The sequence below is a fragment of the Nicotiana tabacum genome, chromosome 5 (assembly GCF_000715075.1).
Source record: "Nicotiana tabacum cultivar K326 chromosome 5, ASM71507v2, whole genome shotgun sequence".
NCBI lineage: Eukaryota > Viridiplantae > Streptophyta > Magnoliopsida > Solanales > Solanaceae > Nicotiana > Nicotiana tabacum.
Window position 1 is genome coordinate 94549335 of NC_134084.1, and position 70682 is coordinate 94620016.

Consider the following 70682-nt stretch of genomic DNA (forward strand, 5'->3'; position numbering starts at 1 on the left):
ACCAAATGGATCTGCTTCCTCAACCTCCTTCTCGAATTGTACAGGTCCATCTCTTGGAGCAGCTCTCTCTGATGTTCCTGCAAATGCCTTGTCAGGTTTAAAGCGTTCTGTTTTCATGATCTTCTCCAGCTGCTCATCTGCACCTCCATACATTTCAGAATCAGCATCCTTCTTCGGTCTGTATAGAGTAGAAAGTGTAGGCTGAGCAGTAAACAGGCCCTTATCATAGACGTTGTAAGCGTCATCAGTGGCAAATCCAGAATCCATCCCTTTCTCCTGGTTGAATAATCTCTGATCATACATAACCTCCCCTCTTGATGTACCAGTAGATGCCATCCCAAGAGCCACTTTTTCACTGACATCACGGTCTCTGTCTCTGGTAATCTTGCTCTTCTTACCCATTGCAGCATCTTTGGCCTCCAACCTTCTCTCCCTCTCCCTCTCCCGACGCCGCTCCTCCCGTATCTTCTCCCTCTGTGATCGCTCTTCCCTGTCTTCTCTTGACTCTTTAGGAAAATCTCTTGCACGCTCATAATCCACACTCATATCATCATCATTCATGGTTCCCCTCTCAGCAGCTGGAGGTGCCACACCAGTTCTCTCAGATCTTGCCTTGCGGGCCAACTCACGAAGTTCCATCTCCTTCTTTTCCTTCTCTTTCATCATCATCTCTTTCTGGACCTTTGACCTCATTGCAACGGCTTCTCTGGCCTTTTGCTCTGCTACATATAGAGCCTCTGATAGTTTTGCAAAGTTGTCATTGATCTGCACCTCCTGAAGTCCCCTACCATCAGCAGCCAGACGCTTATCTAGAGGAATTGTGTAACCTTTGGGGTTCTTCCAGTTTGATATACACGGAGGTATCTTCCAATCCTGCTGGTCCTTCACTGTAACAGGACGAGGTGGAGAATGCATTACTGGCACAGGTGGAGAACCAGAGGCCTTTGGAACCCTCTTGTGTTTGAACTTTGGTGGCTCCATAGGGTCCACAGGCATCTCCACCATCCTAATAATCCTCTCTTTTGCACCTGAGTTAAATGCTGCTGACTGCTGGGAGGGCTTGTACTTGATAAACTTGGAGTCTTGAGATTGTGTAGGAACATTTTTGGGCTGTGCAGCACTCAACCGAACATTTACAATCTTCTCAAGAGCAGCCTTGGTCTCCTGGGTGGTCTCCTCAATTATTTTCTGCTTCTCTTCCCCATCCATGTCTTCGTCATCCTCATCCTTCACAAACTTTGGGATAAGATCCTTATGCTGAGAATAAACAAATTTTTTCGAATTCTCATTCTGCCTCACAATCGCATCATACCTCACATCACCATGCTCATCCACTGTAACAGGCAAGGTCTTCCCCCCAGGTTTCCAATCCTTCTTTCTGCCCATATCCAGTGGATACTGAGCATAGTGAATTTCAGGGAATGCACCTCCATCTCCAAAATCCTCGAGCTTAGATGGCCTAAAGCCAGCTCTTTTCAGATAAGGAGGAACAGGATTTGCCTTGATGACTGCTGTCTTCTCTGCCTCACTTGCAGTATATCTGTTCTTGAACCACGGGTCACTTGTATGATCATAGTGTGTGCTGCTAGTAGATTTTGCTGGTGGAAGCAGGTCCTTTAGAGCTGCCATGTTCAAACGTCCAGACTTGAAACGCCTAGCCTGCTTTACACAGAGAAACAGAACAACTATCATTAAAAAGGTCAATGAACAAAACCAACTATAAAACTACCGAAGACATACAAGATCAACAAAGAATCAAAATCAACTAAAAACAAGAAGATAGAGGGAAGAGATTTCATCAAAATCAAAGAGTTATTCAAGTCATGACTTGCGTCGGAATACCATGGATCCTAGCTAATTCATTCTTCATTTGGCCCCGAAATTACTAGTTTCTAGGAAGAGTACGGTTGGTTTTTTTTAAAAAGGAGGATGAAAAGGAATTTATAAAGTTGTAAAAGTTTATTATGCAAAGCATCAATAACATCAAAATAGGTAAAATAGATGTCTGCCAGAGTCAGAAAAGAGAGATGGGAATTGCAACTTGAACAATCACAAGATACCCAAAAATGATTAAGTAATATATAAATTGCAGAAGAATCACATAATCAATTGCAGAATGTAACAAAAAACAGATAAATGAAAGTTAAAATCTAATTATCAAAAGCAAAAAAAAAAAAAGTTAAAAAAAGAAAACCAAAAATGTAAAGGGAGTTCACTCTTTTTTCACCTGAAAAGGAGGCACTCCTGGATAATCGGACAATGAGAAAATTTATTTACTCATTGCAGAGGCAAAAAAGTCTAAATACAGGTTAAATATACAGAAGGAATTTGACTCGAATAAAAATGTGCCTCTATATGATAGTCTAGGAAATTAACATTTTATTAGTTACCACATTATATTAATTGATGGGTCTCAACGTGTCCATTCAATTGATACATGCATCCTTTTGTTTAGTTAGCATCATTCCTTCACTACGTTAGTTACATGTGAATCACAAGATTGATCACTTTTTAGGGGCATATGCAGTACATTAAATGATTTATATGGTGCCTTAAGAATGACAGAAAATGGTGGAGAAGAAATCTCAGGACCTTTCTTGATTATCTACTATATTTGCTCAATTTTTTTATTTTTTTTTGGATGAAGTAAAAGAGATATCATTGAAAGGCATCAAGTAGATGCAAAATAATTACAAAAGCAAAACAATAATTTGAAATGCAAAAATTCAAAATTCTGAAAGCTTGAAGGCAATAAAAGTGCTTCTTTTCCCACTGTTTGAGTACACTTGGCTATAATACTAACCAATTTTTTTTTATTTCTTAACAATACATGAACAAATTAGATTCATATCTTCCTATAACCCTGATGCTATTGCCAGGAAATACCGTAATGCTTTTCTTGTTTTTTTTGTCATTTCGGGAGGCACGTCAGTACCATCAGTTGTATTAATCAACTCTTATAGCTTAAACAGTAATCATCTCATAAATATTACATCAATATTCTTGTAGCAAAAAGGATACACTGATATAATGTCAAAATGACTTGATTGCAGTCAAATGGCTTGACTTCATAAGAAAAAAAATGCCAGCTTCCAGAATCGGACAAAATACCAAAATAATATAGGGAACTTCAATTACTCATTCCAATTGCAGAAACCCTACACATGCAAAAAAAGGTTGAGCATTCCCTAGTAAGCAAATATTACAACAATTTCAAGCCATATGAATATCTTAATCTAACAGAAGCACAGTATTCTTATATTTCAAAACCTAGAAGATGCAAGAAAGATGTCAAAAATCTCTTAGTGTCAGTTAGGACTTTACTACTCTGAAAGCCTGATATGCAGCTCTCTATATCATTCCGAGATAAGTTAGGGGTAGGCGCGGCGAAGCTATGTTGGGTCAAGGGTGGTCAATTGACCACCTTTTGTCGAAAAATTACATTGTATATATAGGTAAAATATTAAGAAATGTATAACATATATTGAACACCCTTTGTTAGGGAATTGTTTTTTCCTTTTTCAAGTTTGAACAACCTTGGGGAAATTTCTGGCTTCGCCACTGGTAGGCGTATAGCTCAGCACTAATCCTAATTCTCTCTTTTTATAGGATAGTGGTGCTCGAGCCAGCTTGTGTGCACGGTGCACCTCAATTATCCCAGTCGGGTACCTGCCACCTCCTATCAGCAAAGGTAACACGTATCTGAGTAACTGCATCCACTTAAAACACTAGCCCTGATTTCTAGGTTGAAACTTTTTCCAGGAACCAACTTCCTTCTATTTTAGTATACAGGAATCTCAGTAAAACGTTCTAAACACCACCATCTGAAGTCTGAACCGGCAGGCTTTCCAATACCCATAAATTCTATACTCCGTCTTACCTCCTATGAGCCATAATCACAAAAACCCTTACGCGACCCATCTTGATTTTGGATAAACAAAAAACAAAAAACAAACAGCAGAAGCAAAATCAAGAGAAAGGGGAGAAAGAAAGAGCGAGAGAGCATCAGCAAACTTACAACAGAAAATTTTGAATCTTTCTGTCGTTTTTCTTCCTCCAGCAAGAAAAATTATGCAGCGCAGAGATCACACAGGAGATCGCAATAAGACCAAGAGCCTCAGATTAACGTACCGACGGAGCAGAAATAAGGAACAAAGAGGTCTGTATGATTGGAGGCGGCGGAATCGTTCAGAAAGGCTAGAACTGATAAAGTTTAGGTCCAGACTTAAATAAAATAAAATTACAGATAAACCAAGTTGTAGAAAAAGTAGTAAAACGAAGAATAGCTTGGGGACTAGCAGACGCGATGGTGAATTGGTGTCCATAAATAAACACCAAAAGGGCCAAAATACCCTTAAACTATTTGAAATAGATCATTTTATCCTCCCTTAAATTTTGGTACCAATTAAGCCCTCGCCGTCTAAATTTTGGATCATTTCTGCCCTTATTTTTTAACGAGTGAATCTTAAACCCTAATTCATACTATGTAATTACTAATTAGATCAATTAGCATAATTAAAGGGTAATTTTGGCTTTTCCAAAAATTTAATCCCCCTCTTTTAAAATTTTAATTTTTTTCTTTACTCTTTTCTCCTCTCTTTATCCACCCTTACCATACTGCTCCCCTCGTCAATCTCAACAAATAAATTTAGCTATATGATACGAAGTCAATATGTTATTTTGTATATAGCACAAAATTAGGGCATCAACTCAATTTCGAAACCCACTTCAGAATGCAGATAAATCGATTTTGGACGGATCCTAAATATTTTTTTTTTGATTGTAGTTGCAATTTAGCATACTAATTGCTTGCTTGCTCATTTAGTACTTGATATTTTTTTTTTTTTTGATTTGGAAGTGTGATTTGTTATGTCGGACTGTTAATACGCATTTAATAATGTATTGCATTATTTGGTGAGCTCATACTTTGAATTCTAATGTTGTTCAGATTCAGTATATTGGTTGTTCAATTACATTCATGATTGTTAAGCTTGCATTATTTTTTATCTTATAAAGCTTTTCATCTTTCCTAGTGTAATAATCTTTTGAGTTCCCAGTGAGCTAGATACATAGAATTATTATCCTTTTGATGTCTCCTTTGCATTGGCTATATAAAGGCACGATATTAATAAATTAAACTATCCATGTGAATTTATTTTGGTAGAATTTAAATCGTTACGATTAATTATTTTTTCTAAAAGACCTCTTGAGGAAACAGTTGCGTCATTGCTTGATGACCTCAATCCTTCTATGGAAGATTGATCCATACGAACCGGGATATGTCGTATTTGGTGTTCGGTCAATTTGAAGATCTTCCATGAGGTTATTAGCCTATTCTTATTGATCAGGATTTACGTGTTTCGGTTATATTTTGATTCTGCTATATTAAGTTGTTCCATAATTTATTTTGATTATTTTCATTAGTTCTTTCGTTGTTTTATGCGTATTTATTGTTATTTTTTATTCCAACTGAAGAATTTAATTCATGCAACCATTCGCAAGAATAAGATTAGGAGGCATTAGGATAAGATCCGGGAATATTGCGCATACGTAATTGTAAATTTTAAGGTGGCTCCTAATAGTGAAAATAATATGCCAGTTTATGGCGAATCACATGATATATTTCTTGATATTTGCTACATTCAAAAAAATTGATAAAAAATTGTGAAATCCCAATCCATGATTTTCAATTCATTGACGTCCTAACAACTAAGACCCGAATTAGTGGTAATTGACTACTTACAGGTTTGAAAATCATTGTACCTTATTATATTTTTAAAATTTATTTTCTAAGTTTTTTGTTATGTTTTCTAACGTAGATGTTATAGGATGTGTGACGTTCGTTGGCTGAATATAGGTTACATGGTAACAGGAGCAAGAGAGGTATGGGGATTCTATTATCGGAGATAGTGTACTAATATTATTTTGTATTTGTCATGTTTAAACGTCTTAATTTTTTTGTTCATACGGATGCAACAAAGCGAGTATAGTGATACTGTAAATATTATATTGCGGAGCATCTGAAAATGTTTGTCTATCTTTACAAGGTAACGGATCATTCATCATTATCATCACATTAGTTATTGTAAAATATTATATAGGAACGATGAAATATATAAGCGATAGGTATGAAGTATATACGTGATTGTTTTATATATATCGCTTACTTTTTTTTAACCGACTATATCATATTGCGTTTCAGGCTACATACGCTTAAGTACTAACACTACAAAGATATAAACAAATCCAGAAATATCGGAACGTGTTCACTGTTTATTCTCCTTATATTGGAATATGTTTAAATTATTTAAACAATTTTGCCGGATCTCATATCAAAATCAATCTTGCGCCAAAACATGCAAGCTTGGGATACCAATTGAAATTTACAAATTGTATGACATTTATGGGATCTATTCAGAGAGGCGTGGGGTTATACTGATGAGGTGAGTCATACATTAATTAGTTTCATCTGTTTTAGTTACAGCACATGTTGTTATAAATGTAATTAATTTAAGTATCTTAATCACATTTTAGGAAAAGTATGTTACTATTGTGCATTAATCATAGGTTTGGATTCATATTTTGAATGAAGTTATGTATCATGCAATATTTGTAATAAAAAGATCAATCGTGGCAACAATATCTACTTTTGTAAAGGTTGCAGTATAAAATGTAAATATCCAATTGCTAGGTAATAAATTGCGTATACTATAATATGTCATTTATGTAGTTGGGTTGTTAATTTATATTTATCCACAATTCTACTTACAAGTATAAGGTCTATTTGATTGTCGGGGATAAGACATCTACGTTATCATGCTTGAGGGACTTGAAAACTTTATTGTCACAAAGGTGTACAAGATAGATGATATGCTTGAGCTTGAATACCGGAATAAAATGGTTAGGGAGGCCAATCCATCTGATAGTCATCCGAGCAACATAAATATTGATGATTAGACAACTCGTACAATTGTTTATTTATTATCTTATTTCGTCAATAAATTTTTTTTGAATGATTCTCCGTCAGCTGATGTAATTGATCAACCATTATTCGATTCCGGCAACAATAAATCTAATTAAAGAAAAGGCGCAATGCTTTGTCGTCCAGAGAAATTTAAAAAAACAAACAAACAAACAAACAAGAGGATTAACGCCTCTAAATTTATTATTAATTTTAAGATATAAGCTAAAATGCATAAGTAAAAGAAAGCATTTTTTTTGGACTTTTGTCAATTAATGAAGCAACTAAAATACAGTTAGTCAAGAAAATAGCTAAAATTTGGCAACAAATATATACTTTAGGAGAATTAAATAGGTCCAAATTAGCTGTTTGCAATATAAATAACAAAACGGCGAATAAATACAATTTTGAATTTATGTAACCGAATGATCCCTAAAGAGTGGGGAAGGGCGAACATAAAAGACGTAAAATTATCTAGTTATTGATGTAACACTTTGTTATGACCTGTCAAACGGGCTGAGTTGACCCTTTCCCGGTCGGACCAAATCGGTTGAAATTCGGGCCGGACCGGACAAGTAGTTAGGGGCCGGGTGGGCTGGGTTAGGGGTTGGTCCGTTCACCAAAAAAGATCCGGTTAATCGGACCGGTCAAACCCAATCAACAAAAAAATATTGTTGAACCGGTTAACCGGCCCGAACCGATTTAACGGCTAGAAATCTGATTTTTTTTTATGTCATATGACCGTTGTCCAACGGGTTGATTGCAAGAATAGTCTTTTTTTGGGGCAATATTTTTTTAACAAATAACACTTTTAGTAAATACTAATTTAGCCATGTGAAAACTATAAATACACTCCCATCTTCTTTATTTCTTCACTAGTCTCTCATTTCTCAAACTCAAATTCTCAATTCAAGTTAAATCATGCCCCGTACTTCTAGAGTGCGCTCATATGTTTGGGAACACTTTGAGGTGGTAGGAGAAAATGAAGAAGTTCACAAAGTAAAGTACACGAATGTTATAGTCCTAAATCTTCGTCTAAAGTGGGTGGGCACAAGCTATTTAAGGAGGCATATGAAGAGTTGTCTTAAGCGTCCTCAAGAAATTCGTATTTAAGTTGATTTGAGACAATTTGTGTTATTTTAAAATTATTAGACGTATTTATGCTTAATGTTTTAGTTTGTTAGATCAATTTGAAGTATTATTATGCAATACAAATTTAGTTTTACTCTTTTTCGTTAATTTAGTTGTTGTTAAATGTAAACGTTAATTTGTAAGTTTGAAATTAAAAAAGAACTTGCAAATTATAGGTGCAATTTTTTTCCATCTTCATTGTATTCTATTGTCTTAAATTCTTAATGAAATATTCAAAAATTCAAATATAAAGATTTTAAAGCCTTTGCATCCTTTTATTCAAACACTCTTTTTATAAGATTGTTTTTTTGTTTTATATTTTTACTTTATATTAATATAAATTACGATAGTTATACAAAATAAAAAATAGAAAAATAATACTAACCCGACTCGGGCCGGCCCATTGGATCCGTAATCCTTCCCGTACATTTTTTATCCGGATGGACCCGGACCCGTTAAGCGCGATTTTGAATAACTTATAATCGGCCCGGATTGGAAACCGACCGATCACCTTTTCCCAATCCGAACCGGCCCGACCCACCCGTTAAACACCCATAGTTAGGAGTATCGTGGGAAAACAAAGCTGTTTGGTCTGCGAAAAAATATTTATAGAAATTATAATGTAAACTTATAATTCGAGATTAAATAATAACGAAATTACGTGGTAAATATGCCTTTCTATTTGATTGTTTTGTTCAAAGATAAGTTAATTCAAAAATTATTATGTCATGCTGAATATGATATTTCTACAAAAGATTTATGGTACAAATAATTCCTTGTATCGAAATGAAAAACCTGAACCAGTTGATTAAAAAAAACACTATCCTAGTGCTCCATCTCACGGTTAATAATTATAGCTTGTTGGACCAAATTTTTTCAATTTTAGTAGTATTTTTTTTAAAAAAAAATACCTTTTTTTAAGTTGAATTATTTGGCCAACCTTTTGAAAAAAAAAAAGTAGTTTTGAGAATAGCCGAAAACAGTTTTGAAAAGCAAAAAAGTAACTTCTATTTATGTGAAAACACTTTTTTAAAAGCAATTTTAAACAAAATACACTTAAAAATAATTTTTAAAAGTACAGAAGTACTTTTCAAAATTCAAAGGGTCAAACAATTTTGTGCCTCTTCTCTTCCCGCTCCCATACACCCACATTTTCCATTTCAAACTCCCCCACCCCTCTCTCATCTTTTCTGCGATTCAAAAACAGATCAGGAAATCCCACCTTCTTTCTCTACTCAGAGATCCTCAAACTCTCACTCTTAAATGGCTCCATCTTTCGTATTTCCCCAAAATTTACATTCTCTGGAGGAGGAAGTGGAAGACTCCGACACTGATAGCAATCGCCTCAGTGTTCAAAATCCCACTTCACTCACCACTCTCCCTCCTTCTCAATTAGAAGAATTCGTCAAAGGTCAGTTTTCCTCCATATTTCATACCAAATTTTGGTTCGTTTTTCGATTTTTCCTATTTTTTTTTTTTAATTTTACAATTGAGGGTTCTCATTTCCTCTTCATTTTTTTTTTCAAATAGGTTTTCATTGTTTTTTCCATTCCTTCACCTAGTTTCCCATTCTTGTTTCAATTTTTCAACTGGATTCTCATGCTCTTTTCAAACCTTTTCAACTGGGTTCTCATGTTTTTTTGTTTTTTGTTTTTTTCAACTGGGTTCTCATTCTTTTTCTATTTCCCGCCTTGTTTCTCTAAATCTTCAATCTTTTTTAAAGAAAATCAAATTGGTATTGACATGTGATGAGTTGCGCTTAAATGGAGAAGTGAGGAATCATATATCCGACCTCAACTTGTTTGGGACTGAGTTGTTGTTGTTGTTGTGTAAACAGGCGTCTCCTTCGACCTTTCTGACAAAGAGCTTTTCTGCGTGGAGGAGCAGGAAGTGTTTGATCGCGTGTATTCCCTGGTGAAGGAGTTTGCTTGCCTTACTCCTGGTTGTAAGCTCAATCTAGTGGAGTCTCTTAGGTCCAATCTTAGCGTACTGCTCCCTACGGTGGATTCACTCTTGAGGGTGTCTCAGCAAAAGGAGGGAAATGCTGATGAAGGTGAGGAGGAGGAGGATGAGCGTTCGCTTGCTGATCGAGTGGCATCATATCGAAATGCTTTCAAGATTTACACTTTCTTCCTCATTCATATTGTGCTCATTGAGGAGTCTAACTCTAGTTCTAACAAGACAAAAGTAAACTCCTTTCTTTATCTTATTCTGTGTGTATGTTTGATGCATGTATCATGTTCGTGAGGGTGGAATATTTTGAATTAGTTGTGAGGAATTTACTGATTTTAGTCAATGCAACTGCATGTATGAGTGTGTCTTCTTGCTGGTAATGGAATATTGGAATTTGCAGGTGTAGTTGGTAGGAGTATTAAAAATGATTGAAGTAAGGCTGTTATATTGATGGTTGTAACTTCGGTGTTTTCTCAAGGGACTCTGGTAGAATTTGAGCTTAGTTAATTTTGTGATGTCCTCTGTGTATTTATTTCCATTATACCCCTTCTTTGGAAGTATATCTTCCTTTTTGTATCATACTGAAATTTGGAGGGCAATTGAGAGTACTGTTGGCTGGTTTAGGTTGTTGCTAGTAGTCGGAAGAAGCAACTTGTCAGTGCGTGGAGTTGGGAGCCACAAAGGGCAAGGATACTGAACTTGGTTGCAAATTCATTAGAGATCAACCTCTCACTTCTCTTTGGATCATCAGACCCCGATGAAAATTACTTGTCCTTCATTGTGAGGTAAGGGCATTTTTTTTTGATTCTCTATTGGTGGATCAAATACTAACCAAATCTGATGATGTGTTTGCTGTAGGAATGCTTTTTCGATATTTGAGAATGTGGCAGTCTTAAAAGATTCAGATGCAAAAGATGCCTTGACTCGCATAATTGGGACATGTGCTACCAAATACCACTATGCTGCACAATCATGTGCTTCAATTTTGCACCTGGTTCACAAATATGATTTTGCAGTTTCTCATTTGGCTGATGCAGTTGCTTGGGCTGAGAAGAAGTATGCTGATGGTAGTGTGGCTTCTTCTCTTATCAGAGAGATAGGGAGGACAGCCCCGAAAGACTATGTGAAGGATACTGTAGGGGCTGAAAATGTTGGGCGCTTTCTCGTAGAGCTCGCTGATAAAATGCCAAAGTTGTTCTCAACTAATATTGGCTTATTAATCCCACATTTTGGAGGTGAATCTTATAAAATAAGAAATGCTCTTGTTGGGGTGTTGGGTAAGTTGGTCATGAAGGCTTTTGACGATGCTGAATTTGAAGTGAGTTCTAAATCCATTCGTCTCCGAACCAAACAGGCCATGCTGGAAATCTTGTTGGAACGTTGCAGGGATGTGTCAGCCTATACAAGGAGTCGAGTGCTTCAAGTCTGGGCTGAATTATGTGAAGAGCATTCAGTTTCGATAGGCATGTGGAATGAGGTTGCAGCAGTAGCAGCTGGGAGGTTAGAGGATAAGAGTGCAATTGTCAGAAAATCTGCACTCAGTCTCCTTATAATAATGTTGCAGCACAATCCCTTTGGACCCCAGCTTCGAGCAGCATCTTTTGAAGCAACCTTAAAACAATACAAGAAAAAGTTAGATGACCTAGGACCAAAGACTCAGTCAACAAGTGTTTTGGATGGATTGCCTTCCTATGGTGAAACTAGTAATGGAGATGGTGAGGTCCACGATGTGGGTGAAGGGATGAACAAGGAACAGGATAATAGTCTGACCGACAGCTTCTTGCCTCATGAGGAAGATCTGATAGGCCAGAAGGATGATGATTCTGTCCCAGATGTTGGGAATTTGGAGCAAACAAGGACCTTGGTTGCATCGCTCGAGGCAGGTTTGAGATTTTCCAATTGTGTGTCTGCCACAATGCCAACCCTTGTCCAATTAATGGCCTCATCTTCTGCCACTGATGTGGAGAACACAATTCTTCTGCTGATGAGATGCAGACAGTTCCAAATAGATGGTTCCGAAGCCTGCCTCCGGAAAATGTTGCCACTGGTAATGCTAACTTTGAATGATTGGAGCACGTCCAATTCCAATATCCTTTATTGTATGATTTTTTAATGAGCTTTATTAAAAAATCTGACCTAATAAAGCACACCTGCAGGTATTTTCACAAGACAAAGCAATTTATGAAGCTGTTGAGAATGCTTTCATTACAATATATGTTAGGAAGCATCCAGAGGAAACTGCTAAGAATCTCTTGAATCTTGCTATAGATTCAAATATCGGAGATCTTGCTGCATTGGAATTCCTAATTGGAGCCTTAATGTCCAAGGGTGACTTAACGACTAGCACAGTATGTAATCTGTAAAATTATTCCAATCTTTTTCATTTTGTGAATTTCTAAATCAGAAATCTAGTAAGGTGTGACTCAAGAAGTTGTAAGATCTGTTTTTTTAAGCATGGTAGAATGGTTTCCTTTCTTACTTTGAGGAGCTTCTTTGGAGGGAAAATGCCATAATTTAATTCTCTTAAATTGTTTTTAGGAAATGAAAATCAGATGTGTATTTTACTGGATGATAATTGCTGATTTACTAGCCTTAGAAATTGTTGTTAAGCATAAGCTAGAGATACATGGGTTCAGTGTTGTAATGTGCATTCATGGGCTAAAGATTATCATTTTTTCCGAAAAGTGTTATTTATCCTTCTATCCAGGTTTAATAGATTTAATCGCCTAAACAATGATCTGCTATTGGACTATAAGTGGTTATTTCACACATTTAAACGGAAATCATTGCCGACTTGCTGGAACGGTTATGTCTTGTGTGGCAATGTGGGATCATTTGACAGTATAACAAATTAAGGATTTGTGAAGGAATCATCTTTCATATAATTTGAAACTTGATACTGATAAAGAGCTCGGTTATCTACAATTTATCATAGACTTGACAAAGGCCTTTAAATTTATTGTATTAGGAAACCCTCAGGGGTTGGCCTGGTGGCAATTGACTTGAGCCTTGGGGTTTGCTCCCTTTCAAGGTCTCAAGTTCGAAACTCACTGGGTGCAAACAATTTCTGAGGGCCATCGGACTGGGTAAAACCTGAATTAACCGCGGTGCACTTGCGGGAAACTCCTTGCCGAGGGCCTGTGCACCTCCGGGATTAGTCGGGGCTCGAAGAGACTCGGACACCCGGTGCAAATCAAATTTTTTTTATTGTATTAGAAAAATTTGCAACCTGACAGAAATGGCAAGTGAGTCATCTTTTCTCATTCATACAAGGATTAGTTAATGTCTTAGAAGCTCCTTTATTTATCAACACGGTGCTATAAGCTATCTCTGTCATGAATTGAAAGTGTCAACTCTATTGATTTCAATAAGCTATATTGCCTTTCCTCAACTCACTTTGATTTAATGTGAATTAACCCATCCTCATAACAAATGGATAAGCTTTACTTATCTGATACCTCACTCAATTTTTTTTTTTTTTTTTGCTTAAAGCTTAAGGGAAAACTTTAATAGTGATTCATTTAATTTTGCAGTTGTCAGCATTATGGGATTTCTTCTGTTTCAATATCGCTGGAACAACTGCAGAACAAAGTCGTGGTGCTTTATCTATTTTATGCATGGCAGCAAAAACATCAAATGCTGTTCTCAGCTCTCACTTACAAGACATCATTGACATAGGCTTTGGGCGTTGGGCAAAAGTGGAACCTTTACTTGCTAGGACAGCATGTCTTGCTATTCAGAGGCTGTCTGAAGAGGACAGGAAAAAATTGTTATCCACTAATGGAAGTCGTGTATTTAGTATCTTAGAAAGCTTAGTTACTGGCTTTTGGCTTCCTGAACATATATGGTATGCTGCTGCAGATAGAGCAATAGCTACTATATATACTATCCATCCGTATCCTGACAAAATGGCTGCTGATCTGGTGAAGAAATCTCTTAGTTGCGTATTTGATTGTAGTGACGGGGATGAGCTACAAAATGGTAGCTCCAATATGCTAACCACAGTTCAAGTGACAAAACTCAGTAGGTTTCTTTTTGTCGTAAGCCATGTAGCTATGAACCAATTGGTTTACATCGAGTCTTCGGTCCGCAAGATTCAGAAAGAAAAAGCAAAGAGAGAGAAAATGGTTACTGAGGATAAGAGTGATTGCATAGATAATACTGGTGCACAGAAGGTGAAAAGGATCTTAAGGCACAATGATCTTTTTGATGAAGTCTGCAGCCATTTTCAACTTTAAATACATTATAATATTTCTTCTTCTTGTTGCAGGATAATGGTATCAATGCAGAGTTAGGTCTTGCAGCTTCTGAAGATGCATTCCTCGATACACTATCTGAAAGAGCAGAGAAAGAAATTGTATCTGGTGGTTCTCGTGAAAGAAACTTGATTGGCTATTGTGCACCTTTTCTTTCTAAACTCTGTAGGAATTACAGTTTGATGCAGAAGGTGATTGTTATACCTACACTGTCTATGTTTTTATGCTTTCAAACACCGGAACAATATCAACCCTTTTGATTTTTGCTCCTTGTTTAACTCACAAGAATCTCCATAATCAGATGGACCAGTATGAATCTTTAAGGTAGTTTGACTGACTGTGTATGTGTTTCGGAAGTCCGCGCAACATAGCTGTGAAGGATGTACTTTTATTCAGATTAAGTTAATAATCGTTAAGTCGCATTAGAGATCAAATGTGAAATGTTTGTTTTATGTACTATCAATATGTTACTTTGATGCCCTGGCTTTGGATTTTATATGTTATCAAGCACTTAAAGAGCAGCACAAGTTTCAATAATCTAAGGAAAAAATAGAACCTTCTAAACTCTATTAATATACCCAAGGGCAGTTTACTTCATTGCTTAATCAGTATTCTCAATCCAGCATCATTTAGTGGATACTGATATATCTTTTGTATCTCTTCCAGTACCCTGAACTTCAATCATCCGGAATGCTTGCATTATGTCGATTTATGATAATTGACGCAGACTTCTGGTTAGCCTTTTTTCTCAATTCCTGTTTTCTTGTTTTATTACTTACGTTGCGGAAAAAAAATTCTAAACATGTGTCTATGTAACTTCCTAGTGATGCAAATCTCCAGCTTCTTTTCACTGTTGTGGAGAATGCACCTTCTGAAACTGTTCGATCAAATTGCACTGTTGCTCTTGGAGATCTGGCAGTTCGTTTTCCTAATCTGTTAGAGCCATGGACAGAGCACATGTATGCAAGATTAAGAGATCCATCAGTTTCTGTGAGAAAGAATGCTGTATTGGTTCTTTCTCATCTGATACTGAATGACATGATGAAGGTTTGACTGGACTATCATACATGTGCATTTAGCTTTCTTGTCATAGTTTTTTAGCGTCTTGTTTTGTGTGTATCATCTCTAGGTGAAAGGTTACATAAATGAAATGGCCATCTGTTTGGAAGATGAAGATGAAAGAATTTCAAATCTAGCCAAACTTTTCTTTCATGAGTTGTCAAAGAAAGGTAGTATATCCACCCAACTTTTCTATCATCAGTTGCTAACAAAGAAGTAAATCAGTCTAATCTCTTTTCTAGCCTTTCTACTGTTGAGCTTCTTTTGGTCTGCTGTAGCATGTTGTGTGTGTACACATCAAATAATACTGTTTTTTTTCTTTCTTTAAACTTCTGTTTACAGGGAACAATCCTATTTATAACCTGCTTCCAGATATCCTTGGCAAGTTATCTAGCCAGAACTTGAAAGAAGAATCATTCTGCAGCATCATGCAATTTTTAATTGGTTCAATTAAGAAGGTACCATGAATCTGACTTGCTTCTTTGGGCTCTTTTTCATAATGGGATCGATTAAAATGTTTATTTGTGTTTTTAGGACAAGCAAATGGAGGCTCTTGTTGAAAAGCTGTGCCATAGATTTAGTGGAGTTACGGGTATGCAATCTGAACATTGTTTTGATTTGTCTCCAAGAATTTATGTACTCGATAAGCCCTGCTTTCTCTGCTTTTCAAAGATAAGGCGGTTGTCTAGATTGAGTTAGGTTTCTGCGAGCTTCAAAGAGGCTGATATACTTATTTGAGATTGGTTGAGTAGTTGCCAGTCATTCAGTATTTGGTACCACTACTTTGTGGGTGTCATTTGATATTTGCTTTCATAGTCAGCTCTCTATGCTGTTATAGCGGGCTTGTTTACTAAATTATGATTGCCTTTACAAGAATTTAAAAGAAAATTATAATTAGGAGAGCCTTAAAATGGAGAGATTTTAGTGGATAGATAGCTTTTAGTTACTATTTGAATTATCACTGGAGAAACTTTTGCATGTTGACATCCTTTTTTTATGCAGATGTTAGGCTATGCGAATACATCTCCTATTGCCTCTCTCAGCTATCATACACTGACAAGAGCATGAGAAAGCTGATAGAGTTGTTTAAGACGTATGAACATTCCTTATCTGAAGACTCTGTGATGGATAATTTTCGAATTATTATCAGCAAGGTAAGATTTGCTGTAGCATCACAAGACTTAGACTAGTTTTTGGCAGTTATTCGGAATTCATTTCACTGTGTTGAACCATTACTTGCCTGTTTGAATGTCTTCAATTAGGGGAAGAAGTTTGCTAAACCTGAACTCAGATCATGCATTGAAGAGTTTGCGGAAAAGCTGAATAAGTTCCACATAGAGAGGAAGGAACAAGAACTTACTGCCAAAAATGCTCAAAGCCATCAACAGAAAGTGGAGAGCTTGGAGAGCATTGTGGTGACTAAAACCGAAGAAGATGAAATTGGTGAATCTGAAATTACTGAAGGTAGACTTCTTCAAGTCTATTTCCTGTTCATTCAGTTATTAATTTTTGTTGTTTTACTTACAAGGTTCTTATTTTCAATTCAACTTTTTTATGGAGGAGGGCATTAGAGCTTCATGCTTGTCTCTTTAATTATATACAGCTCATTCATGTTTTTATTCCTCCAAAGAATTTAAAAACAATGCAGAGGAGGTAGTAGCTGTGAGCAAAACCTACGTGGTAGTACTTTACAGTGATATCAAAGGCGCGCTTAAGCCCTGAAGCGAGGCTTAAAACATGTTGAGCGCTTCGCCTCGCTTAGTGGGCGCTTCAGTGTTGTCATCAAGGCTCTAAGGCATGTTTTTCCTTGCCAATGAGCTTAATCCTAAGAGGCGACACTAAACAATATATAATTCACTTTGTCGTAAATTTTCTTCAGTTTATTTGTCCATATATTTGGCAATCATGCTTATAGATATTAATCTGGAACAACACATACATATTTGTAGTTTTTCTCCATTTGCGCCTTTTTTTATTAAAGCCCACGCTTTATTTCCGCTTTGCGCTTAAAGTCCCAACAGACCTTAGAGCTTTTTTGCACTTTTCGCTTTTGATAAAACTGGTACTTAGTGATCCTTCACTTGTAATTTTTTACAATCTAATTAAAAATTATGAGAGTTTTCAGAATTTGATACTTTTGTGAAAAAGCTCTAAAGTAATTTTGGCAAGAAAGCTGGAGCTATATGAGAGGGGAGGGTTATATGTAAGACGAACGAAGCCAACATGGTCCAGGATGGTCGTATCTGTTCTGATGATTTATGATGGGAGGGGGCAACAGTGCCTTATTGTGTTCTCTTGAATTTTCTCTGACTTAGTTTTCTTAATCCTGGAACAGATTCTGAAGTCACCGATCCATCAATGGAAGGGCAAACAGAATGTTCACCTTCGGAACCAAGATCTGCTGAGTTGGAAGCAAATTCTCATGCTTCCAGTGAGGTGACTGATTCAGCAATTGATGAAAATGAAGTTCAATCTCCTATAAGTCGCCCCCGAGGTCCCTCACATGTCCTATGTCCTTTCACAACATTTTTCCCAACGGGGTGAAAACTAACACTTGAATATTTGCAGGTGCCTATAGATCCAGAGCCAAAAACAGCAGTAAAAGTGATCAAAACCTTGAAACTTATACTTCCACTAGAAGAACCACGAGGTCCAGCCGTAGGAGCTAATCCACCCTCTTAGAATTAGACGTTTCTGTGCATTTTCATTTTATTCAGGGCAGTGAGTTGACATTCCTGACTCATGTTCTGTATGCTAACTTTGTCGATAGTAAATGTCTTTCTCTTTGCCCTTGTCTGTAAGCCTAAGCATATCTGGATCACTTTCCCATAAATATGCAATATTCAGTCTGGCATGAGTTCTATGGAGACTCAGGCAATTTTATGCATCATATGTTAGTCATTCTCTACAAAGGTTGAATCAGTTTTGCTTTCTCACTAAAAGGATAATAAGTAAAAGGAACTCCTTGCTCTACCAAATGTTAACTTTAACTTATGAAAAATACAAATGGTGTACGCATTACAATGGATATGTTTTCTGTCCTGGTCACTTAAAAAGACATTGCAAGCTTAAAATGGTCACATAATGTTGGATACATTTTAGGCAGAGTAGAGGGTTGAAGTGAGCTCAACTGCTCAAGTGATTAACCAAGTGTTGTATGTGCTTTATGCCAAGCTCAGTAGCTATTTAAGCTCATTTTGCGAAGGATGAAAATCATTTACACTTCCTAACTTTGCTTTAAAAATCAAACTCCCCCTCAATTATGAACAATTATCATTCTCCCCCCCTTAATCCTACACAATCTCTATGTTGCCCTTGTTATTTTCAATTCCATCCTCAATCCCTTTTTATTGTATATGCTATTTTTATGATTTTACCTATACTTTAAATTATGTTATATTATAAATTATAATTTAAATTTATTAATATTATAAATAGAATATTCCTTTTTATAAATTTGTCACAAAATCTATCATACTTTTATGATTTTTATTTAATATAACGCGCATTAAGCATATCGCCGAGTTATATTTTCTTAGTGTTAAATAGATAATCTTTTAGAAGTTTGTTATAAAATCTGCCTTTATTTTTAATAATTATAAGATTTTATATTACCTGCATTGAGCATATATTTATAAGGTTCTCACTATTTTTATTTTCGATTATGTAAATAAATTTTTTAAATTTAATTTCTATTAATAACATTAAATTATCTTATTTTAATTTTTATTTTGCTCATCCTTTTTATTATTAAACATTATTAAATTATATGCTTGGTTATCATTTTTTACTTTTTTCACTTTGAAAATTACGTTTAGTTTTAATATAGGTACATAGAATAAATATTAGAAAAGAAAAAAAAATATCATGATGCTAAAAAGGTAAAAGATTAAAAATAAAAAGAAGTAAATGCTGATAATATAAAGGTTAAAATAGGCATTTTTTAAAAAGTTAACTGAGAAATGGGGGAGAATAACAGTTGTTCAAAGTAGAACGGGGAATTTGATTCTTAAAACAAAGTTCGGGGGTGTAGATGACTTTCTTCAAGCTCATTACTAGGTTGACAATTGTTATAAGGCTTCTGATAGGAGAATTTATTCACACACGGTGTTTGTATGAAACGATATTAATATATTATGGTGAGAATGTGCATTAATTGGGTTGGTATGAACATTGGGTGCCCAAATATTTTTTTTTATGGAAAAGATGTGGTGCAGGCTATGAACACGAGCTCCCATTTAAAACCCAAAAGACATTGAGCTCAACGGATACAATACAATACTCCAGCCTGTTGACATTTGGAAGACGTGTAATGTATTCGTGCTTGAGTTAGATCAATTAAAACAAATTTTAAAGATACTCCTAATAGACCATCAAAAGGGTTAATGCTGTAAAAATTACACAGGGCGCCCTATTTGGTCGCACCCATTTAATTTATACCCATTTTTTTTTTAAATTTTTTTAACTTGTACTCATTTTTTAAACAACTTCAGTCCCCTTTCTCCTCGTCAAAGTTATATCCGCCTCTTCTTTCTCAAACTTCTCCTTCTCCTTTTTCTGCAAGAAATCTGTTACGACTATGTATATAACTTGTATTCACACAACGTTTTTATTTAGGATTTCGTTTTCAAGAAATTAATAATCATTTTTAGAAAGAGTCTCTAGTACTTGGGATTTTTCCAACATAATTTGTGGAGAAACTTATTGCTATAGCCAGAAGCATAATTGAAACAAGTAGAAAGTTAACCTTGTATATGTGAATTATATGTTTCTGTGTTCAGAAAAAGAAAAATTTGTGTTGTCTGAATGTATAATAGAACTGTATAATGTATTTTCGAATATCAGTTGCTTAGCAATAAAATGGATGAGCAAAGCTGAGTGTGAGTTAGACGAAATGAGGTTGCTGCATTTAAAGCGGACGATAACATAAAAAGCTGATTTTTCCAGAAAAAACTTCAGCTCTAGAGTTGAAGTTTGCCAGTTACAAACAAAAACTTCAGCTCTAGAGCTGAAGTTCGACAGTTACAAAACAAAAACTTCAGCTCTAGAGCTGAAGTTCGACAGTTACAAAACAAAAACTTCAGCTCTAGAGCTGAAGCTTACAAACAAAAACTTCAGCTCCAGTTACAAACAAAAACTTCAGCTCTAGCGCTGAAGTTCGACAGTTACAAAGCAAAAACTTCAGCTCTAGAGCTGAAGCTTACAAACAAAAACTTCAGCAGCTGAAGTTCGCAGTTACAAACAAAAACTTCGACAGTTACAAAACAAAAACTTCAGCTCTAGAGCTGAACTTCAGGACTGACTACTAGAATGCTGAAGTTTTGCGTGATTGCCTTTGCTACTTCAGCCCCGTATGCTGAAGTTATGCGAAAAAGCGGGTACACTTGTAATTTTTTTTGCAAAGCGGACACAAGTTAAAACGTGACACAAAAAGCGGATATAGATGCAAGTGCCCCTTAATGCTTACTCGATAGAAACTGTTTTTATTTTTATTTTATAGAAAAATTACGAAACTTATTCAAAACTTCAAATTAGCGTGTTTTTGATTATGAGATAGTCATGAGTAAAAAAAAATATTTTTTTTATTCCTACTAGTGGATCATAGTTAGTAAAAAAAAGGGTCATTAGCTAAATAGTATGACACAAGTGTTTATCATTATCATTGAAAATTATTTATTTTCCATGTATAAATTGGAAAAAATAATAGAGAAATATAACTTGTTTCAAAATCAGGGCATAGTATGTATGGGTCCAAATTTGGTAACAACGGTAATGGATAAGGAAGACAAAAGGTGGGGTCGAACACGATATAACGATTGAAGGTCGTCCTCATAAAGGTCGACGCCAGAAGCGACCAACTGAGACAGGACAGTAACGGTAACTTAGGTTCAGAAATGTCAATAAAGAGTATTCATTTGGATATTTTTTATGTTGTACTTTTTAGGGTTTTTGGGGAATGTCCCTTATAAATAGGAAGAGAAAAAGAACAAAAAGGGATCTGCCTTTTTCGGAACTAGAACATATTGTAAAAATTGAGAGAAGAATAAAGAAAGAGTTATCTTATTCATTTATTCAAGCATATATTGTTGGATCTTTATCCATAAATCTCAAGATCCCATATACATTTTGACCTCTTGCTTTTCCACGTCATCTTCAGAGAAAGGAAACACCCAATCATGCAATCATTGGATGATGATTCCTTTACACTATAACCCTTGTCATTTATTATATATTTATGATATTACATACTCTGTCAATCATAGTGTATTAAGTTGGCTATTTAATGCTCATGAACCCTACTCGTTATACAGAGTTTTGTCTTATTTGATCTAGAATTTATTAAGTTCAACTGAGATTCGCCCTATTAACTTATTATTAATTAATTTAGCATTTATTTGCTCAAACATAATATATCATCATTTATGTTCAATATAGAACGAAAATAACTTAAGATCATGATCACTAATGATAAATTACAATAATTAAAAACTTAATTGTAAGATCAAAAAATGAAAATCTCAATATTTTTAAAAAAAGGTTTCGAGAATATGATTGTACCCTTCGTTATTATCTACATTAAACGAATAACTTACCATTCTATCTAACTCATTTAACACAAATTTTATCAATATGGAGTCAAACAAAGAAATTTATTTAAACTTTTAAAATGTAAAAAGTTTATGATTTATAGTACTTTTCAAGTAAATATTAAATATAAAATTTTCCTTCATAAAACTAAAAATAATCACACACCGAGAAGTGAATCAGCTGATTATTTAGGTACAATCAAAATTAAATAGCATCCCTCTTTATTTAATTAGATATCATGAAAAAAAAAACCCCTGGAATTAATGATAACAAAAATTTTGGCTTATATATTAGCAAATTTACATATTTTCAGTCCTTATTGAGAAAGAAGACAATTTTTGAAAATGTCATATTCTGTGTCTCTCAAGCAGCCCTTCAGCGTTCTGCCTACCTACCAAAACACCCATGTAAGTTACTGCCACTGCCCCTGTTACCCAATATGATTTATATGTTCATGTGGGTTTAATTTTTTTTTTTTTGGTGGATAAATCATTGGCAGAGAGAACAATTAGACAAATCTTGAACTGGGTTGTTATCTATACTCAATTTAGGCCTCAGAAATTGTATAAAGTTATGATTTTTGTAAAATTTTAATGCTTCAAGAGCTTCACCAGAATTGTTTTGCTTCTTGGGGCTCCCTAATTTTCCTCTGGGAAGCATACAGAATGTTTAAAGTGAAGAAATTAAGCCTGAGAAGTTAAAAAGTTGACATCTTTATGCTTCTATGAGCTTCACTCAGTTGTTTCTGCTTATTGGGGGCTCTCTAATTTTCTTAGGGGAAACATAAAAAAATATATAAAGTAGAGACATTTTAGCCTGAGAAGTTGAAAAGTTATTATCTTTATACTTCTATGAGCTCCATACAACTGTTTTGCCTTACTAATTTTTCTTCTGGGAAACATAAAGGATGTGTAATATAAAGCAATTTAAAATATTTTCTTTCTCTTTTTTCCTGAGATATTTTTGGGTCAAAGTAAAACACTTGTTTAAGCTAAGGCATCATCTTTTTGTTGTTTTCGGGCCTTTTTTCCCCTAAACGTAGATGACAAAATATAGTAGATTGCTCTTACTCCTATTTGTGGAGCAGCAAAACAAATGGCAAAATTTTTCTTCTGATAGAAGGTTGTGCTAATGTGTAGGGTAAATTACCTGTAAATTTTGAGGTGGCATTTGGGTGCAAAGCAACCTTCAATATGAAGGGAACTCTAATGGAAAAGAAATTCGAATTGAATTGCTCAATCGACAAAGAGATGGATCTCGCTGCATCAACTTTGGTCGATAGTGTTACTGAATGCTTTGATGGTTTGTAACAAATCAATTTGTATACGAGGATAAATGAGTTTTGTTTATTTGGTTAATCTTAGAACTAAGTTGTACATATTGATTTATGGCAGAGAACGGGGTAGTGGAACTGCCTCCTCGAGTGGAGGCTAGGGAAGCAAAGGAGCCAAGTGTTTCAACAATGTTGATGAACTTCAGTAACGAGTTTGATCCTTTCGGTGCCTTAAGTACCCCCTTGTATCAAACGTCTACGTTTAAGCAAGTAAGATTGAAGATACCTTGGTAGTGGAATGCAATTTCATACTACATTGCAAAACTGCATTTTTTTGTACAGCAACTTCTTTCGGAAGAATTTTGACGGTGCAATCTTGCTAACTATGTTCCTTAGTTACTTGTTTTTACTATCTTTAGCTGATATGTAATTATCGCCACAACATTTGGAGGTTTTGTCCGATATATTGGATCAAGATATGCAGTAATTTGCAAATATTATCACATGAAACAAGGATAGGAATGGAAAGTTAGTATTACATGCTTTGAATTGCTTCAATTGTGTGGAATATCTGTCGCAACTTCGTGTTGCTTCAACTCTCTCATCACATTGGTTTTCTGATTCAGCCTTCAGCCTATAATCAACAGCCTAAAAGTTAAAGTTCTTTGCTTCATAGACATAAGTAACAAAAAACTTGTCTTAACCCTGATTGTCTCTACATCCTTCTGCAGCCTTCGGCAACTGAAAATGGTCCATATGATTATACTCGGAGTGGAAATCCAACAAGGGATGTATTGGAAAAGTATGTCAAACTGTGTGCATACTGCTACTAATTGGAAGTTAACATTATTGTTATCATTACCATTACCACCTTTAAAAATTTTCAGGCTCCTTGCAGAGCTTGAGAAAGCAGATCGAGCATTTTGCTTTACTAGTGGAATGGCCGCCTTGGCAGCTGTAACTCGTCTTCTTCAAACTGGTATATATAAAAATCACACACGGGAAGCATTTGCATAAAAATGACCGAGCATGTGTATATCAGATAAATTATGCAACAAACTTCATTAGCACTTCTTCTTCTTAGTTTGTTGTACTCATTGGATATGGTTATACTTTCTTGTTGGTTGAGGCATTGTATCTTCATTTGATTCATGCTAGTATTTTCTTTCTTGACATCTCTGCTAGCTAATGATAGCTAACAAAAGAATATCTTGAAATCTTTTGATGTGTTATAGGTGAAGAGATTGTTGCCGGGGATGACATATATGGTGGTTCTGACCGGCTGCTGTCACAAGTAGTTCCAAGAGCCGGGATTCTGGTCAAGTTGGTACCTCTTTTCTTGAGGTAGCTTAATTTTCAATTAGGTTGTTATAATTTTGATTGTCACCTTATTGTACAGGCGAGTTGATACAACTAATGTAGATGAGGTTGCCTCTGCAATTAAGCCACAGACAAAGCTTGTTTGGCTGGAGAGTCCAACCAATCCCCGTCAACAAATTTGTGATATTCGTGTGGGTAATTGGCAGTGGCATATGTAGATTATGCACATACAGTTCTCTGTTTTTATCATAGCCGATTGATAGTGATATAATGACTTGTCTCATACTTTTCTTTCTTCTGATTTTATCCAGAAAATAGCCAAGATAGCTCATGCTCATGGGGCTCTTGTGCTGGTAGATAACAGCATTATGTCCCCAGTATTGTCTCATCCTTTGGAGCTCGGAGCAGGTATGTTCAAATACTTCTTCCGCTAAGTGGAACATTCTCCAGCAACATGCATGTGATGCTGGTTTACTTGCCCATGCTTTTGCAGATATTGTGATGCATTCAGCTACTAAGTTCATTTCTGGTCATAGTGATCTCATGGCTGGTGTACTTGCTGTCAGAGGAGAAAGGTTTAAAATCTATTCGTATATGTTTCATATTCTGATTTATTCTTATCTTATGATTGGTTATCCTCAGTGTTCTTCTTCACTTGTTTTCTCCGGGCCAAAACCAATTATCACATTAGGAGCTCGACTCTAGTGAACCTCAGTTCATAAGTATCTATCACATTATTGGTTTATCTTGTAATGAATAAGTTACCCATACTGAAACTCTAGAATTGTCCAAGAATAGGTAGCAAATGCTGATAAAAATATGCTTCCTTTTCCTTTCCCTTATGTAAATAAGATTTCTATTCTCTTTGGACTGCTTTGGAGGATGTAAAGGACAATATCTCGCATATTTTCCTTTTTTGAAATGGAATCTCTGAACTTTTCATCCTATATTTTGGAACTGGATTAAGGGCCTTCACTGAGCATGAGCCTTCACACTACTATAGGTAGCAAATGATGCTGTCCTTATAATTAAACATGAAGTTTAAGAGATTAGTTCATTTACAAAACTATATGTGCAAATTTATAGTTATATGCTAAGTTGCGCGGATTCTTCGTTTTTAGTGCCGCACCTGTCTCGACACGGGACCGGTCGTTCAACTAACTTCGGATACTTTGATCCCAACCCATTGACAAATTTGGGGGGGGGGGGAATTGAGATTTTGATTTGTCAAAATTAAAACTAAAACAAATTTAAGACATGGGAAATGGCATACCTTCAATATTATACTCCCTCTGTTCCAGTTTATGTGAACTTATTTCTTTTTTGGCCCGTTCCAAAAAAAATGATCCCTTTCTAAATTTGGTAATAATTTAGCTTAAACTTACAATTATACCCTTAATGAGAAGCTTTTATAACCACACAAATACTCTGTGCCCCTTTTTGACTTGTTTAGGACCACAAATTCCTAAAGTCTTCATTTTTTTTAACTCCGTGCCCAGTCAAACAGGTTCACATAAATTGTAACGGAGGGAGTAGTACTTTTATCTCATATTTGTTGCGTCGTGTTTCGGGAAAACCAAGAATTCAATTGTACAATATTCATGCAAGTTTTTCACTGAATATCTCTCAAAATTTATAATATCTTTATAACTCTATGTTTTATAATTTTGAATTTTCTTAGCCGAATCTCCGCACCATATCCATCCTGGATCCGCACCACTGAATCTTAAAAGTAAGATTTTGCCGAATCCGACACACGGATCCGTGCGCGTATTGGATACCCGCACCCGAGTCCGAGCATCTTAGGTTATATGTATAAAGTATTGAAAGTATATGATGTCTGATAGCTCGTTTCTCTTAGACATCTCAAATGTCCATTTTGTAATGTGCTTATAAATTTTCCTACAAAACCAGCTTGGCAAAGGCGATATACTTCCTACAAAATTCTGAAGGTGCAGGGTTAGCACCATTTGATTGTTGGCTTTGTTTAAGAGGGATTAAAACAATGGGTCTTCGCGTTGAAAAACAACAGGTATAAATTGTTTTTTTTTTGTTTCTTTTGTGGTGTACTAATTGCCCCCACACTCCTTATAGAAACATCTATGCCTTCCCGTGCTTTCTTAATTTCTTATTACTATTGGCATGCACGCTATTGCATCTTCAACTTTATATGGTTCCGAGAAGTTATGCTGGTTTGTAATACTCTGTTCTTCTCTCTATTAAATTTAGCCATGATAAGGTGATGCAAAAGGTACTTTATCTTAACTAAGTGCTGAGATTGCAAAAAGGATTACTTCTGAACTTTTGAAAACTGTGAAATTAGAAAAACTGGCAAGTCTATCTTATTTATCCATTTAGCTTTATTTTGTGTTTAATTGAAGACAGACGAGTAGTATGAGAATTAATTACTTTTCCCCTTCTGTCCCTCTCTTTGCCTAACTTAGTTGGTACCCGTAATTTACTTGTTACGACTTAATCAAATGAACAAGAGTATCTCATCTATGATAGATCAAGCTTTTAAATGTGATGCTTTGCAAAATTAAAAATGGTATCAAAGTAGATAAAGGTTATGAGTTCGAGTCTTGTCACCCATCAAAGAATTTTTTTCACGGGCCTGGCCTACCAAAAGATTTTGGCCTAGACGTGAGGTGGCGTGCTATGATGCAACTAAACAAAGAAAAATGTTACCCCTAATAGCTTAAACTTCTAGATGAGGTGATTCACATTCATCATGGTATTAGAGCACGTAGAGTCTCATCCACACCTATCATAACAAGATTTTTATGTACTTGGTCAATGGAAAAGAATTTGACCCACGATGAGGGGCATGTTATGAAATATACTTGTATAAATAGAAGTGCTATTTCTCATCGCTGAGCTTTTAGACGAGGTGGTTTATATACTTGCTTTAACGATAATGACTACGTCTCAGTCTCAAACAAGTTGGGTTGGCAATCCTCATTAATCACGTTCTCCATTTAAATCATCTCATGCCAATATAAATGAAAAAGTATTTGAAGTACTGTACCTTTTTCTATATGTATAAATCTCATAAAGGCTAAACCACTCCTAGAAAGCTGAAAGCGTGAGACCTACAGTAAATGTGCTGACATCTAAAACATATTATGCTAATATGCATTGTATATGTAGATCTTTTTCTTCTATTGCGCCCTATCTTTTGCCAAGTTCGCATGGATCCCCAAAAGCAACCACTTGCTATTAAAAGCAAAATATGCTCAGTTTGTAAAAGATTCTATTGACGTTACATATGTATACTTGGAGGTGCATGCTTGAAAACATGATAATTATTTCCTCAGTTTGGTGGTTTGAGTTCTAATAAATTAATTTTAATATCCGGCAGGAAAATGCACAGAAAATTGCTGAATTTTTATCTTCCCATCCACGGGTGAAGAAGGTCAACTATGCAGGTCTTCCAGACCATCCGGGGAGATCCTTGCACTTTTCTCAGGTATTTAAACATGTGAATATTTGGGGAATTTTGAACTGAAGCACTATGGTTGTCAGGTGTCCTGACCTGAAAGCTTTCCTTGAAAAAATATATGTCTGAAATGTTGATCTATTTACAGGCCAGGGGTGCAGGATCGGTGTTAAGTTTTTTGACAGGTTCTTTGGCGCTGTCTAAGCATGTGGCTGAAGCTACCAAATACTTCAGCATTACTGTCAGTTTCGGTTAGTTTCATGTTATACTCAATTACTTCTTCCTATAATAGTCTCACTTTTTTCCTATCAAAACATATACTTTCTTAAGACGTCAGCTTTACGTCTCTTTTCCCTTTTGATAAAAGTATACATGCAAATTGCGTTGGTAAAACAGAAACCAGGTTCTATTAGAGGCTGAAAACCTCATATCCCAGAAATTGGGTATTCTCAGTTTCTGCTCCTGTGTAGAATAGATGGATTAGTGAGAAGTACCAAAACAATATTCCCGGGTTTGTTTCTCGGAACGCCCCCAATTATTTGTTATCAATTATTTTCTTCATAAAAAGAAAGAAAGAATGGGCTAGGCACAGGGGCGGATGCACCTTTGCGCAAGCGGTGTCATCCGACACCGCTTCGCCGGAAAATCTAATTAAATATATATTTTATTAAATTTATAATATTATAAATAGCCGTTATAAAAATAAAACGAACATTATTGCAAAGGAAATGCATCTTGGTCCAGTGGCTAAGAAGCCAAGTATGAACGGGGAAGGTAAGGGGTTCGAAGCTCAGGAGCTCCTATATGTGTTTTGCTACATCTTTTTCTTTCCTTTTCTTTTTCTTGAAGATAAAATCTTTTAACTTTCAAAATTAAGCAAGTTTATCATCTGAAATTTATTTAACTTGGAAGAAAGAATCAATGAGGCGAATCATATTATTTTAAGTTCTTTGAAATTTATTCAAATATGAGAGATTGTGTGATGCCTTATATATATATATAGTACTATGACGCTTTATGAATAATTTTCAAAAAAGTAAAAACTCGTCGAGAAAAGTTATAATATTATAATATATTGCGTTTTATTGATATAAATTGAATCTTTTTTTTTTTTAAATATAGCATCTATGTTATATTTGTTTATTTATTCACTTTTTAAAATTGTCGACACCGCTTACGAAAAATTCTGCGTACGCCCCTGGCTAGGCAGAAAGATGGGAACCATGGGTAATATGCCTTTGCACAACAGCAATAAAGGAGACATAATTACCAATAAGAAGCATAGGGAACCATGGGTACATTGGGCTGTTTGATATCCAACTTGACTCGAGCATTTATTTGTAATTTGCTATCCGTGGAACACTTCCAATGGCAAGAGAGAAAATGTATGACAACCAATTAGGTCTTTTGGTTTTCCTTTAGGAAAATTAGCTGGGAATCAAAATTCCAGCTTTAATCTGTATAGTCATAATTGTAAATAACTCATGCATGCGAACATCCGCATGGAAAACAAAAATGATTGTGTGCGCTTCACACACTTGAACCTGCAGTCCACAGGATAATGGTGCAGAGTGACGCCAATGATTCATCAAATTGACGTTGCCTTCTTGCTAGAAAAGATTTTTTTGCGTCATATATAATTCCAGCCTACTTTTATTCATATTGTCATAATTCCGGAAAAACAATATGCTTTTTGTACATTTAACCCACTAGAACTTGCAGTCCATGAGACAATGTTACAGAGTGACGCAAATGATTCATCAAATGACCTCTTGTGTTTATGCTAGACAAGATCGTTAGCTTCATATTTAATTCAAAACTATGCCTACGTTGATGCCATTTATTATATTCCTGTTCTTGCGTCTGCCTCAAACATTGTTGTATTGTCCTCAAATTTGCAGGAAGTGTCAAGTCACTCATAAGCTTGCCTTGCTTCATGTCTCATGCGAGCATACCTGTTGAAGTACGAGAGGCTAGAGGTCTTACTGAGGATCTTGTTCGAATTTCTGTTGGGATTGAAGATGTCAATGATTTGATAGATGATTTAGACTATGCACTCAGGACTGGGCCAGCATAAAAGATTAATTTAAGCTTGTGGAATCAACCCAACCTTAAACTGTACTTTCAATTGTAGTGCCTGTAGCATCAATTCTTCTCATGGATGAATTGCATATTGCAGGTTAGTCAAAATGTCTGATTTCGCGCAATCCTGCTACTCGTGTAATCAATTTTGTTCTCTTTGGATTTTTCAAGTTTGATCTTTTGGTAAAAATTAAGAGTTGACAGCTAAAGGTGATGAATTAATGGCATGTTGCTAATCCAGTTTGTTGTTTCTACACCTTTGGTTTGTAATTTTGAGACTGGCAAAATAATCTATACATGTTTAACAATTCATGCGAGTCTTGAAGCATACCATCTTTTTCGTCTGAAATAGATTCTTCTATTTGAGATGGATAGTACGGACATAAAAGTTTTCTCCTCAGAAGTAGAAAGAGAAACATAATTTCACCTTTCTTTTGAAAAAAACAATAGAAACTAATTACAAACATCAGATCTTATTAATCACGACCATATTAACAAAACTAGCAACACAGCTTTATTTCTAGGATTGAGCAGGAGAACCAACTTCCAAGAGGCTTTTGCTTAAATTATTTCCTGCTTATCCCAGAACAACAGGCATGTCAACCATAATGATTAAATAATTATGTTGAAAGTGACCAACTAATACATTCAGAAGGGCTCAAATCATTCTCCCTTTCGCAATCCTATTTACAAAACCTTTTTACTCCAGGAGCAATTGTACCTGCAACAATTACAACCATATAAAGAGAAAAATGTCAACAAAGAGCGCGTGTTGGAATTCGAAACTGTAAGTTTTAACAACAAATACGGTACAAATCGCAAATTCTCAGCTATTAACATTAAGCTGGTGTACTCCTGTAAACTATACTCTCGAAATGGATAATTTTAAATTCAAGACAAAATAGTACCATCTGAATGTTCATTCAATCACTGGCAAAATCTTCGAAGCTCAAGCCTTCAGATATAGCATCCAACCTTTTAATGTCTGCTAAAATATGAGGCATTGATGTAACTACTTGTTTACCAGGTTAACAGAACCAACAGATGCCACACAACTAACCATGATATTCTCTCCGACCTTGTGGATCCAGGAAATTGTTAACATCCGTTGCCAGGTAGGCTGATCCAGAATAGCTCTCCAAAATATCTACAAATAAACAGAAATTCAAAGCATTAGAATGTGCACTTGAGACAAATATTAACCCAAAAGAGAGGGCAGGCACAAACCAGAACTGTTGGAAAAGTCAGCTGTTAAGTCCGACAAACTAAAGTTTCGAGGAATCTGCCCCAAGAAACCAAATGAAGATGTATCAGCATCTAATACAGTCTCATTTACTGGTTGTGAATTTGATTCTACACTGCTGAAAGATGAAACAGATGGATCTGTAATTCCAGGATGAGCTTCGAGGATATTTGTCTCAGTACCATACAGGAATGGTAAATTGCCTGAATAACCAGCTTCTGATTTGATCATCTCCCCTCTCACCCCTTGCAGCATTCCCAAATTTGAGCTCTGAGCCAATATCATGTTTGAGGATGCATCAATTCTTCTTGCATGAGCAGACACATCAGTAGCAGTTTGCATACATGGTTGGAGCGAGGACGCACCGTTAGTACATACATGAGATAAATTGGCATTAACAGTCTGGTGCACATTCTCAGGCTTCACATTAGGTCCAGCATGATCTGTTGTTTGACATGTTGAGTTCTGTGGGACTGTCAATGTGTTATAGCCATCAGATAACCTTCATTTCCCTTTTCAAAAATTCACTAATGAAACGGTTGCATAATCAAGCATGAAACTCTTTAAAATTTCAATGTTGCACCGCAGTTCAGAGAATAGCGTATTGATAAATATGCAAATTTATCTACACTTCCTTCTGGCTGAATCCAAACAACATAAGTAGCAAAGGCTAATGTAGTACAATTTATGAACTACCTAGCGGGAAAGAAGGAAGCAAACGTAAGCAAACAATCAACAAAGAAAATAGGGAATGACAGTTCAACTATTCTAAGAACCTGAAATTACTAAATAAAGTTGAGGTATAATGATGTGTGCATACTAGGATCTGCCGATCTGCCTCTTCAGCCAAGGAAAAAAGCAGGAACAGGAGACAGAAACACTTCATTTAGTTCAGTTAATATCAAAATGGAATCCTGTCACCATGAGTACACATCAAATTTGAACGGAATACCACATCCATCACTTACAACATCTGATTTGAACTTCAAAGGAGATAAATAATGCTGCTGTTGACCATTTTTCGAAAAGAATAAGATGAACCACAGGTTTCCGCTTTATACACTTTGTGATCTGTTGGTTAGATTTCTTTGTAATCCATAATTAAAGATTGAAGCTTGATGACAAGCTACTCATATCTTTACCGTGTGTGAAGTGAGGGATTAAAGCCACCTAAAGATGCAGTACTTTTTGAATTGAAAAGGAAAAACAACAACAACAATGCTCCTGGGCTTTAAGCAAGAAGTAAAGCACATGCTTCTCAGAAATAAGGTCCATAGTTCAAAATAAAAACTAGATTTAGCTTAAATATATATCAACTGACCCTGATCAAGGCAAATTTGAATTAAAGAGCCTAATTCTTGTTTGTGTAGGTTTTATTAAATGGAGAAAGAAGTATATGCAGAGGTTTATGACATTGCAAATAATCCTAAGGCATCAAATGAAAACTTATGCTACGGTGAGGAGAAGCCTGCTTTTCATCTCTTGTTTCCACTATTTCTATCAGATTTCTATGCCATTTTACGCATCAAAATCCGGCAATCAACTCCATCACATTTCCATATTCAACGAATACTCAATCTCAGAACAAGAAGACACCCTCTTAGGAAATTCCTTTTTCCATTTGTAATATACACCCCCCACAACCGTTTGCAAAATTCACATTTTTCTCAGCCACTTTCATGGCTTAAACCTTTCCCATAGCCATTCATTCTAAAATTTAATGAGCCAATCATTTTTCTAAAAATTTAAAAACAGAAATCTAATAGAAAGCATGTAAACGCAAATAAAAAATCAAAAAGAAATTTGTTGGGCTTGGTGGGAATCCATCATGAATATTACTATGCGATTGAAAAGAAAAAAGATAGCAGAATAATTATCTCTAGGAAGATCAACATGGCAATCTTAAGATATTATGCCGTACTTTGTCGAATCTGAGATCCATTAGACATGGGAATTGATCCAGTTGGATACATCTGCATTGCATCAACCTGTCTCTCAAGCAAAACATTGAATCTCTCTATTTGATCCTTCAACATCAACCTTAAATGATATGCCCGGAAAAATTCCGGGTTTTCTTCTTCAAGCTTCTGCCACACTGGAAAAACATCCAGATATCAGATTCATCTCTTCTGCGAGATACACATGGAGAATATAGATAACACACGTTGCTTACTGATCTTGAGAAATGAAAGATTGACCAAGTGAATCAAACAAAAAAATTCAGATATCTCATTTCTATCACACTTCAGCTTGAAAATTAGTTCCTCTAGTTACTAGTTCTTTCTTTGAAATAGAAGTAGGTGAACGAGTGCTTCTCAGTGAAAGATAACAATGATCTTCTAAGTTCTAACAATTCTGTCCTGTTCATTGGATCAATTCTGTTAACAGGATGACTTTTGTAGTTTTTTTTCCGTGGTCATTGAATACTAGTATAAGTCTATAGCAGGTCAATCTGCATGCCATTGAATACCAAAATTATCTCTGTATAGATATGGTACTGTGCTAGCTTCATATAGGCAAAAGTAGGAACCAGACGTTGGGATGAGAAAGGACGAACCAAGCTCCGTGAAACCAGGCTCAATCTTTGCTTGATGTAAGAGGGTTTTGACAACTTCCTCCTGGTTCATATAAAGCTGTAGACATCTTTCTATCAGATTTTGCACCTGAAATCAAAGAAGCTCAGTGTCAGAAGAGACTAATGCATGTGGAATTGCAGCAATTATACAACAAGGAAGAACTTCACAATTGTACAAGTTCTTAACCTGTAAAAATGAACTTAAGGATGCAAAAGTTATGCCACACTAACAACAATTAGAGTTCCAAATTTCTAATTATAACAACAGAAACCCAATAGCAGAAGATTAGCTAACAAGTAAACATAATTGCAAGTCATGAACGGTGACGCTGCATACACAGAATTAGAAATCTATAACAGATTTGAACGCATTAACTGCATCAGCACTAAGCCCCTAACATAGAACATCTAAGATAGGCCTCAGAATCCCATCTCTGAGAAAAATTACGCAAAAAGTTACAAGCAATTGGCTAGGTTCATGAGAACACTGCAGTACTGTTATGTTTGATAAATTTCCTCTGGAAATTCAAAAAATCGTTAATTAGCACTTGGTGGGTCCATAAGGAGATTACTGTTCTCTATCATAATTTAGCTACATCTTCAAAAGGGAAGCAAAAGTCCACATTTCTTTTCTACCCTTTCAACTGGAATCATGTCTTCTGATTGTTGACTTGTATGAGATATTACTTAAATCTTTCCTTTTATTTGGATAAGTTACATGAACATCTTCCTTATTATAACAGTTGGCAGGTAACAACTTGTGCGCTGTGACTACTGCGTATTCTGAATCTGAAGTCTATATGTTCTAAGGGAGAAAAAGAAAAGGAGCGGCATCTCCTCAATCCAAACAACTATCCGTAATCATTCATCAAAGACTCATGAATTTACAGGATCACAAACTTCATGATAGGAATCTGAAGCTGACAGAACATTATATGTTTCTACGGGATTGTCAGGACTCCATACAACATCGAATCCCTCTTGCTGCTTACATCATTCACCACGGTGTTTATCAACAACAAAAAAATGGGTCATCATATGCTTCCTTTGAAGCAGATGATTCAGGTTATCATTAACAGATCTAATTGTAGGTTTATCACAACTGACCGAGTATGTTGTTGTTGTTGTTGTTGTATCACAACTGACTGAAAGGGCGAATCGTATGTGGCTTTTAAACAATAATCACAAGCACAACCTAGCACAGAGGCAGAGCCGGGAATTGAAGTTTATGAGTTCTGAACTTTCCACCGAACCCATAACTCGTTTTAGTTACTGGGTATATTTACATATATTTAATGAATTTCCTAATACTAATACAGGAACTAAGCAAAAACTATTGGGACCCGTACCTGATATTGTAGCTCCGCCCCTGCCCAGGCATCCACATAAAACTAAGGAAGAAAGTTCCAAATAATAGCCTTGCTTACATATTCTGGCAGTCTCTTCAATTAAAAAGATGCAAGTTTATGGAAATGCACAGTTAGGAAAAACTTCTCGAGGGATTGAAGTGCCTTAATCCGAATTAACTGAAAGAGTTGCAACTACAAAGGGTGTTTCTATCTAAGCAGTAAAGTGCAATCAAATACCTAATATATAAGTTCAAAGATACAAATGCATGCTCTATTTTCTTCCATTGCGTTCTACACTACTTCGTCTTAAATCGGAACTACTATTAGTCCTGACTGGCCATGTTTCTTCATTTAAATGATCTGTACAACCAATACATAAAACCAATGATTTAAGCTCAATGCTTACCAGTTGTATATCTTGACGTGAAACTTTTTTAACCTCCCCCTCAGACATTTTCAATCTTTCAATACTGATAAAACTTTGATCCACCTCTTGCTATCAACTATACAAAATAATTGATATCACCTGATAACATAAAGTAAACTAAGTATTAAATACTCAAAATTACCAAATAACCATTTCTAAAAAAAACAGCTTTCCTAACTGCAGAATAAAGCTTTTAAAAGAGTCAAGAAGAAACTTACAAGCCTTTTCCACTATAACTATTTCATGATTTTTGGAATATTTATTTGTTTCTATTTAGATAATTCAAAAATAATTTCACTAAAAAAGCACAAAGGTTGCTCCAGAAGATTTACTACACAAATAATTTCAAGCAGCTGAAAATTAACTAAATTAATATAATTGAACCAAAATCATGTTAATTACGCAGAGGAAAAGAACACAGAAACCTATATTCTTCAAAGAAAATAAATTTACCTAAAATATATAGGAGTAATCCTCCAATATGGTGCTTCGCAGTTGTCTCCCTCGCTTTTCTCTTTGTTTGAAGAGATCATGGAAAGACCAGAATCTTCAATTATTGTTGTCTTTTAACCCCCATTATTATACAACATTCCTATTTAATACCCACTTGTTCTATTTTTTCCTTATTTGGTACCAACTTGTTAAACTTTTCTACATTATATTTATGATTATAAACAGTTCCCTCTCTTTTGCAAATAGTAGTTTTCAAATTATCAGATTTAGATCTATTTAATTAATAGGATATTTTTTTTTTTGGTACAAGGGAATGCGCAACTACTATCTTTCGGATGCGCATGAAGTAAACTGCACTAGACAAACTCGATCGGGGAGGTATACAAGTAGGTTTCGAACCCTAGACCTCCTATTTAAAAAGTCTCGAAGGGCCTACTCAACCAACTCTGCTGCCCCGAAGTAGTAGTTAAAATAGCACGGGCTAGCCAATTTTTGGACTGGTCATTCAAAAATAGCCAGCGTTTGCCAAGTCATTGAAAAATAATCACTATTTTACTGCAACAGAGACCGGTCCATCATAATATACTGGAGTTCGGTGCACTTGTGTATGAACTTCCAGCATATTATGCTGAACCGATATACTTTGCTGGCTCCAGTATAATATATTGGAGTTCCAGTATATTATGCTGGAGTATTTTTCCGGATTTTGAACAGTGTTTTCGTTCAGATTTATCTTTACATGAAAAGTGGCTAAATTTCGATGACTCTTGAAACTGTGGCTATTTTTGAATTACCACTAGTAAATCTGGCTATTTTTGAATTTCTTTGTTTCCCATTAACTTTATAATGTATTACTTTAAAATAATTCTCATTACTATTTACTAAAGAGCAAATGTTAATTGGAGCATCCTGCTTAAACGGAAACAACTATAAACAAGTCAAACAAATAGTTCTATTAACTTTTTTTTTCTCAATCAAATGAGTCGCATACATTAAAACAGAGAAAGTTAATGTCATTTATTTGTGACCAAAATTCTAGTTTTAATTTGTTGATCTATTAAAACTCATTATACCTAGACTTAAAACAAGCTCCAGTTCAATCCAGTTTGATTAGTCCTAGTCAAATGGGCAGACTAGAGTAACAATGGTAAAAAAAAATAAGTACACCATAAATTTTACCTACACTTACCTATAAAAATGGTAAATATGTCTTAACTTAGAAGAAATGTCTTGAAATACCTGGACAAATACACCAGTAACGATTCAAATGTTGTAAGCTATTCAAATAAATTGGGATTCTTTCACAATCTAATTAAATTTTTACAAACATTGTAATTCATTTTAACCAAAGTTTAGTGGCAGATAAATTTGTGTTACGCTGAACTTATTTAATGTGTGAGAAGACTGGAATGAAGATCTTAAGCATTAGGAAGATTTTAAGTTGACATACTCAGATTCTGCATGCTGTAAGATCTATTAATATCTTACTTTTTTTTCTACTTTAAAGGCATATAACGACATCAACAAGCATGCATATAATGGCTTTTGTTGATATGCAATAAAGTACTTTTATTTTGTCAAAAAGATAAAGAGAAAACAGAAAAAGATATAAGTGCACCAAAAAGAAAATATTGTTTTCTCCATTTTTCTCACACTTCTTAAGGATCCTCTAGTAAACTAATTAAATAATGGAAATAACATACTACGGCTTAATTAAGTTATAGTTCAAGAAAAACTATTCGGGACGGATCACAGAGCTTTTACAGCTCAGAACCAATTCAGAGGACCAAATCCTAATTTTGTATTTTAGTAAATTGACATTAAATGACAAATTTAATGTGAGGTTTGAATACACCTTTTTTTTACCGTCAATTGTATCTCGTGGGACAAAAAATTGTACTCCCTCCGTGTACTTTTACAATATATTTTCACTTTTACTTGTTCATTTTAACAAATCAAGAGAAATATAATTTTTTATTAATTTTATCCTTATCATTAACTACTCATTCCCCAAATTATTTTTTGAAATGCTATGATAATTATGAGTAAAATTATAAAATACATACTTTATTTTTTCTTTTCTTAAAGGGGGTACAAAGTAAAAAATGAACTGCTAAAAATAAACGGAGGGAATATATTAAAAATTTCCTCAAATAACTAAACTAGTACTAATAACCGAAGAAGAGAGTATTTTTCAAGGTCAAGCAAACAAATTAATATTATTGACAAGAAAGATATTTAAAACGTATATATTTTAGTGTGATAGTGTCTTTCTTTGAATGTTCAGGACAGCAAAGTCTATTCTTTTCATAGTAAAGTTCAAAAGGTTGATCAGTTCAGCCATCTTGAATAATTTCATTTATACCAAGTTTCTTAAGTAAACTGATTGGACCTAAGTTCAGTGAGGGGACAATAAGTGATGAGGTGGTTGCTTTAATAGTTGAGTAATTTGAGCACTAATCCATAGTAAGTTACAAATTCGAGTCGCGCAAAGTAATAGAAACACTGTTTTTCCTAGGACGACGACATAAACAATAACTCAGTATAATCCCACTTAGTGAGGTCTGAGGAGGGTAGTGTGTACGCGGACCTTACCCCTACCCTAGGGTAGAAAGGCTGTTTCCAAATAGACCCCGACATTCTTCCCTCCTAAAACTTCCCAACTTGCTCTTGGGGAGACTCGAACTCACAACCTCTTGGAAAATAAGTCATAAAGTAAGATAAATTTTCATTGGGCCAACTATCCTTCACATCTGGGAAAACAGATTGAAACATTTCAGTGGCGGCTTAACAAAGTAGGGTAAAAATAACACGGTCTAGCCAGTTTTCAAACTGCTCATCCAAAAATAGTCAGTATTTACAAAGTCATTGAAAAATAACTGCTATTTTGCTGCAACACAAAAAAATCCAGTATAATATAATGGAGATCGGTGCACCTGTGTATGAATTTCCAACATATTATGCTGGACCAGTATATTATATTGGAACTCCAGTATATTATGCTGAAGTATTTTCCGAATTTTGAACAGTGTTTTTGTTCAGATTTCTCTTTACATGAAAAGTGGCTAAATTTCGATTACTTTTGAAACTGTGACTATTTTTGAAGGACCACTTGAAAATCGGGTTATTTTTAAATTTCTCACCAAAGTAGGTGGCCTAAAGCAAATTTTTGTAAAGAGGCCTTAAAATTTTCCTTTTAAACTTCCGTATATATTTTTATTTGAAGTCTATTTTTATAGTTTCTTGAGATGCAAAATTGTTAAGTAATATTTTTTTTTTTATAATCAATTTCTTCTAGTATTTTTCTAATTGATAATATAGCTAATCAATCACATGGCTAAATTCATATTTAATTGATAATTTACCTTAAAATATTAAATGTATTTTGAAAAAATTAACCGCGAAATTCATATTATATAAGGGCTCCCAAAATTAAGCCTTTACTTAAGTTGCTTTGGCCTTGAGCCCGCATTGAAACATTTCTTCCTTAAGGTGTTAGCGGTGGTTTGGTAGGGTGTATAACAATAATAATGAATATAATGTATTAGTAATATTATGATTAGTTACGCTAAGAATATTTTTTTTTATTGACGGTTTGATTTGATGTCTTAAATATTTTGAAGGAGAGTTCTATCTTTATACATAGCTTATTCATGTATTAAAAATAATGGTATTGCTAATACCATAGTTTGCTATGTATAAGAATAGGGAGTATTAAATATGAATATGTATTAGTTATCCAAGGTTGAAAAACACTACAAAATAAGGGATTAAAGTAATTAATACATGCATCATTCTCCCTTATAAATCCTACCAAACGATCCTTAAGTCATAATGTAACAGGATAACATACATTATTTTGACCAATCCAGAAGCAAAGTCATTAAACTCACCAATCGGCTGTTGAAGACATGTACCCAAATCTTTCATTCAAAGAGAAGATTCGGCAAAAAGAACTTTTGAACAAAAGTGAACATAAAGTCATGAAATTAAAAGTCAAATTTTCACGAATTCTTGACCACAATGGAAAACTTCTTACCCCAAATTTTAAGTACTGAAAATTAGCAACGATTGCACAGAAACTAAATTAAAAGAGAATACCACTTCTATAGTAAATGCTTGTCTATTTACAAGAAGTAAATTTCAGCACATTTCTATCTACATTGGCAATACTAATGTTCCCCTCTTAAGATTAACAAAACAAAACTGGATGAAAGTTTTTCCCATGTAAAATCTACATTTTAGATGGATCATTTTCTCTCACTCCCCTACATTTTCTACTCTGTTAAATAAAAAAAAGTGAAGAAAGGAAATAAAAAGGGGTTAATCTGAAGTAATTTCCAAATTGGGAAAGAAAAAAAAAAGTTCACATATTTGCACTCCCGATTAGTCTGCAGTGCGGCTAAGGGAAGAGGACCGAGACGTGCCATTGAAAGACTTTACTGAGTCGGCTGTCAAAAACATAAAGGAGACGGGGCCCAAGGCATAAGGGCGTGATGACTTGACGTCATCCTCACCTTCCTCCGGCTTATCACTGGCACCCAAAACACCTTATGGCACGAGCTGACGATCCTGATTAGACTGCAGTGAGGCCACTACTGTATCTTGGTCTTGTTCTATCTGGTGATAGATTTTCTTCCATGGCCTTTCTCTTGTTGTTATTATTATTGGCTTGTGATTTTTGCTGCTGTTGAACTGTTTCTGATTCTGTTTGTTGTTGTGGCTCTTGTGCTTGTGATTGAACATTTGCAATTTCAATCGATTCTTGTTTTGGCTTTGTGACCATTTTCTCAGCTTCTTGTTGGGGCAGGCTTTTACATTTGGTTTTCATCATATGGGGTCTAAGCTTATTAACATCTGATAATCTCACTGGTTTCAGAAAAAATTCTTCTGCCCCTTCTTCTAAACATCTGGTTAAAATTAATACACCATAAAATCATTAGTTTTCACACTTGAAAAACAACAACATATCCGGAGAAGGTAGAGTGTACGCAGGCCTTACCCCTACCTTGTGACATGGTCGAAGCCACCTCTAGCAAAGGGGTGGTCAACTGACCACCCTTCGCTGTAAAATTACGAAAAATTACACTGTGTATATAAGTAAAATATTGATTTTAGATATATAAAACCTATATTGAACACCCTTTGTTGAAATATTTTTTCTACTTCTTTCAAGTTTGAAAGAACTTGGAAACATTTCTGGCTTCACCACTGCCTTGTGAGGATAGAAAGACTGTTTCCAATAATGAAAATATAGACAAGTTTCCAACACTTGAACTGGAAAAAAAAATTGATTTGTTTGTGTAAAGAAAGAGAACATTTTTCTTATGTTCTTACCTACTAATTCTTGAAGGAACATTTTCAGATGACATAATGACTACAGGTATATTTCTCAGAGATGAAGATTCCTGTCAGAGAAGAAAAATATAAATATAAAATAAATTGGAAGAACTAAATGAAGTTTCAATAGGGTTCTAAAAATAGTAACTGAAAACCATAGGGTAAATGCCCTTTCAATATCTATTATGCAGTATATAGATATGCAATATTTTGTAATTAGATTCCATAATTGAAAGGTGAGAAAAGGACTCAAGTGGGGGAGAGCCTTTCACAGAAAGAAAAAATAAATTTTTTACAATTTTGTCCTAAAGTATTTTCCAAGAAAGTAAAGGGGAATATGGCAGCCAAAAAAAAAGAAGCACACCTTAATTTTCTTTAGCAAATCATAGCCTGTCATCCCAGGCATACAGTAATCTGTGATAATAAGATTAACTTCCACTTCCTGCAATTCCAATGAAAAAGAAAAAGAAATTTTGCTGTCAAATTTTCTTAGAAAAATCCAAGAAAAATATACAGAAGGGAAAATCATTATTATTATTATATTACCTGTTGGTTGCTAGGAGAGACACAAGGTTGATTTTGGTCAAGCTCTTGTAAACCAAGAAATTCCAAAGCTTTACTTCCAGAATCTACAGTAGTGACTGCCATTAACAAATGCAAAATGCCCACAAAGAAGACAATTAATTAATACTAAAAAAGACGGAGAAATTGTATGTAAATGAGTTTTAGAATTAAGAGTTACCTTGGCAAGAAGAAATTCTAAAGAGCCTTTCAATAAGCTTCCTATCTATCAAACAATCATCAACAGCTAAAACATGAAACTGTAGATCTGCAGCTGCCATTCCCATTTCTCAAACTCTTTTTCAACACAAAATCCACAATCCAACAAAGCAAGATCTGACCAGAATATCTCCAAATTTTCTAAGCTGGTTTTGAGTTATAAGGCAAGCAATAGGAAAGACCAATCAAATAATAGAAAGTGGAAATATATAAAAAGAACTTAGATTACCCAAAAGATTACAAATCTAGAACATGGGGTTGGCTGCTTTTATTATATTGCTTGATAATGATGATGATTCTTGGAGGTTGTGGCTTTTTCATGTATATAAGATGAAAAAGAAAACATATAACTTTCAATTTATACTACAATCAAACGCCTTTCTAACAACATCCCTATATATCAATACTTCACTATAAAAGCTAAGCTTTTTCCAAACCAATTTTCATGTTATTGTTATAATATATGCTCTATATAATAGCACTTCGCTATAACATCCAAAAATATTCGGAACAAACGAGACTGTTATAGAGAGGTTTGACCGTATGTAATAAATAGTTCAATTGTGGCACTATTCTACTTTTATACAACATTCATATTTTAAAGAATTAATATATATATATATATATATATATATATATATATATATATATATATATATATATATATTAGTAGATACTATAAACCAACTTTTTAACTAACATTCCTTCGTTTCATTTTATGTGATATTTTTTCTTTTTAATCCGTTAAAATAATGACATCTCCCTATAATTTGGTAAATTTTTATTTTATGCATAATGAAATAATTTTATAGCCACGTAATGTCATGATATGTTTAAGATTATATTTCAAAATTTTTTCTTTCTTTCTTAAATACCGCACTTAGGGGCAAAGCTAAAGGAAGAAAAGGAGGTTCAATTCAATGTCCTTCATCAAAATTATATTGTGCAGATAAAAATAATTTTTTATTATATATAAATTATTAAATTGCTTTTGATACTATGAAAGCTTTTAAAAGAAACTTAAATTTAAATTTTTTGTGAATGATAATTTTGAAAAATAACTTTTTGGAGTTTTTCAAATTTTTTAAAAATTCCAAAATTAGTGGGCATTTGGACATAAGAATTGTAAAATTCCAAAGCAGGGTAAAAAATTCTTTCAAGTGAAAATGTTATTTGAAATTTAAAGTTATGTTTGGACATGAATAGAATATTGGGTTGTTTTTGAAGTTTTGTGAGTAATTTGAGTGAAAATTTTGAAAAACAGTATTTTAGAGTTTTTCAAATTTTCAAAAATTTCCAAAATGTATCTTGAAGTGAAAATTGGAAATTTTATGAATAAACGATGATTTCGAAAAAAAATGAATTTTTTTTTGGAAAAAAATGAAAAATTTCTTATGTCCGAACGGGCTCTTATGATTGAGAAACTTTTTTTGAGATTGAAAAGAGCAAGTGGGAGTTGGGTGTTTTGGAGGAAGTGGGTTGTGGGGACCCACAAAAATCCACCAAGAGATACAGGTGATGTAAGCAGTTGTGCCCTTTTCCTGGTATGAAATTTATCATATCTTGAGCAAGTGAGGAGTGGTGCAAAGACATGGCAATTTCTTTTGATCCCTTTTTGAGATTTGTTTCCCATGGCCATTCATTGTGTGCTCCATACATATATGTTTCCTGTGATCCATTGGTTTTTTTATTCCATGTCACATTAAAATTCGATTAAATTTAAATTACCTCGAAAAGTTCCAAATGACTTGAATTAAAGACTTGTATTAAAAATAAAAAAATGTACTTACAATTCCACCATAATCCTTATTAGTGTGACCTATTGTTATTCATGCATTTATCGTATTTTGCATCATTTAATTACCCATTTACTTATTGTAAATGGGGGCTTATTTTTTTTCTTCTGATTTTACATTTTTTTAATCAAAATTATCGTAGTCACGCGCTTAGTTTACGTGACTTGCACACACTTTGTCCACATCACCTCTATCACTGTCACATGTGCATGGTCAATGGTCAAATAGGTTTATTACTTATCAAATATGTAAGTTTGAGTATTTAAATGGGAACGATGTAAGTTCGTGTATCGGCTTTATAAATGAAAACAAATTTAAGTGGCCACGAGGCCATTTCGACGCAAGAAAGCATATGTTATGTGGATGTGTGTGAATCTATGGCTCCATTTTCAATTTGTTCAACTTGTAGTAATTGGATAGAGAAGACGAGAGGACAATTTTCTTGACCTTTAGAAACAATAGAATATGCTTGTGCAAAAAGATTTTCAAGAAAGGAAAAAACGAGAGAAAATACATCAATTATGACCCCACAAAGATTCTATCAAATAAGTAATTCCATAACCGTGAGTGATTTTATAGTGTGCCCACATAATTGATATTAGTTGCGTGAGTGCTCTTTTATCTCATATATTTGTGGTCTCATAGCTTACATATTTGGGTCCACAAAATTATAGAACCGCAAAGTTGTGAGACAAAAAAGAGGTCTCACACAACTAGTGTAAAATGTGTTAAGCACAAAATAAAATTTTCCATAATTGTCGATACTAAGGACCCGTTTGGCCATAGATTTTGCCAAAATAAACTTGAGTTTTATTTGGCAAACACATGTTTGGCCATAGATTTTGCCTATATTTTGGCAAAATCCCAAATCCCAAATTCCAAAACTAGCTCAGCTATTTACAAGCACTAATAATATACATATTTTTCCAAAATAAATTTGAAAAATATGTTTTGAAAATGTATGTCCAAACACATTTTATCTTCAAACCAAACTTCACTCAAATCAGATTTTTCAAAACAAATTTGAAAATCTATGGCGAAACGGTAGCTAAACTGTCGCATATTTCTTCTTTTGAAAACTCTGTAAAAGAAAGATTATAGAAATTTGAAGGTGGTTACAGACTATTCTCTGCTTTTTGAAAATATAATAATTATGGTGTCCGAATAAGATTACACGTACCCGAACTAATTTCATGTTGATCTTATTTAATTTAGTTTTAATTTTTTTTTCAAAGAGAGGAGTAATATTTGTGAAGGCATTGTTCATATAAGAAAAATTCCCGACACACTATAATGTCTGGTACAACCTGTCGCACTTAATCCATACTCCAAATATTATAAAATGAATTGTAAGGGGGCCCAAGATGAATCTAACAGCAGAAATATGTCAAATCGTCTGTGTACTCTACAAACCTTATTTCATACTTACTACTATGTTATTTTTATTTTCCCTTTCATATTCTATAAGAAAAATATTTTAGGGTTAGGTGGGTTGGGATGTTAGAGCTGGGGAATAGTAATAGGGTCCATTGTATTGAGCTTTTTCTTTATTGATGAGTTAGGTGTCCACGTTTACATTTGTTTATTCTTAAAATTGGATAATAATTAAATTTATAAGTGGTTTTAAGGATATGTGATTTCACTTGGCACAAATTGATAAATATGATAATTAAAACTAGAAATCAACAGTAAAATAAAGCAAACCAATGTGATGAGCAACTGTAGCCCTCGAGCTAAATCGCCCTCGAACCAAATGAGTATGCTATTGAAAGAGTGTAAACTGAACAGTAGAGCGTCAGAGAGCTTAAGAGAGAAAAATGTAGTATATTGCTTGATTATGCGTGAATGTATGATCCTTATAAAATGATTGGAACCCTCTTTATATAGTAGAAGAATTCTATTTAAGGTATAATTCTAATAATAGAAGGAAATCTCATGATTGGCTAAATGTCCGGTCATGACTCGATACGTGCAAAGATTTCCACCACGATCCTTGCTCGATCACGGATATCTCGACTTTCTGTTATTCGACCTAGAAGGCTTCCTTCGATCTCGCTCGATCATTTTCTCGCTTCGGTCTCGATCACGGCTGATCTCGATCTTGATCAGCCATTGTTTCACGAGCTGACTAATCCATCTCCATACTGTGGTCCGATATAACTGAGGCCGAGCCTTAATCTGTCACCCTGATTTTAGTTAGTCATACAAAATTAGGCAAACTCAATTTTAACCGTATACAGATAGTCCCCTCTTTTATTAGAGTGCAATGACAAGAAACGAATTGAGTTTTCGAACTTTCCCTCGGTTTATCATGACGTAGGCATCATGATGTAAGCAACATAGGTGACTAAAACATCTCGTTGGTACAGTTCTCTAGGCATTTAATGCTTGTCTGCCGACGGTCGGCCACCACCGGTACTAAACCGTCGCCTTCAACCTATAAATGCATCTTTCTTCGTCTTTCAAACTTTACTTACAAATTTTCTTTCCTCTAATTTCCAAAATCTTTGTTTTCTTCAAAGCTCTATATTCTTAAATCTCTAAATTTCTTTACCTGTTCCATCGCAAAACACCAAGGTTTCTTCCCCCGTTTCATCTTTCTCTACATATAAGAATGGCAAAAACTTCAAAAACCATTCCGAACAAGGACCTCTTCTTCATCAAAGTCCGCCGGCACGACTCGCGAACTCTGTTCCGACGAAGTGTGCCATTGCTACTAATTTCCAGGTGGAGAATACACCCTTGATACCGGGTCGATGTGAACCATTGTCCAGGTACATGTGTACAATTACAGAAGGTCTCCTTGAGAAGGTGAAAGAGGAGTGCAACTAGGTAGGCAAGAATGTAGTAGTGCCTAGCCCCGAGGAATCCATCACCATTTACGTGGAGGGGTATCTGAGCATCTATACCTACCCCTTCACGATAGGTCCCTTGGACCCTATCATAGTTTCCTTTTGCAAGAGGTACTGTATGATGACCCAAAAGGTCATCACATGTTTTAGAAATAAATTCTGTGTTCCGAGGCCTTAAAAACCTCTTTTTGTCTCACCTCGATTTGTGTGCGCAGTCCGGAAAGCCATTATGTAAAAATCTGTGAAGAATGAAAAATTTTGCTTTTAAAATGAATTTAAGTTGACTTCGGTCAATATTTTTGGGTAAACGGAATCAGACCCGTGATTTGACGGTCCCGGAGGATCCGTAGGAAAATATGGGCCTTGGACGTATGCCCGAAATCGAATTTCGAGGTCCCAAGCCCGAGAAATGTATTTTTAAAGAAAATTATTTTCTGGAATATATATGAGTTTTTAGAAATGAAATATGTTTGAATTTGATGGTATCGGGCCCGTATTTTGGTTCCGAAGCCCGGTACAGGTCTTATATGTGATTTAAGTTGAGCCTGTAAAATTTGGTAAGAAACGGAGGTCATATGACGTGATTCAGAACTTTAGTTGTAAAATTGAAACTTTGAAAGTTCTTGAGATTTGCTTTGATTTTGATGCTAAATTCATAGTTGTTGATATCATTTTGATAATTTGATTGCACGAGCAAGTCTGTATGATATTCTTAGGTTAGTGTGCATGTTTGGTTTGGAGCCCCGAGGGATCGGGTGAGTTTTGAATAGGCCACTGAGTGAAATTTGGACATAGGAAATTACTGGTATGTTGCAGGTCTGCAGGCTTCGCCAGCTATGGCCTGGGCTGCCTTGGTCGCAAATGCGACTTTTGTTTCGCAAATGCGATATCGCATTTGCGAAGGGTCCCTCGCAAATGCGAAGGTGACCGGAATTTGTACTGGGTCATAAATGCGAAAAAACTTCGCATTTGCGAAGTTAGCAGGTTTTGAAGGGGTTTGCAATTGCGAACCCTGGTCGCAATTGCGACATCTGTGACCTGCAAATTCATAACTTAGCCGAAAAGCTTTCATTTTTCAAACCTTTTCAAAACCTAAACACCTTTGGGTGATTTTTCAAAGACAAGTACTCTTCCAAATCGATTGTAAGTCATTTCTAACTCGTTTTCAATAATCTTTAACATCTTTTCACATGATTTTAACTCAAAATCAAGGGTTTTCATAGGGGAAATTGGGTGTTTTGGATAGAACTTAGATTTTTTCAAATTTTGGGGATTTGGACCTCGATTTGAGGTCTGATTTCAAAACAAACTATATAATTGGGTTCGTGGGTGAATGGGCAATCGGGTTTTGATTCAAACCTCGGGTTTTGACCATGTGGGCCCGGGGCCGATTTTTGACTTTTTGGGAAAAACTTTAGAAAACCTATTTCATGCATTAGAATTAATTCATTTAGCATTTATTGATATAGTTAAGTAACTTGTGGCTAGATACAAGTGAATTGGTGGTGGAATCAAGAGGTAAAGCGATAGTTGAGGCTTGAATTGTGTTCATGGCATCGAGGTAAGTGTTTGGTCTAACCTTAACTTGAGGGATTACGAGTTGTGTCCTATTTGCTATGTGTTAGTTGTTGAGTATGACTTATAGGCATGGTGACGAGTATCTATACGTTAGTGTCAAGCATGCCCGTGAGTCTTATATTATGATTAATGTGACTTCCTTTGTATTGTTCATGTCTTATGTGATGATTTCTATTGTTGAGCAAGGCTTGTGGAAGTGATATTGGTATTTGAACATTGAAGAGCGTTGGCCCAAAGTTTTAAAATGATTTGTGGAAGTATAATTGGAAATTAAACCTTATAAAGCATTGGCTCGAATTGTGAATTGGGTTGTGAAGTAAATGTGAAAAAGAAAGGACGATTATGACTTTGTCTCCCTTGCTGGGATGTTGTTGTCTTAATGTTATCTCCCTTGCCGGGATGTTATTATTTGATATTGTTTCCCTTGCCGGGATATGATTGTTGTACCATTGTTTCCTTGCCGGGATTTATTTGTGAATTTGTTGATTCCCTTGCCCTTATTGCTTTGTGATTGTTGTTTGGGTGAGGAAGAGTGTTAAAGCATGAAGGGTGATGCCGTGTATGATTTTTGTGAGGAAGAGTGTAAAGCACGAAGGGTGATGCCGTGTATGATATTTGTGAGAGAGTGTTAAAGCACGAAGGTGATGCCGTGCCGCACGATGTGCAATTCTGTGCTATGATATGAGTGTTAATGCACAAAGGATCATTCTGTATCGTTATTATGTGAGGTAAAAGCACGAAGGGTGATGCCGTGCAGATTCTATTGATTTTATGGTGAGGACGAGAGTAAAAGCACGAAGGGTGATGCCGTGCACTTGTCTTTGATTTTTTTCCCTGATTTCTATTGATAATTGAGTTACGGTGTTCTTCACATTTAACTGTTGGTTTCTGTTGCTATTTGTTGTCCTCCGCATCATGATCTCCCCCTTCCTATCCTTAAATGTAAAGTTTTGCTTTTATTTTTCCGCTATATATGAATTAACTGCACATGTTTATTTGGTAGTCTGGTCTTAGCCTCGTCACTACTTTGCCGAGGTTAGGCTAGGCACTAACCAACACATGGGGTCGGTTGTACTGATACTACACTCTGCACTATTTGTAGATCCCGGTACAGTAGCTTTCGAACCGCAGTGAGGGTGCTGTCTTCAGTCCATTCAGGTGACCCGAGGTAGTCCTGCAGGCGTCCGCAGGCCTTGGCGTCTCCTTCTATCCTTTCATCCTATTTCATTTATGTAATTCCGAGACAATATTATATTTATTTTTTGGACTCTTATTTGTGGAAATCCCAGACCGTCTGTGAAATTGTGACACCAATTTTGGGTAGTCTTTGTTTAAGTAATGTATTGGAAATGTTTAAGTGGTTTTATTTTGTTTTTCCGCTTATTTAAATTCCGTTGTTTATATAACTGCTGGTTCATAATTGTTAAAGGATTAAAAAATTTGAATAGGTAAATAATTCAAATGGTTGGCTTGCCTAGCTTTCACTAGTAGGTTTCACCACGACTCCCGAGGGTGGAAAATCCGTGGCGTGAAAAGTTGGTATCAGAGCTCTAAGTTACTTAGGTCTCACAGTTCACGGACAAGCTTGGTAGAGTCTAAGGGATCGGTACAGAGACGTTTGTATTTATCCCCAGAGGCTACAGAGTTAGGAAAAACTTCACATCTATTCTTTCCTGTCGTGCGGTTTGGTTTCTCAATGCTAATTGAATTTCTACTCTGTTCTCTCGCCATCAGTTCTTTCACAGATGGCAAGAACACGCGCTTCCTTATCCACTGATCAGCCACCCAAGCCCCCAGCAGCAGCTCCCACGAGGGGCAGAGGGTGAGGCCAAGGCTGTACTAGAGGTCGAGGTAGGGGAAGAGCTTAACCCAGAGCAGCAGCACCAGTGGCGGAGCCTTAGGTTGAGTTTGATGATGAGGTTCTGGCCCAGGCAGTCCCGGTGGGCCCAGCTCAGGTCCTAGAGGGGTTCATTGCTACCCAGTACTCCAGGACGCTCTGGTCCGTCTAGTGGGCCTTATGGAGAGTGTCACCCAGACAGACTTGCTTCCTGTAGCACTAGCTGTCTCTCAGGCCGGAGGAGGTGCCCAGACTCCTACTACTCGCACTCCGGAGCAGATGACTCCCCAATTTCAGACTCCAGCAGCTCAGCCAGTTGGAGTAGTTTAGCCGGGTGTAGTAGCTCAGACCGGTGATGGAGCAGCTATGTCTGCTGATGCCTTGTGGAGATTGGACAGGTTTACCAAGCTCTTTACTACTACTTTCAGCGGTGCATCTTCTGAGGATCCCCAGGATTATTTATACAGATGTCATGAGGTTCTCAGGAACATGGGGATAGTGGAGACCAATGGGGTCGGCTTTGCTACTTTTTGCTTGTCTGGATCTGCCAAGACTTGGTGAAGAGATTATTGTTTGGCTAGACCAGTTGGGTCACCAACTTTGACTTGGGATCAATTTTCTCAGCTATTTCTGGAGAAGTTTCTTCCTATCACTTAGAGAGAGATCTATTGGAGGCAGTTTGAGCGTCTCCAGTAGGGTTCTATGACTGTTACTCAGTACGAGACCACATTTATTGATTTGGTCCGTCATGCTCTTCTTATACTTTCCACTAAGAGAGAGAGAGTGAGGAGGTTCATTGAGGGACTCGTTCAGCCTATTCGACTTCAGATGTCTAAGGAGACAGGGAGCGAGGTTTCCTTCCAGGATGCGGCCAATGTGGCTAGGAGAGTTGAGATGGTTCTATCACAGGGGGTGGTCAGGGGTCTGATAAGAGGCCTCGTAACTCAGGCATATTCAGTGGTGCCTCGTCTGGAGGCAGGGATTCGTATGGTAGAGGCCATCATCCTAGGCCTTTTTAGTCAGCACTTCAGGTTTCTCATGGTGCTTCAGGCTGCCTTGGTTCTCATATGCAGTATTCTGATCGGTAGTCCTACAGTGCACCACCAGCTCCTATCAGTGTACCGTCGCTCTAGAGTTTTGGGGGTGGTCATTCAGGTCGTTAAGGTCAGCAGTCCCAGCAGCCATGGGCTTGTTATACTTGTGGTGATATGGGACATATTGCTAGATTTTGCCCTCGAGCATCGAGCAGCTCTCAACATCAGGGTTCCCATGCCATTGTTCAGGCACCGAGTGTTCCACAGCCCACTCAGCCAGCTAGAGGTGGAGGTAGAGGTGCTAGAGGTGGAGGTAAAGGTACTAGAGGTGGAGGTCAGGGTGCTAGAGGTGGAGTCCAGCCTGCAGTAGGCCATCCCAGAGGTATAGTTCAGAGTGGTGGGGCCCAGCCCCGATGTTATGCTCTTCTAGCCAGGCCTGAGGCTGAGGCTTCCGATGTAGTTATCACATGTACTATTCTGGTTTGTAGTAGATATGCTTCAGTTCTATTTGATCTAGGATCTACGTACTCCTATGTGTCATCTTATTTTGCACCGTATCTGGTCATTCCTAGTGATTATTTGAGTGCTCCTGTATATGTGTCTACACCGGTGGGTGATTTTATTGCAGTAGATCGTGTCCATCGTTCATGTATAGTTGTGATTGGGGGTCTTCAGACTCGAGTAGATTTGTTACTTCTAGACATGGTTAATTTTGATGTCATATTGGGGATGAACTGGTTATCACCTTACCACATTATCTTAGACTGTCATGCCAAGACTGTGACCTTAGCCTTACCAGGGTTGCCTCGTTTAGAGTGGAGAGGGACTCCTAGTCATTCTACCTGTAGTGTTATCTTATATATGAAGGCTCGACGTATGGTCGAGAAGGGGTGTTTGGCCTATTCGGCATATGTTCGTGATTCTAGTGTTGAAGTTCCTTTTATGGATTCTGTGCCTGTTGTTCGTAAGTTTCCTGAGGTATTTTCTTCAGACCTTCCGGGGATGCCACTTAACAGGGATATTGACTTCTGCATTGATTTGGCTCCGGGCACCCAACCCATTTTTATTCTGCCATATCGTATGGCCCTACCTGAGTTGAAAGAATTGAAGGAGAAGTTGCAAGAATTGCTTGATAAGGGCTTTACTAGACCTAGTGTCTCGCCCTAGGGTGCGCCGGTGTTGTTTGTTAAGAAGAAGGAAGGATCGATGAGGATGTGTATAGATTACCGACAGCTGAACAAGGTTACAATCAAGAATAAGTATCCATTGCCAAGGATTGATGATTTGTTTGATCAGCTTCAGGGTGCCAAGGTATTTTCGAAGATTGACTTGAGATCTGGCTACCATCAGTTGAGGATTAGGGCATCCGATGTCCCTAAGACAACCTTCCGCACTAGGTACTAGCATTATGAGTTCTTGGTGATGCCTTACTTGGATTCGTTCATGATCGTCTTCATTGATGATATTTTGATCTATTCCCGCAGTCGGGAGGAGCATGAGCAGCATTTGAGAGTGGTTCTTCAGACTTTGAGAGATAGTCAGTTGTATGCTAAGTTTTCGAATTGTGAGTTCTGGTTATGTTCAGTTGATTTCTTGGGTCATGTTGTTTCAGCAGAGGGTATTCAGGTAGATCCAAAGAAGATAGAGGCAGTCAAGAACTGGTCTAGACCCGCATCGGTTATAGAGTTTCGGAGTTTTTTGGGTTTGGCAGGCTATTATCATCGGTTTGTGGAGGGATTTTCATCTATTGCAACCCTAATAACCAGGTTGACCCAAAAGGGTGCCCAACTTAGGTGGTCGGATGAGTGTGAGGCGAGCTTTCAGAAGCTCAAGACAGCTTTGACAACGACGCCGGTGTTGGTTTTGCCAATAGGTTCAGGGCCATATACAATTTATTGTGATGCATCTCGTATTGGACTTGGTGCGGTGTTGATGCAGGATGACAAGGTTATTGCATATACTTCACATCAGTTGAAGTTTCATGAGAAGAATTATCCAGTTCATGATTTAGAGTTAGCAGTCGTTGTTCACGCGTTGAAGATTTGGAGGCATTATATATATGGTGTGTCATGTGAGGTGTTCATAGATCACAAGAGTCTGCAGTACTTGTTCAAGTAGAAGGAGCTAAATTTAAGGCAGAGAAGGTGGTTGGAGCTGTTGAAAGACTATGATATCACCATCTTATATCATCCGGGAAAGGCCAATGTGGTGGCTGATGCTTTGAGTAGGAAGTCAGCTAGTATGGGTAGTCTTGCATATATTCTGGTCGGTGAGAGACCGCTTGCTTTGGATGTTCAGGCTTTGGCCAATCAGTTCGTGAGGTTGGATGTTTCTGAGCCCAGCCGTGTGTTAGCTTGCACAGTTGCTCGTTCTTCTTTATTGGAGCATATCCGAGATCGACAATATGATGATTCCCATTTGTGTGTCCTTAGGGACATGGTGCAGCACGGTGGTGCCAAGCAGGTTACATTAGGAGATGATGGAGTTTTGAGGCTGCAAGGTCGAGTTTGTGTGCCTAATGTGGATGGGATCTGGGAGTTGATTTTAGAGGAGGCCCATGGTTCTCGGTACTCTATTCATCCGGGCACCGCTAAGATGTACATGATTTGCGGCAACATTATTGGCAGAGGAGGATGAAGAAGGATATTGTTGCATATGTGTCTCGGTGTTTGAATTGTCAGCAGGTAAAATACAAGCATCAGAGGCCTGGAGGTGTGTTTTAGAAGATTGAGATTCCTGAGTGGAAGCGGCAGCGTATCACTATGGACTTCGTTTTTGGACTCCCACGGACTCAAAGGAAGTTCTACGCAGTGTGAGTTATTGTTCATAGGCTGACCAAGTCAGCACGGGCAGTCTCCTATTCTTCCAAGAGGTTAGTTGAGATCTATATCCGGGAGATTGCTCGTCTTCATGGTGTGCCCGTGTCTATTATTTCGGACCGAGGTACGCAGTTTACCTCACATTTCTGGAGAGCAGTTCAGCGGGAGTTGGGCACAGGGTTGAGTTGAGCACAACATTTCATCCTCAGACAGACAGGCAGTCCGAGCGTACCATTCAGATTTTGGAGGATATGCTCCGAGCTTGTGTAATTGACTTTAGAGGCTCGTGGGATCAGTTCTTGCCTTTAGCAGAGTTTGCCTACAACAACAACTACCAGTCGAGTATCCAAATGGCTCCCTATGAGGCTTTATATGGTAGGCGATGTCGATCACTGGTTGGATGGTTTGAGCCGGGAGAGGCTCGGTTGTTGGGTGCGGATCTAGTACAGGATGCCTTGGATAAGGTCAGGATCATTTAGGATAGGCTTTGTACAGCTTAGTCCAGGCAAAAGAGTTATGCCGACCCTAAGGTTCGAGAAGTGACATTCATGGTCGACGAGCGAGTATTGCTTCGGGTGTCGCCTATGAAGGGCATGATGAGATTTGGAAAGAAGGGCAAGCTTAGCCCTAGGTTCATTGGCCCGTTTGAGATTCTTGATCGAGTGGGAGAGGTAGCTTACAAACTTGCGTTGCCTCCAAGCTTATCAGCCGTGCATCCAGTGTTTCATGTGTCCATGCTTCGAAAGTATCACGGCGATCCATCGCACGTGTTAGATTTCAGCACTGTCCAGTTGGACAAGGACTTGTCCTATGAGGAGGAGTCGGTAGCTATTCTAGACTGGCAGGTTCGTTTGTTGAGATTGAAAAGTTTCCCTTCTGTTCGTGTTCAATGGAGAGGTCAGCCTGTTGAGGCATCAACCTAATAGTCCAAGTCCGATATGCGGAGCCGTTATCCCAATCTTTTCTCCGACTCAGGTACTTCCTTCTTATGTCCGTTCGAGAATGAATGGTTGTTTTTTGCTGGTTGATTGTGATGACCCAAAAGGTCATCACTTATTTTAGAAATAAATTCTATGTTCCGAGGCCTTAAAAACCTCTTTCTGTCTCACCTCGATTTATGTGCGCAGTCTGGGCACGTATCCTGAAAGCTATTATGTGAAAATCTATGAAGAATGATAAATTTTGCTTTTAAAATGAATTTAAGTTGACTTCGGTCAACAGTTTAGGAAAACGGACCTAGACCCGTGATTTAACGATTCCGGAGGGTCCGTAGGAAAATATGGGACTTGGGTGTATGCCCGGAATTGAATTCCGAGGTGCCATGCCCGAGAAATGAATTTTTAAAGAAAATTATTTTCTGGAATATATATGAGTTTTTGGAAATGAAATATGTTTGAATTTGATGGTATCAGGCCCGTATTTTGGTTCCGGAGCCCGGTACAGGTCTTATATGTGATATAAGTTGTTGATGTTATTTTAATGATTTGATTGCACGAGCAAGTCCGTATGATGTTTTTAGGTTAGTGTGCATGTTTAGTTTGGAGCCCCGAGGGTTCGAGTGAGTTTTGGATAGGCCACGGAGTGAAATTTGGACTTAGGAAGTTGCTGGTATGTTGCAGGTTTGCAGGCTTTGCGAAGCCTGGCTCGCAAATGCGAGCTTGCAAAAGCGAACAATGTTTCGCAAATGCGAGCTATGGCCTGGGCTGCCTTGGTCGCAAATGCGACTTTTGTATCGCAAATGTGATATCGCATTTGCGAAGGGTCCCTCGCAAATGCGAATGTGATCGGAATTTGCACTGGGTCGCAAATGCGCCAAAATCTTCGCATTTGCGAAGTTAGTACCTGGTCACAATTGCGATATCTGCGGCCTGCAAATTCATAACTTAGCCGAAAATCTTTCATTTTGAAACCTTTTCAAAACCTAAACACCTTTGAGCGATTTTTCAAAGACAAGTACTCTTCCAAATCGATTGTAAGTCATTTCTAACTTGTTTTAATTAATTTTTAACATCTTTTCACATGATTTCAACTCAAAATCAAGGGTTTTCATGGGGGAAATTAGGTGTTTTGGGTAGAACTTAGATTTTTTCAAATTTTTGGGATTTGGACCTCGATTTAAGGTCCGATTTCAAAACAAACTATATATTTGGGTTCGTGGGTGAACGGGTAATCGGGTTTTGGTTGGAACCTCGGGTTTTGACCATGTGGGCCCGGGGTCGATTTTTGACTTTTTGGGAGAAACTTTAGAAAACCTATTTTTATGCATTAGAATTGATTCATTTAGCATTTATTGATATAGTTAAGTAACTTGTGGCTAGATACAAGTGAATTGGTGGTGGAATCAAGAGGTAAAGCGATAGTTGAGGCTTGAATTGTGTTCATGGCATCGAGGTAAGTGTTTGGTCTAACCTTAGCTTGAGGGATTACGAGTTGTGTCCTATTTGCTATGTGTTAGTTGTTGAGTATGACTTATAGGCATGGTGACGAGTATCTATAAGTTAGTGTCAAGCATGCCCGTGAGTCTTATATTATGATTAATGTGACTTCCTTTGTATTGTTCATGTCTTATATGATGATTTCTATTGTTGAGCAAGGCTTGTGGAAGTGATATTGGTATTTGAACATTGAAGAGCGTTGACCCAAAGTTTTAAAATGATTTGTGGAAGTATAATTGGAAATTGAACCTTATAAAGCATTGGCTCAAATTGTGAATTGGGTTGTGAAGTAAATGTGAAAAAGAAAGGAGGATTATGACTTTGTCTCCCTTGCTGGGATGTTATTGTCTTAATGTTATCTCCCTTGCCGGGATGTTATTATTTGATATTGTTTCCCTTGCCGGGATATGATTGTTGTACCATTGTTTCCTTGCCGGGATTTATTTGTGAAGTTGTTGATTCCCTTGCGCTTATTGCTTTGTGATTGTTGTTTGGGTGAGGAAGAGTGTTAAAGCATGAAGGGTGATGTTGTGTATGATTTTTGTGAAGAAGAGTGTAAAGCACGAAGGGTGATGCCGTGTATGATATTTGTGAGAGAGCGTTAAAGCACGAAGGGTGATGCCGTGTATGATATTTGTGAGAGAGCGTTAAAGCACGAAGGGTGATGCCGTGCCGCACGATGTGCAATTCCGTGCCATGATATGAGTGTTAATGCACAAAGGATCATTTCGTGTCGTTATTATGTGAGGTAAAAGCACGAAGGGTGATGCCGTGCAGATTCTATTGATTTTATGGTGAGGACGAGAGTAAAAGCACGAAGGGTGATGCCGTGCACTTGTCTTTGATTTTTTTCCCTAATTTCTATTGATAATTGAGTTACGGTGTTCTTCACATTTAACTGTTGGTTTCTATTGCTATTTGTTGTCCTCCGCAGCATGATTTCCCCTTCCTATCTTTAAATGTAAAGTTTTGCTTTTATTTTTCCGCTATATATGAATTAACTGCACATGTTTATTTGGTAGTCTGGTCCTAGCCTCGTCACTACTTTGCCAAGGCTAGGCTAGGCACTTACCAACACATGGGGTTGGTTGTACTGATACTACACTCTGCACTATTTGCAGATCCCAGTGTAGCAGCTTTCGAACCGCAGTGAGGGTGCTGTCTTCAGTCCATTTAAGCGACCCGAGGTAGTCCTGCAGGCGTTCGTAGGCCTTGGCGTCTCCTTATATCCTTTCATCCTATTTCATTTAAGTAATTTCGTGATAGTATTGTATTTATTTTTCGGACTCTTATTTGTAGTAATCCTAGACCGTCTGTGAAATTGTGACACCAGTTCTGGCTAGTCTTTTTTTAAGGAATTGTATTGGAAATGTTTAAGTGGTTTTATTTTGTTCTTCCTCTTATTTAAATTCCGCTGTTATAACTGTTGGTTCATAATTGTGAAAGGATTAAAAATAGGAAAAAGGTAAATAATTCAAATGGTTGGCTTGCCTAGCTTTCACTAGTAGGCGCCATCACGACTCCCGGGGGTGGAAAATTCGGGGCGTGACATACTGTCATGACCACAAATAGACCCGGTCGTGATGGCGCCTATTTTGTGAAACTAGACCAACCGACACATTTCCAACTCAATCCACATTTCATTTAAAAACTTCACTAAAACCATTTTTCAATTGAAACCCGATAAAGATATAAAGTTAAAATCAACAAAGCGGAAAAAAACAAGCTCGACCTCGGGTGTCACTAAGTCATAATACTAGCCCCAACAATGATAATATGCATGAATAGGACTGAGTACAGAATATCAATGAAGCAAATGATATGACAGCAAGAAACAACCTCTCGTGTCTCAACAATATTGGCATGAAGTCTTAACATGATAATTAACATGATTTACAGCTCATTAGCTTAATCACATAATTATAACACAGATATTAGCAAGAAAGAGTCACTAAGCGGTACCATGGAATGAACCAAGCCGCGATTCTCACGGTGCACACCCACACGCCCGTCACTTGGCATTCACCTCTATAGTAATCGAAGAACACATAGTTCGGGGTTTCAAACCCTCAGAACAAAGTTTGGAAGCGCTACTTACCTCAAATCAAGGAAAACTCTAGCCCGCAACGCCCTTGCCTCTCGATTCGGCCTCCAAGTGCCCCGGATCTAACCAAAATTAGTATATATCATTAATACACGCTAAAGGAACAAAGCTCAAGCGAAAATAATCAAATCAAAGCAAAATCCCGAAGTTGGCCAAACCCGACTCCCAGGACTACGTCTCTGATTCCGATGAAAATCACATCACTAGAATCCTTATCCTCCCATGAGTCTATACATACCAAGAACATCAAAATTGGACCCCAAATGACCCCTCAAATCCCCAGTAGAAACTCTCCAATACCAAGCCCTAATTCTCCAATTTTAACCCCTAATTTTCAATAATTTCAATCCTAATCAGTAAGATAATGCCATAGAATCGAGTATTGGGTTCAAAAATCTTATCTCCAAGCGTTATCCCTTAAATCCCTCTTCAAATCCTCTAAAAAAGCTCTCAACCCGTCTCAAAAATGGTGGAACAAAGCTGAAATTCGTGAAGGTAGGTTTATATAGCTTCTACCCAGGCACTTCTGCACCTGCGGACACACTAACGCATCTGCGGTCCGAACCTGCGGACAAATCTCCGCTTCTGCGGATTTTCACTTAAAAGCCCTCAACCGAACCTACGGTCAATCCACCGTACCTGTGGGCTCGCATGTGCCCTTGAACTCTCGCTTCTATACTGCCCATCCGCATCTGCGACCTTTCTTCGCTTCTGCGGTCATCGCACCTGCGGTCCCCTAACTGCAGGTGCGGTTATGACAGAACCAGCAGCTTCAGCTGCATCCTTCAACTTCCAAACTTTCCGATAACCAACCGAAATCATCCCGAGGCCCTCGGGACCTCATCCAAAAATACGAACAAGTCACGTACCACTATTCAAACTTGTACCAATCCTCAGAACACTCAAAACAATGCCGAAATACCAAATCACCTTCGGATTCAAGCATAAGGATTCTAGAACTTTCGAATTCCACAAACGATCGAAAAAGTCTATCAAACCTCACCCGAATGACTTGAAATTTTGCACACGTGCCACAAATTACACAACAAACCTATTACAATTCCCAAAATTCCATTCTAACCCTGATATCAAAATTTTCACTACCAACCGAAAAATGACAAAACTCCAATTTTGCCAATTCAAGCCTAAATCTACCACGAACCTCTAAAATACATTACGATCATGCTCCTAAATCCCAAATAATCTCACGAAGATATCCAAATCATAAAAACCAAGTTCCGAGATCATTTACTCACAAGTCAACTTTTGGTTCACTTTTCCAACTAAAGCTAAACAAAAAGAGACTATGTGTCTCATTTATCTACAAAACCACTCCGAACCCAAACCAACCAACGTGATACGATAAAATGAAGCTGAACAACACATAAAGAAGTAGAAATCGGGGAAATAGAATGGTAACACGTGAAATGACCGACCGGGTCGTTACAGGTACAATGTCACTCTAGGTCAAATCCACCCGTCGTTCTGGAGGACTGTGATTCTCCTTTAGATTCTTTGTAAGCAAGATCAAGGGGCATCCTTTTACCTTTGATCACCTCATGCACCTCTATGACCCCCGACTTTATCACGGAGGCATGATCAAACTTCACCGTCGAGCCACCAAACCCCCATTCTCGAGCATAGACGAGACTCGAGATCGAGGTTGGATGGGCAGATTTATCCGAATAAAGACTTCGGATCTAATCCTAGCCAAAGACATGCCGTTCCTTGAAAAGTGAAACATGAAGCGTAAGTATTGCATTGCCTTTGAATATTTATTTTTGTCGTTTCACCTCTTGGCCTCCCCTCATCCAAAATTTTTGTGTTGCAGCTGTGGCCGTTGTGCCGAAAGTGATCCCCAACCTGAGGAAATGGGTTGAGGGATTAGTATCAGTAAAATCTTACTCTGAGAGTGCCTGGAAAGAGTTATCAAGGGGCCAATGGGAGACCCGTAATCACAGTACGTTCCTTGGAAAGGTTTTTATTCGGGCATCGCTAGTGTACTTACTCATCTTTTCAATTTTGTAGGCCTCAAAAAGGATATACCAATGAGGCCGCCCTCTACTGAAGAAGAGGCACTTCTTTCCTCATCTGCCCCGAAGTAGGGTAAAGAGAAGAAAATAAAGCAGGCTCCGAGTTCTCCAGTCCCGAAAAAGAAAAAGTCGGCTAGGATACCCCATAAGCCTAAGGGGGATGTTATCCACATAACTCTGGAGTCCGTCCATCAGCTATTGGATGAGACCGAAGATGAAGACGAAGAAGAAAACTCTGGATTGGTGACTCGTGTGCGAACTGGCACCGAGATTCAAGAACCATTGGATTGGCGGGAGCTAAAACTGCTTTGCCCCGACTTGATGAGCCCGTGTCTGGAAAAATTAAAGATGCTTCACCTCGAGGTGGGAGAATTACCGAAGAAGCAATCGATGCTGGCGCAGAAACTGGGCTCAGGGCCTCATAGAATGAAGACGATGCCTCGAAAGGCTCACTTGAGGCAATATAGATCGAGGGCTCTTCTTTGTTTCCTCCAGCTCTGGATTCGATGATACGTGATGCTCAGGCTGTGGGAACTTGTCATGGCGAAGGGGTCCATGAAGCAGAAGACCTTTTCGGTGGCTATTTTGCTGAAGTGGACGATGTCATCAGTCTGGGTGACTTGGAGGTACTGAAGAAGAGCTCGAATGAGGCTTACTAGAGCTTTAAATTGACCAACCAATTCCCGACCCCCGGTGTCAATCCTGAGCGTAAGCGACCACTTATCATCTCATCCCGGAGGATGCTCAAGTTTTCTCTGCCCCATATAGGTGGCTAGATATATCCAATGCTTGGTCACTGAAGAGAACCAAGCCAAAATGGATATAATGGAAGTTGCTTGCTTGGTCAACGAGGCCCAGCATGCTCTAAATCGGGTAAGTTCAAGGGCCATATCATTATCTTTTTATGACTTTAAATTGTAGATATCTCTAGCATTTTCTTCCTTTTTGTAGGCTTCAGTGTTGCATCATGAGGCCTTTATTCGAATACGAGAGGAATGCATGGCCGAGGTCCAGGGCCTCACTGAGAAATGTGATATTTACAAGCTTCTTAGTGAGAAACTTCATGTAGGCTTGGTGGCGGCTTGAGATGAACATGCTGAGATGATCGAGCAGGTATTCCAAGTTCTCCATGATAGTGAGGATGAGTTGGAGATAGCAACTAATAATCCAATTTTGCAGGTTCTTCAGAGGCTCGAACAGATTGAGGACCTCCAAAGGCAGATAGATAAAGTGCGAGCTGAGGCTGAAGAGTTCAAGGGGTGTATGGATATTTTGGTTGCAAAAAAGGAAACCGTTCACGCAAAGCTGGATTCGGCCATGTCATAGCTTTGATCCGCAAGAGAGAATGCCTCGGTTCAGGAGAAGAAGGTTGAGGAGCTCGAGTCTAATTTATCCAGTTTAGTCAAAGAGCTCGAGGTTTCCAAATCTGAAGCCACTGCGGCTAGTACTAAGGCCCAAGCTGCTGCGACCCAATACAAGGTCGGTGCTGAAGCCACCTTCGAGTAGGCCAAGGGCATGGTTGATCATTCAAAGTGGCAGTCTATAAGGGAGGATCTTGAAGGGGTCCTTGCTCAAAGTTTTGATATATCTGCTGAACTCGAGATCGCCAAGGCCGAGGAGGCAAAGGCTCGGAAGCTAGAATTTCCCGATGAGGACTCTGAGAATGTGAGCGGATCTGGTGGAGAAGACTCTGAGGACGAAGAATCTTTCTTTGATAATGACCGTGCTGCTTAGGCCTAGTAATTTTTGCTTTTTCTTTGAGGCCGACCGATCATTTGTAAAGAATTTTTTGATCAGGTCATGTGGCCCTTGTAAAAATCTTTTGACATATATAAAGATCTTTTTTCTCTTTCTGTCTTGTCTTTTGAAATTTCATTTCACTTTTGTCTTATGAAATTTATGCCTTATGAAATTGTTATTCATAGGTTCGAGGTTTAGGCAATTTGACCGAAATCGAACTAGCATAGTTTTTGCAATCGAGTGAGTGCTTGCTCAGACTTGAAATAAGGTAATCCTTAGGTTTTTTCCTTGAATGAGGACGGTTTTTCGAATTCAAAGGAAAAGAATAGCCTTTAGGCTTTTGTATTAAGCCGATATGGCCTTTGTGTAAAGAATGTTTGTGGCTTTTTCCTCCTTTTTCGGCTTGAAAAGTTTTTATAATTTGCATTTGTTAAATCTGCAATGCCTTAGCATGAAATAAGAGATTGTTCAAGAGTACAAACAATTTTTTACTCATTAGAGTTTTCAAGGCTTGATATTATCGAAGCCCTTTACAATTTTGCCGAGGGTAGCCTTTTTAACCGGTTTACGAATTTATTTGAAGGCCTGTTTTATTACGGAATTCGGATGTCTCCGAACCGTGTTAATTAGGCTGTAGCCTTTTTATTTGGGACTTGCCTCTTAGGCTTATTTTCCCGTTTCACTTCAAGCTTGCCCAAAGTTTCAGTCCTCGAGTGCGGTGGCCGTGGCCTATAAAAATCGAGGGTCACCTTTAAGGCCTTATGATCTCAAAGTTTTAATAATTCGATCTCATTTGTTTTTCGGATGGTAGTCTCGAGCATGGGGTTAGTTGTTTGCACTTCCGTTATGATCGACCCTTAAGCCTGTTTACACAATAGATCAAGAGTATAAAATTGTAAAGTAGAAAATGTTTCTAAGGCATGAGATATCGGCAAGGAAAAATACTTTTTTCAATAGATGATTATACATGCATACATATTTGATATTAGGGCTCGAGTAACCTATACGGTCACGGTTCATTCGACCGTTTGGCCCTTAAAAAATTTACCTATCTAGACCCCGCTATCACGAAGTAATTTCTTGCAACAAAGTTGACATTCGATGGTAATGCCCCCACTATTCAAGGTTGATTGTAAAGAAGCCTCAGACTATTGAATTGTTCTAAGTTAGCACGATCAATGGTTTCCTCGTTAAAAACCTCACCGGAAAACCCAATTGGGACCAAACTGGACTAAGGGAAAAAGAGTGCAACGCTTGCTTTCAGACCTAAAGAATTTATATTGAAGGATCCATTGCCATTCATGATCAAACATCTACAATTGGTTAGTTTAAAATATAAACAAAAATGGAGAAGGTCGTACCTTAGCAGTAGTATCGCTTTAAGAGTGCTACATTCCAATTGTTTGGTAATTGCTTGCCATTCATCATGCCGAGCTTGTAGGACCCCTTTCCGATGATGTCGAGGACCTGATATGGTCCCTCCTAATTTGGACCCAGTTTTCCTTCATTTGGGTTTCATGTGTTGAGGGTGGCTTTTCCTAGCACCAAGTCCCTAATTTTAAAGTGTCGAAGATTGGTTTTTCGGTTGTAATACCTTTCGATGCGCTGTTTTTGTGCGGCCAATCGAACAAGGGGGGCCTCGTGTCTTTCATACAACAATTCTAGGCTCGTATTTATGGACTCATTATTCGATTCTTCTGTCGCATATCGAAACCTGAGACCAGGTTCCCCGACCTCGACCGATATAAGAGCTTCCGCACCATAGACCAAAAAGAACGGTATTTCCCCCGTATTGGATTTCGACGTCGTGCGGTACACCCAAAGAACCTCGGGCAATATCTCTCTCCATTTTCCTTAGCGTCGGTCAATATTTTCTTAAGATTTTGAATGATGGTTTTGTTGGTTAATTCAGCTTGTCGGTTCCCGCTGCGTTGGTATGGCATTGATAAAATCCTTTTTATCTTGTGATCCTCGAGAAATTTAGTCATTTTGCTGCCAATGAATTACTTTCTGTTGTCACACACAATCTCGGTAGGCATCCCAAGTCGACATATAATGTGGCCCCAAATGAAGTCTATGACTACTTTTTCTCTGACTTTCTCGAAATCATGTACTTCAACCCACTTAGAAAAATAATCAGTCATAAATAAAATAAACTGAGCTTTACCTGGGGCCGATGGTAGAGGACCGACGATGTCCATTTCCTATTTCATGAACGACCATGGGGATAAGACCGAGTGGAGCTGCTCCCCGGGCTAGTGAATTATTGGCGCATACCTTTGACATTTATTGCACTTTCGTACGAACTCTTTCGTATCCTTTTCCATATAAGCCCAATAGTACCCTGCTCTGCTAAGTTTATGAACCTTTGATTCGACACCAGAGTGGTTCCCATAAGTGCCTTCATGAATCTCCCGTAGGACGTTGTCGGTGTCTCCTGGTCCCAAACATATCACCAATGGCCCATCGAACATCGTCCTGAATAGTGTTCCATCCTCGGCCAATGTGAATCATGCTGCCTTCATGTGTAGAGTCCTTGACTCCTTCGAATCTGATGGGAGTTTCCCATTCTCTAGGTATTCAATGTACTTATTTCTCCAATCCCAAGTCAGACTTGTAGAATTTATTTCGGCGTGGCCTTCTTCGATCGTTGATCTTGAGAGTTGTACGACAGTCCCCGAGTTATGTTCATCATATTCGACCGTTGACCCCAAGTTTGCAAGAGCATTTGCCTCAGTGTCCTGTTCTTGAGGTACATGCTGTAAGGTCCACTCTTTAAACCGATGTAAATTACCTATAGTTTATCCAAGTATCTCTGCATTATGTCTTCTCGGACTTCGAAAGTTCTGTTGACCTGGTTTACCACAAGTAGGGAATAACATTTTGCCTCGATGACCTCTGCTCCCAAACATTTAGCCAGCTCGAGACCTGTAATCATGGCCTCATACTCGGTCTCATTATTAGAACTTCGAAGTTCTGATAGATTGTCTAATTATGTTACCCATGGGCGGCTTCATAATGCTGCCCAACCCAGACACTTTCACGTTCGAAGCACCATCTGTGAAGAGGGTCCATACCCCCGATGATGTACCCAATTTTAGTAATAGTTCCCTTTAGACCTCGGGCACGAGGGCTGGCATGTAGTCGGCCATGAAGTCTGCCAAGGTTTGAGATTTGATGGCCGTTCGGGGTTGATACTCAATATCATACCCGCTGATCTCGACGGCCCATTTGGCTAGTCAACCTGAGAGTTTGTGTTTGTGCAAAATATTGTGAAAGTGATAGGTAGTTATAACATAAATTGGGTGACATTGGAAATATGGTTTTAATTTCCTAGAGGCTCTTATTAAAGCAAGCACTAATTTTTCTAAGTGTGGATATTTAGTCTCGGCCTCACCTAAGGTCCGACTAACATAATAGACAGGGAATTGCGTACCTTGTTCTTCTCGGACCAGGACTCCACTTACCGCTATCTTTGAGACTGCCGAGTACAAGTAAAGTTGTCCTTCCATTTTCAGGATATGAAGCAGCGGCAGGCTCGATAAGTACTACTTTAGTTCCTCCAAGGCCTGCTGACATTTTGGGGTCCATGCAAAATTGTTCTTCTTCCTAAGCAGTGAGAAGAATCGGTGACTCCTATCTGAGGACTTCGAAATGAATCGCCCCAGGGCGGCTATGTGCCCGGTTAGACTCTGAACGACCCTTACATTATCTACGACTTTAATATCCTCGATTGGACACCATTGAAGCCGAGAAACTTGCTCGAGCCAACCCTGAATGCACACTTTTCTGGGTTGAGTTTCATATTGTACTTCCTTAGTATATCAAAAGTCTCCTGCAAATGTTTCAAATGGTCCTCTGCTCGTAGGGACTTAGCTAACATGTCATCAATATAAACTTTTATTGATTTTTCTATTTTTTCTTTGAACATTCGATTTACTAGGCGTTGATAAGTTGCACCAGTATTTTTTTAGTCCGAATGGCATTACATTGTAACAATAGGTGCCATACTTAGTGATAAATGAGGTCTTTTCCTAGTCCTCCAGGTTCATCTATATTTGGTTATACCCGGAGTAGGCATTGAGAAAACTGAGAGTCTCATGGCCGGCCGTGGAATCGATCATACGATCAATGTTAGGCAAGGGAAAAGAATCCTTGAGGCATGCTTTGTTTCAGTCTTTATAATCTACACACATTCTAAGTTTGTTTCCCTTCTTAGGGACTACCACTACGTTTGCTAACCATTCGGGATACTTTACTTTTGGAATGGATCCTATTTTGAGAAGTTTGGTTACCTCATCTTTGATGAAGGCATGTTTTACCTCAGATTGAGGCCTCCTTTTTCGTTTCACCAGGTGGAACTTCAGGTCCAAGCTTAGTTTATGAGTAGTGATCTCCAATGGGATCCCTATCATATCAAGATGGGAGCAGGCAAAACAATCCATATTAGCTTTAAGAAATTGAATAAGTTTTTTCCTAAGCTCGGGAGTTAACCTCGTACCCATGTATACCTTTTGATCGGGCAGATGCTCGATTAGTATGATTTGTTTCAGCTTTTCGATCGTCGATTTTGTGGCATCAAAATCATCGGGGATTATAAAGGATCGAGGTATCATACAATCATCATCCTCATAAGTTCCTTGCTCCTTCGGTTGGGTCGAGGATGGTGGCTGTGGTTGCTATTTGGCCTTCTGCTTTCCCTTTCAAATCCGATCCCTTTGCTGATGAAAGTGCTAATACCGGTATTACTTCGTCGATGGCAAACATCTCCTTAGAGGAAAGTTGTTCCCCATACACTGTTTTTACTCTCTCCAATGTTGGGAACTTTAGAACTTGGTGAAGGGTCGAGGGTAGTGCCCTCATGTTATGGATCCAAGGCGTTTCGAGCAGTGCATTGTACCTCATGTCACCCTCGATCATATGAAACTTTGTTTCTTGGATGGTCCCCGCCACGTTTATTGGTAAAATAGTTTCACCTTTGGTGGTTTCACTTGCCATATTGAAGCCGTTAAGTACTTGGGCTGCGGGCACAATTTGATTTTGTAGGTCGAGCTGTTCCACGACCCTTGCTCGAATACTATTGGCCGAGCTACCTAGATCAATCAACACACGTTTAACTTGAATTTTATTCATAAAGTCAGATATTACCAATGCGTCGTTGTGAGGTTGTTCGATTTTTTCTGCATCCTCGTTATTGAAAGACAAGGTTTACTTTAGTAATCCCGTGTTCACTTTTCCCTTGTGATTGTCACCTTGGTGTGTTTAATAAACCGTTGTCCTTGAGGAACATCGACCCCTCCAACGATCATATGAATCACGTGCTGCAGTTCTTCTTGCTCATTCTGTCTGTTTGAATCTCTGTTTTAAAGTGGTTCTTGGCGCGATCACTTAAGAATTCTCAAAGATGGCCCTCATTGAACAATCGGGCTACTTCCTCCCTTAACTGCCTGCAATCTTCTGTTTTATGACCATGGGTGCCATGATACTTGCATATTTGTCTTGGATTTATCTGAGTTGGATCGGTCTGTAGAGGTCGAGGCCACCTGGTATCTTTGATACGTCCAATGGCTGACACTATGGTGGAAGCATCTACGTTGAAGTTATACTCTGATAATCGAGGTGCTTCTCTGGACCCGACATCCCTATCGAAACCACTCTTGCTTATGAGCGCTCGAGAGCTCTGTCCCTGGTCATTCCTTCTATCATTCCGAACGGGGTTGCGTCTAGGCCCATTATTTCTCTGATCTCCACTGTATGGCTGATATCAGTCTCTATTCGACCATGGTTCCCAGTCGAAGTCCCTTTTAGCTTTGTCCATGGGCCTGTTGGGATAAACCGAACTGGTTGGGGCCCCTAGTTGATCATCCTCAACCCTGATCTTTGACTGATACCTATTATGTACATCGGTCCAAATGACAGATGGATATTCGATCAAATTCTGTTTCAATTATTGTGAGGCTATAAAACTCCAATCGTTGAGACCTTGAGTGAAGGCTTGAACAACCCAATCGTCAGTGACCAACATCAAATCCATTCTCTCCATTTGGAATGAGATATGAACTCCCTGAGTTGAACCGTTATACTTCGGAATTTCGGGCATACAGAACTTCTTCGGGATTGGCTTCGGAGCCGCACTTGGGGGGGGGGGGGGAGGGTTTTTGTACAAACTTTTTAGAATCTAGCCCTTTCTATATCGGGGGTGCCCCTTGGATTTGGTCGACCCTAGAATTATAAGTTTCCACTTTCTTATCGTTTTCCTCGATCTTTTTTTCCCTGGTCTCGATTCGCTTTGTCAGCTCCTCGAGCATCTTTACAATAGTAGGATTAGTCTCTGATTCTCTTCCATTCGATCTCTTTGGTGCTGATTCGGCTCTATGAACAATTTCTTGTGATGGCTCGAGCTCAATCTTACTTGGCGCACGATTCTGATTTTGGAGTTGTGCTATTGCAGCTTGTTGAGTCTGCAACATTTCGAATATTATTCGAAGGTTGATCCCACCTTCTTCACTGCCCTATGCATTCTGATTGGCTATTCGAGCATCTATGCGGACACTATTTTCAGGATCGACGCCCAAATTTGGAAATATGGGAGCTGGCGTCGATTGGGTCTGTGGCCGAAGCTCCATCGGGGTTGACTAGAGCTACTCCCTTTCCTGGGGCGGCTATGTTTTCATTCTTACCATGAAGAAGATCAAGGCCATTGTCTGTATGTGTGGGTGCTACTTAGGAGTTTGACTTGTTGATTCTGGAATCCAAGACACTTCAAAGAACAAGCGTAAAATAGTGTGTTACAAAAATTGTACCAGGCAATCGCTATTATCTTTAGCCCCATAGTGTGCTCCAAACTGTCTACCCTTAAAATTTAATAATAATTAAACTTATAAATGGTTTTAAGGATATGTGATTTCACTTGGCACAAATTGATAAATATGAGATTAAAGCTAGAAATCAACAGTAAAATGAAGCAAACTAATGTGATGAGCAACTGTGTCTCTCGAGCTAAATCGCCCTCAAACCAAATGAGTATGCTATTGAAAGTGTGTGAACTGAACAGTAGAGCTTGAGAGAGCTTAAGAGAGAAAAATGTGGTATATTGCTTGATTATGCGTCAATGAATGTATGATCCTTACAAAATAATTAGGACCCTCTTTATATAGTAGAGGAATCCTATTTATGGTATAATTCTAATTACAGAAGAAAACCCCATGATTGGCTAAATGTCCGGTCTTGACTCGATATGTGCCGAGATTTCTGCCACAATCCTTGCCTGATCACATATATTTTGGTTTTCTGTTATTCGACCTAGCAGACTTCCTTCGATCTCGCTCGATCTTTTTCTCGCTTCGGTCTCGATCATGGCTGATCTAGATCTTGATCGGCTATTGCTCCACGAGCTTACTAATCCATCTCCGTACCGTGGTCCGATATAACCGAGGTCGAGCCTTAATCTGTCATCCCGATTTCAGTAGTCATACAAAATTAATCAAGCTCGATTTTAACCTTATACAATCTTCTTACGGTATTTATAAAATATCAAACTGAATAAGAGAGTAAAACGAAAAAATGGTTTGATTTTAATGTCATGTAGTTCGGTACGTACTGTTTTTCTTCCTGATGGTTCAATGTGTCGTTGTTTCAATAACAAAATTCAATTTGATCATGATTACATTGCCCTCCAAAACTAAGAGTTTGTGCTACAATGTTGATGCAAATGTGATATATAAAATTAAGACGAAAGATTATTTATTTGAAACGTGTGGGGTGACAATAAAGACCTTTTTTGGTAACAAATGTAAATATTACCAATAACATAATAAAATCAACACACCTAAAGAGCATTTAATACATAGCCACCTTCCATGAAGGTAGGGGCGGCAAACGGGCGGGTCGGATATGAGCGGATCAAAAGCGATTAATGTAAAAATGGATAAATTATCCGATCCGATCCGACCCATAATTAATACGGTTATCCATTTTCTAAGTGGATAATATGATTCTTATCTATTTTTGACCCATTTTTAAAAAGTTCATTATCCAACCCATTTTTAATGGGTGATATAGGTGAATAACTATTTTTTAAAATTATTTTGCCACCACTACATTAAAGGTACTATGAGAGTTAGGCCTCCAACAAGCAGCTAGTTATACAAGGAACTTTTGAAGTAATTTATCTCATCACTGTACTTTCTTAGACATCCTGACTAATTCTAATCTCACAATACTTT

At 37.4% G+C, this 70682-nt stretch overlaps 5 protein-coding genes across 18 annotated transcripts in view; 2 read left to right on the top strand and 3 right to left on the bottom strand.

Moving 5' to 3' along the window:
- The window catches only part of LOC107784325 (SNW/SKI-interacting protein A), a 4673-nt gene extending 378 nt beyond the window's left edge, over positions 1-4295 (bottom strand). The window contains exons 1-4 of one of the 5 annotated variants that reach the window (XM_075253832.1): positions 4019-4279; positions 3022-3158; positions 2228-2298; positions 1-1659 (exon numbers count right to left, since the gene is read on the bottom strand). The exon at positions 1-1659 is cut by the window's left edge and continues 378 nt beyond it. In XM_075253832.1, coding sequence (XP_075109933.1) covers positions 1-1629 — 1629 coding nt within the window. In that variant the 5' untranslated portion in view covers positions 1630-1659; positions 2228-2298; positions 3022-3158; positions 4019-4279. Of the gene's footprint in view, positions 1663-2227; positions 2299-3021; positions 3159-4018 lie in introns of all 5 variants that reach the window. The other 4 variants (XM_075253833.1, XM_075253834.1, XM_016605451.2 and 1 more) reach the window with 4 other exon arrangements.
- A 4932-nt stretch (positions 4296-9227) lies between these two features.
- LOC107784324 (condensin-1 complex subunit CAP-D2-like) lies at positions 9228-18272 on the top strand. Its single transcript, XM_016605449.2, has 16 exons — positions 9228-9503; positions 9930-10279; positions 10670-10830; positions 10904-12092; positions 12202-12393; positions 13579-14220; positions 14316-14492; positions 14968-15035; positions 15126-15348; positions 15431-15530; positions 15703-15818; positions 15895-15952; positions 16363-16514; positions 16623-16824; positions 17696-17854; positions 17929-18272. Exons 1-16 carry the CDS (start codon positions 9356-9358, stop codon positions 18027-18029), a joined length of 4038 nt encoding a protein of 1345 aa, XP_016460935.2. The 5' UTR covers positions 9228-9355; the 3' UTR covers positions 18030-18272.
- A 3928-nt stretch (positions 18273-22200) lies between these two features.
- On the top strand, positions 22201-30252 carry LOC107784322 (cystathionine beta-lyase, chloroplastic). 2 transcript variants are annotated; one of them, XM_016605442.2, is made up of 13 exons: positions 22201-22355; positions 23088-23250; positions 23343-23491; positions 23953-24023; positions 24109-24200; positions 24457-24544; positions 24621-24732; positions 24853-24949; positions 25035-25116; positions 26456-26573; positions 27903-28010; positions 28129-28231; positions 29882-30252. In XM_016605442.2, exons 1-13 carry the CDS (start codon positions 22293-22295, stop codon positions 30055-30057), a joined length of 1422 nt encoding a protein of 473 aa, XP_016460928.1. In that variant the 5' UTR covers positions 22201-22292; the 3' UTR covers positions 30058-30252. The 2 variants fall into 2 exon arrangements, with proteins under 2 accessions (XP_016460928.1, XP_075109938.1); XM_075253837.1 differs by lacking the exon at positions 22201-22355 and adding an exon at positions 22373-22476.
- A 214-nt stretch (positions 30253-30466) lies between these two features.
- Positions 30467-36264, bottom strand: LOC107784323 (uncharacterized). 5 transcript variants are annotated; one of them, XM_016605447.2, is made up of 8 exons: positions 36110-36264; positions 35636-35755; positions 33863-33968; positions 33227-33400; positions 31290-31778; positions 31141-31209; positions 30971-31047; positions 30467-30783 (listed from the first exon to the last, which is right to left on the bottom strand). In XM_016605447.2, exons 2-7 carry the CDS (start codon positions 35681-35683, stop codon positions 30986-30988), a joined length of 948 nt encoding a protein of 315 aa, XP_016460933.1. In that variant the 5' UTR covers positions 35684-35755; positions 36110-36264; the 3' UTR covers positions 30467-30783; positions 30971-30985. The 5 variants fall into 5 exon arrangements, with proteins under 5 accessions (XP_016460933.1, XP_016460932.1, XP_016460930.1 ...); XM_016605446.2 differs by having other exon boundaries at positions 31123-31209; XM_016605444.2 differs by having other exon boundaries at positions 30971-31050; positions 31123-31209.
- Positions 36265-40192: 3928 nt separating this feature from the next.
- LOC107784321 (two-component response regulator ORR9) lies at positions 40193-42591 on the bottom strand. Of its 5 annotated transcripts, XM_016605439.2 has the most exons (7): positions 42459-42591; positions 42192-42346; positions 41996-42090; positions 41814-41891; positions 41447-41517; positions 41118-41174; positions 40193-41019 (listed from the first exon to the last, which is right to left on the bottom strand). In XM_016605439.2, exons 2-7 carry the CDS (start codon positions 42295-42297, stop codon positions 40686-40688), a joined length of 741 nt encoding a protein of 246 aa, XP_016460925.1. In that variant the 5' UTR covers positions 42298-42346; positions 42459-42591; the 3' UTR covers positions 40193-40685. The 5 variants fall into 5 exon arrangements, with proteins under 5 accessions (XP_016460925.1, XP_075109939.1, XP_016460924.1 ...); XM_075253838.1 differs by lacking the exon at positions 41118-41174 and having other exon boundaries at positions 41996-42078; XM_016605438.2 differs by having other exon boundaries at positions 42192-42561.
- Positions 42592-70682: the final 28091 nt, after the last annotated feature.

Coding starts and splice junctions, on each gene's coding strand:
- LOC107784324 (XM_016605449.2), top strand. CDS start 9,356: ATGGCTCCATCTTTCGTATTTCCCCAAAATTTACATTCTCTGGAGGAG. Junction 10,831..10,903: donor TACTTGTCCTTCATTGTGAG/GTAAGGGCATTT, acceptor TGTTTGCTGTAG/GAATGCTTTTTCGATATTTG. Junction 16,825..17,695: donor TGAATCTGAAATTACTGAAG/GTAGACTTCTTC, acceptor ATCCTGGAACAG/ATTCTGAAGTCACCGATCCA.
- LOC107784323 (XM_016605444.2), bottom strand. CDS start 35,683: ATGTCTGAGGGGGAGGTTAAAAAAGTTTCACGTCAAGATATACAACTG. Junction 33,969..35,635: donor CACGTCAAGATATACAACTG/GTAAGCATTGAG, acceptor CTTTGATTTCAG/GTGCAAAATCTGATAGAAAG. Junction 31,779..33,226: donor TGGATCTCAGATTCGACAAA/GTACGGCATAAT, acceptor ACACATTGACAG/TCCCACAGAACTCAACATGT.
- LOC107784322 (XM_016605442.2), top strand. CDS start 22,293: ATGTCATATTCTGTGTCTCTCAAGCAGCCCTTCAGCGTTCTGCCTACC. Junction 24,024..24,108: donor ACAAGGGATGTATTGGAAAA/GTATGTCAAACT, acceptor AAAAATTTTCAG/GCTCCTTGCAGAGCTTGAGA. Junction 26,574..27,902: donor TTCGCGTTGAAAAACAACAG/GTATAAATTGTT, acceptor AATATCCGGCAG/GAAAATGCACAGAAAATTGC.
- LOC107784321 (XM_016605439.2), bottom strand. CDS start 42,297: ATGGGAATGGCAGCTGCAGATCTACAGTTTCATGTTTTAGCTGTTGAT. Junction 41,175..41,446: donor GTTCCTTCAAGAATTAGTAG/GTAAGAACATAA, acceptor GTAATTTTACAG/CGAAGGGTGGTCAGTTGACC. Junction 41,020..41,117: donor GGCTTCGACCATGTCACAAG/GTAGGGGTAAGG, acceptor AATTTTAACCAG/ATGTTTAGAAGAAGGGGCAG.